The sequence below is a fragment of the Vigna unguiculata genome, chromosome 5 (genome assembly GCF_037176805.1).
Source record: "Vigna unguiculata cultivar grain cowpea cultivar isolate G323 ecotype 2 chromosome 5, ASM3717680v1, whole genome shotgun sequence".
NCBI classification, from domain to species: Eukaryota; Viridiplantae; Streptophyta; class Magnoliopsida; order Fabales; family Fabaceae; genus Vigna; species Vigna unguiculata.
Window position 1 is genome coordinate 39,830,352 of NC_140796.1, and position 72,089 is coordinate 39,902,440.

General features: G+C 34.2%; 1 protein-coding gene and 2 long non-coding RNA genes across 32 annotated transcripts; 1 reads left to right on the forward strand and 2 right to left on the reverse strand.

Annotated features, from left to right (window-relative positions):
* Window positions 1-10,735: 10,735 nt before the first annotated feature.
* Window positions 10,736-22,030, reverse strand: LOC114184834 (uncharacterized). Of its 25 annotated transcripts, none has more exons than XR_014995223.1 (6): window positions 21,692-22,030; window positions 20,307-20,517; window positions 17,525-19,846; window positions 15,572-15,645; window positions 11,043-14,149; window positions 10,736-10,940 (listed from the first exon to the last, which is right to left on the reverse strand). It is a non-coding gene; the product is annotated as an uncharacterized LOC114184834 (long non-coding RNA). The 25 variants fall into 25 exon arrangements; XR_014995211.1 differs by having other exon boundaries at window positions 15,572-15,659; XR_014995227.1 differs by lacking the exons at window positions 10,736-10,940; window positions 11,043-14,149 and having other exon boundaries at window positions 15,400-15,659; window positions 17,525-18,603; window positions 18,722-18,843; window positions 19,358-19,846; window positions 21,692-22,021.
* Window positions 22,031-27,444: 5,414 nt separating this feature from the next.
* LOC114183222 (uncharacterized) lies at window positions 27,445-34,565 on the reverse strand. 6 transcript variants are annotated; one of them, XR_014994740.1, is made up of 7 exons: window positions 34,491-34,565; window positions 34,319-34,379; window positions 34,131-34,186; window positions 33,842-33,909; window positions 33,670-33,748; window positions 33,482-33,537; window positions 27,445-27,602 (listed from the first exon to the last, which is right to left on the reverse strand). It is a non-coding gene; the product is annotated as an uncharacterized LOC114183222 (long non-coding RNA). The 6 variants fall into 6 exon arrangements; XR_014994736.1 differs by lacking the exon at window positions 34,491-34,565 and adding an exon at window positions 32,860-32,912 and having other exon boundaries at window positions 34,319-34,479; XR_014994739.1 differs by lacking the exon at window positions 34,491-34,565 and having other exon boundaries at window positions 33,670-33,730; window positions 33,842-33,893; window positions 34,319-34,479.
* A 4,058-nt stretch (window positions 34,566-38,623) lies between these two features.
* LOC146886427 (uncharacterized) lies at window positions 38,624-44,849 on the forward strand. The gene is made up of 4 exons (XM_085673442.1): window positions 38,624-38,764; window positions 38,826-39,093; window positions 39,173-39,248; window positions 44,732-44,849. The coding sequence occupies exons 1-4, from the start codon at window positions 38,624-38,626 to the stop codon at window positions 44,847-44,849; spliced, it is 603 nt and encodes a 200-aa protein (XP_085529568.1).
* The last annotated feature ends 27,240 nt before the right edge of the window (window positions 44,850-72,089 follow it).

Here is a 72,089-nt window from a genome sequence, read left to right on the forward strand (position 1 = left end):
GTGACTATTTTAGTAACCAATAATTTTTTATTTTATAAATTGGTATATAAAGTGGTCACTATAGTAACTAGCAACTTTTGGTCACTAAAATTGGTTATTAATGAGGCATTTTCTTGTAGTGATTATACATATGCAATGACATACAAGGACAATTGTGCTAATGCCACATTAAAGACATACAACATTGCATAGTGAAGGACAAATAATTATACTCAACAATACCAAATCTAAAGGATGGACTGAAATACCTCATGAAAAAAAAATGCATCTTTCAGCCACAATCCTATTTAAATTGGGATTACACGAACATGAACAACGAATGTAAGAAATTTATTTGGAATGTTATGGGATGCACTATTAGAAGCTGTATAATTTGGACAACACTACAAAGGGCTCCATTAATCTAACAAGAACTCGCACAAAAGAGGGGTAGGCAATTGTGAAATGACAAAAATCTTGGTTGGGTCTACTTCTATGCCCTTACTTGAAATGATGTGCCCCAAAATTATACCATGTTCTACCATGAAATGGACTTCCAAAATTAAGAACATGGATAGTTTGGATGCACCTATTTAGAACTCTGTCCAGGCTGTCTAAACATGCATCAAAAGAGGATCCATACACAGTAAAATCATTCATAAATACCTCTATACAAGTTTCAAGAAACTCACTAAATATGCTAAGCATGCATCGCTGGAATGTGTCAAGGGCATTACATAGGTCAAAAGGCATCCTCCTATAGGCAAAAGTGCCAAAGGGGTAGGATAATGGGGTGGTATTTTTGTGATCCTCAAGAGCAATGTGAATTTGAAAATAACTAGAAAAACCATCAAGAAAACAATAATGAGATTTTCCTATCAAGCACTCAAGCATCTGGTCAATAAATGGCAGGGGGAAATGGTCTTTCCTGGTTGCTTGATTGAGCCTCTTATAGTCAATGCCTATTCTCCAGTTGTTTTGCACCCTGGTTGGGATCAACTCGTCCTTGTCATTCTTCACTATAGTGAGGCTTGTCTTCTTGGGCACAATATGGATCAGGCTGACCCATTGACTATCTAAAATAGGGTAAATGATCCCAACTTGTAGAAGCTTGGCCACCTTCTTCTTTACAACATTCTAGAAGACAAGGTTGAATCGCCTTTGTTGTTGTCTCACTAGCTTTGCTCCTCCTCCAATAATATCTTTTGCATGCATATGGATGGGCTAATACTAAGAATGTCAGTCAATGTCCAACCAATAGCCTTTTTGTGCTTCCAGAGCACTTACAACAACCTTTGCCCTTGTTCAACGATGAGGGAGGTAGAAGTGATTATAGGTAGTCTCTCCTCATCCTCCATGTATACATACTTGAGACTGTCTGGTAGAGGTTTTAACTTTAGAGTATTGGGTGACTGTTGAATAGCAAGAACTTGAGGGGAGGGGGAAAGTGGTTCCATAACTTGTACCTCAACATGAAAATCATATGCATATGTACTTCTTGGAACATGGTTAATGCATTTTGACCATGTAATATCAAAATCAATCGGTACAACATCTAGATAGTCAAACAAAGAATCAACATCATAATCAAAATCAGAACCAAAATCACAATCAACATCAATGCATGAAAATTCAAATAATTCAGACACAGATGAATACTTCATTGAATGCAAAGGGTGGAAATCAGAAACATGTCCATCAACAACATCATCAATGATATGAACATGGAAAACAAAATGGTCCTTTAAGGTATGTTTCATGGCATTAAGAATATTAAAATGCACCATAATATCATCAAACTCCATAGACAAAGTAACTACAAGGACATCAATCTTGGTTCGTGTGGTCTTTAAAAATTGTCTGTCTAAAATGATTGGTGCATAACCATGTGAAAATCCCTCTTCCATGTCAAGAGTATAAAAATCAGCAAGGAAAATTAATTCACTAACATGAACCAAGACATTGTCAACCAAACCTACGGGGTGGGCAACACTTCTATTTGCCAACTGAATAACCACACGCGTATGTTACAAGGGTCCAAGAGAAAGAGATTTAAATATGGAAAGAGGCATAACATTAATTGAAGCACCAAGATCAAGCATGATATTTTCAAATTTATTGTTACCTATGATGCAAGATACAAAAAATGTACCTGGGTCCTTGCACTTCTCAAGAATTTGAGGAACATATTTACCTATCAGTGCTAACTAATTCCTTCCCATATTGATATTCACATTTCCCTTTAGCCTCGTCTTGTGAGTGCACAACTCCTTCAAGAACTTCGCATGAAATCTGTTTAATGGCATCCAAAAGAGGTATGTTCACCTTCACCTTCTTGAATTTCTCTAAAATCACCCTGTCAATTTCTTTCATCTCTTTGCTTGCAATGGCTTTTGGTGGGAAAGGAAGAGGGATGAGAGGCATAGTAGAGGTGGAAGGCACACTAAGGGAAGGTACACTAGATGTGGAAGGATCGGCTGCATGAGCATCATGCTTTCTCTAAAGTGTGGCACGGTCAACTTCTTTTTGAAGTGTAGGCTCTAATGTGGGAACTTGAATTTGCTTCCCATACCTCAATGTGATGGCACTCAGATTTATGGGATTCTCAATTGTTTGAGATGGAAACTTGTCTTACTTATGTGTATGTGCTTGGTTTAGTTATGTAGCCATCAACCCCATTTGTTTTGTCAAACTCTGGATTGAGGGTCTAGTCTCCTATTGGAATTGCATATTTTGAATGGTCATTACATGCACCAACTACTTTTTGTTGTTGTTGAGGAGGTGGTTGTGCATTACCCTCCTAGGAGTGAGGAAAAACCTTCAAGTACACATGATCTTCTTATACATCTGCAGGCTTCATGGTGGAACATACAACTTGAAATTTCTTTATATGCTTGCATGGGTTCTCGCCTACAACACACTTAGGTGAAGTCAACTCACTCAATGTCCTCTCATGAGGTGGAGGTATATGTTTAGCCATGTTATCAGTATGAAAATGAAAATCAAAATGATGCTAATGCTCAGAATGATCAGAATGCTCAAAATGTTGAGTATGCACAGAATGTTTAGAATTAGGACTACCAAGAGTATTAGGAAAATTAGGAAAAGTCATATAATATTCAGGATGTAAAGATGGATTCCTATGATGTCTAACTCCTCTATGGAAGATCCTATCAATTTCATGATCTAATGTTTGTAATATACCAAGATTCCCCCTAGTCATGCACCAATCAATCTAAACAGCAAAAGTTAACAAAAAGTCAAAGTCAACCTCAAGGGTAAAAATGGTATAAAACTGAAGTACCTTAGATTAACCTTAAAATTTTTGAAAAACACCCTAAAATCGTAAACATGTATGACAAAAAATTTGAAGCCTAAATTCGAACCTTAACTACACAAACAAAAACACACATTGTTTGATTGAAAATAGGAAAAACTAAGAAAAAATCATTAAAATAGGAAAATGGCTTTATTTTGAGATTTTTGAAATCGCCTACATGATTGAGTGGAGGCATAGCAAAGAAAATTAAATCTTATCCCAAATGCATATAAAATTTGCCCTCTTTCAAAAACCGGAGCAAAAGTTATGGTCGTTTGAAATTTTGATGAAAAACTAAATAATTTTTCTACTACAACTACTACTAGAATGACTCAAACAACAACATACTCACTGAAACTGAAACACCAAAATGGAAGCACTAAACAGAAGAATATCACGAACATAACAATGAACATCAACCACATTTAACCCACATATCACGAAACAACACACACACAAAACATAACACAAGACAACAACATTGAAAATAACTTTAAATGAAAATTTTGGTCCCCGACAACAGCACCAAATCTGATTGAGGTCGTATCTGACCAAATTAAACAATGTGAATGTAGTACTTGGGACTAAACCCAAGGTCGTCTCCAAGTAACCAATACTTTCATTCAAGGGGTCCAGATGCAAACACAACACAAAGGGGGTTGGCAATTTCAAAAATTCAACACAAAATAAAATGTAATTCCAGAATGTAGTACTTAGGAGTTAACCTAAGGTCGTCTCCTAGTGACCAATACTTTCATTCAAAGGGTCCAGACGCAAACACAACACAAAGCGGGGGGGTTGGTAGTTTCAAAAATTCAACATAGAAATAAAAAGTAATTGTAGAATTGATAAAACAGTACTAAAAACGACATTGATTCTTTGATTCAACTGGAAATCCACCAATCACAGATTACAAAAATAATTATTGTGTCTTGTTTGCTCTCATGAAACCCGTAATTAATCAACTACGCTAAAATTAATACTAGTTCTATGTGCCATTAAGCAAACCACACTTCAAATATTAACACCCATAGATTAAACATGAATACAAAACGATTAAGGTGCACAAACACAAGATTGAGATTAAGCCTACATAAATTTTGTGTTTAACCATCAAAAAGCAACCTGAAGAAGGGCAAACAAAACAAAACTCAAAAACGAACAACAATCTTAAGGGTTCATTCCATTCTTTTTAAGGAATCAATGTACAATCAGTTCTCCATGGGATTCGAATTAAAACTCAAACAAAAAAAAATACATGATTATAGAGAAGAGAGGAAGACTAAAATCATAAACCAATGTGCACAAAACTTAAACAAGAGAGGAAAACATGGAAACCCCCAACTTGGGTGTTGTTCCAATCTACAGAACCGTGAAAAATGGAGTGTCTCCTTCAATGGTCTTCGAAGAACTATAAAAGTGCAATACCTAAGGGGTTCTACCACACATTATGGAGTGCATAATTACAAAAATGCCACTATGAGCCCAAAATGTTGGCCCAATGACGTGGACAAGCTAATTAACACGGTGTAGATGTAGCAGTGATGTGGGAATGATGTGATAATTCTCTTTTCACCTTAAATTAGCATCTAAGCTCCAAAATTACTTCAAAAAATACCTAAAAATAATTAGAAACTAAAATTAAACCAATTAATGTCAAATTAATCAAAATTCAAATAATGGCCCAATGAAGATCAATAGATGAAAATACACTAACAATAAACAATTAAGCTCTAAAACCTCATCAAGATGGGCACACAAAGGCAATAGAATAAGGGAAAATAATGACTCATCAGTCTACTAAGCCCACCCTTGATACGACACAAACTAAGAATATTTTAATATTTAACGCATTAACGTTAATGTAGCGTCGGCTTAGCCCACACAAATTCCTAAAATTGCTTCAAAATACACCTTTAAACTTGCTTCAATGTCAAAATTATTAACAAGGAATCAAATAAAAATCAAGTTGATGAGTTTATGTTGGCTTTAAGTTCTAATAATAAAAACAAATGCACTAATCATGGCTAATGCACCCAAGGGTTTGACCTTGAGAACCTCACCTATTTTCCTTTGTCTTTCACCAATTTCAACAACATCAAATGCAGAATTGCAATGGTTTGACACATATTGTGTTGTATTCCTAACATAGAATTACGGTAAAGATAAGATTAATTGAATACCTAGATCGTTATCTCCCAGTGCTCCTTCTACTTCAGAGTTTGCAAAAGATGGATCTTCCCATGTTTATGGAAGTAAGCCATAGTTCAAATTTATATTGTAGATAGAGAACATGAATAAGATATGTTTTAGAATAGTCTAAAATGGAACCAAATCAATCTACCTAGTTCAACCAAACACAATAAAGGAAACCAAGGATGTGATGAATGAGAGATGCAAAATGCTTCAACTATTAAAGATAAAAAAAACTAACATGAAAATGACATCTAAGTAGGAAGGGTAATTATCAAAGGTCAGCAATGGGTATTGAACCCTAAAAGTAGTAGACTTATGGTAGTAGATAGATAAAACTGAACAACAAATATCGTACCACATTTATGTCGACAATAAAGCAATAAAATAATGTAGAGAATGGATTAATGTTAAAAATGAACTTCCAAAGACAAATAATGTAATTTAGAATAAGAAAGGAATAATATGAGCTCAAAAATTGTATGCATTCCTTTTTTGTATCTTGCTTTATGGGAGTCAAAGCCTCGTCAATTACAACCTCCATCTTTGCACTAGATTCTTGAAGAATCTTTATAATGAATTTGAAGATATCATCACCCGATCACAATGGAATATCATGCCAAGGAGAAACTTGAATATTTTACAAATTACATTTTAGGTACAAGTAACAACTAGCTCATAATAGGTAGCCAAGGAGAAACTTGAATATTTTACAAATTACATTTTAGGTACAAGTAACAACTAGCTCATAATAGGTAGCCCATATAGTATAAAACTCATTCAATAAACGTTACTTCCATTTCGTAGTTGAAAAGCACAATATCTAATTATATAGTGATTCTTATTACTTGGCTACATGATATAATTAGCTTCTATTGTATTAAGAAAATATAAATCATGATGAGTCCTCATAAAACATTGAAATTTGGCTTTTGCTCTACATTCCTTTCATAAAGTAGAGGAAATGTAGTAATAATAAGTGAACACCTACACATGTGTTAAACAACATATCTCTATTAGCTAGTGAAGTATAAGAATCTTCAAAACTATTCAACAAAATAAACACCATCCTTAACAACTTACCAAGCCATTGATCCATAACAATAAACACAAATATTAAATCAGACAGTAACCTATTTATCTCTAACGCTTCCATCACACAAATAACAAACAAACAAAGAGAAACTAAAAATCATTACATTTCAATTTCACTTTTCCATTAATCAAATACAAACCATTAACCATCATCATATCATAACAACGACAAAAACAAGAAGAAACTTTTAACACCCAACATCTCATTACTCTAGTGGAAAGCAAAACCCATAGAAGAAATCAATTCCCATTCGATAACAAAATATAAAAACCAAAGCGATACTTGAAAATAACATACAATGGCCATGAGTCATATAAATGATGCATAAAGAATATGCATATTACATTAGGAACTAAGGATTCAATCAATAAACAAAGTTTAAGCAATTAAACTCTTTATTATAACCATTTATATTGAAAGTTACCTCTTTTGTATCTTCCTTCAATACTTGTTCATCCTTCACCATAAGAATATGATGAAGCATAAACAAACTACTATCATTACATGTTATTCTATTTGCATCAGAACAGTTGAATCCAAGAAGAGCAAAATCACTAACTCACAAAGTCCTTACCCCTACTGCACCTTTCTCATTTTTCATGCTACCACTGAATCTTTCTCTCATTGCGATCCCCACCACCGAATCTGGCGTATTTCATTGGTGGCTACACTTTCATTACCTCAGTAATCCATGCATGGTCAAATTCATGTATAACTTGAAGGAAAGTATTTAATATCTATCGCAATTGAGATCGCGACAGGACGACAAACCAAAAGATAAACGAGTTTGAAAAAGAGATTTTGGAGTTGCCTCCATAATTTATTCTAGAAAGCTATGGGAAACCATGAAGATAAATCAAGTCTGTGAAAAACAATTTTTTGGGTTCGAAAGTCGATTATGCGTACGGAAGGTGTTAGCACCCTACAACGCCAGTCTGAGGGCGGTACCTTTAATTAAACATGCAAAGTTGATGTGGTTTTCAAAATGTTAATTTTTCCCTAAAATAATAAGACAATGATACTAAAATGAAACAAAAATATTTTTTGGTTTTTTTGAGAGGTGAATATGACAAGGACTAGCCTTTCTCCTGCGTATCTCCATTCACGATGGAGAATCAAGGATCACGTAGTTCTTAATAGAAAATTATTTAGAAATCAATTTGGAAAATGGTTGGATATTTTTAAGGTGAATCAGATGAAGGCTGGCCATGCTCCTACGTATCTCCATTCTTGATGGAGAACCAAGGATCACGTAGTTCTTAAAAGGATATTTGAAAGTGTTTATATTTTTAATTTTTTTTTAAGTTTTATATTTTTTTGGTATTTTGGAATATTTTAAAAACCAGCGTCACATGACTCAAGCATTAGGACAAACACCAAAAGAGAAACAGAAAAAAAAAAATTTTATGTTTTAATTTTTACTTTTTGAAAAGAAAGTATGTGAAAAAGGATGATGTATAATTAAAAGAGGGCTAAAAATAGATTAAAATTTTAAATGTGTGGTGTAGTTAGAATTTAATGTGAGGTCTGCAAAGTGCAACATAGGCGTATGAAATAAAATTAGGTGGCGTGTGTACAATGAACAAAAGGGGAGGCAGTGATCAAATGCAATCAGACCCAAAACAAGACCAATTAAAAACATGTGGTGTGGGGTTAACAATTATGGGGGTGTACGAAGTAATGTCCAGCCCAAAAGTAAGACATGTTGTGTATGTAGCAATTTGAGGGGTGCCGAAAACAGTTAACACAGTCCACATATGGGGGTGCAGGATAAAAATAGGAGGTGCACGAATAAGGGGTGGGCTGAGATGCTTGATCAGCCCAATGTGAGATGTGTTTATGGAACATGAACCTAAACCCTAACTGCTCATCAATCAATCAAGAGGCAAACCTTGTCTCTCTATATAAGAACCCTTTCACTCGTCATTGCCCAACAACCTCCTTCTAGGATTCACTCCACTGCCTCAAATTTATCGTCGGCCTTCCCGTCACCGTCGATAGTATTGCTAGCGCCGCTAGTGCAAACAGGGGGCGCGACTTCTCCTCTCATCCACAAGCTCTCCAGGACCGAACAAATGCACCTTTAGTGACGATGTTGGTTATCAAAATTGGAGTTGACGCCATGGCCATATTAGGGTTATCGTTGCAACCGTAATGCAATGGCACCACCACCAATATCATATTCGAAGTTCAACGATTATTCCTCTTTTCTTTTGTTTCTCTTTCCGATTCTTGATGGTTCTGTGTCGTGAATGGGTGTTGAATATGGTCGTGTGTGGATTCTGGTTTGTGGTTTATATTCTATCTGGTTTTTATGGAGGTGAATGATGAAAATAAGGGTGAGCGAAGAGGAAGGGTGAAGCCGAGTGAGTGATGATGAGTGGGGTGAAAATGGATTGAGTATGTGTGCTTTTGACTTGATGTAGCAGAATGTAGAGTTTATGGCTCGTGTGTAGTGGAATGGGAAAGAAAATGAGTGGGGTTAGAAGAGAGGCTTAAAGTCCGCTTTGAGTGTAGCGAGGAAGAAGATAATGGTTATGGTGGTCAGGGGAAAGGAGAGGAAAAACACAGATGAATGGTTGAGAATGAAGTTGATGTTTAAACTATTTCCCAACACTCATTGAAGCAATAACAATATTGGAACAATAAAATGTTTTAACAAAGGCAGATAAAATGAATTAAACTCACACAATTACGTCATGTTCATTCCTTCAAGCATTTAACAACACACCATAAATTTCACACACATCAAATCAAGCTCCAGCTCACGCAAATACTCAAGGTTCAAGACACGACACTTACCTCTTAGAGCTCCCTTATCTCGTACTACTCATTTCCTTCTATTTTCTTTGATTTCTCTTTTTTTTTTTTTCTGTTCCTCTCTTTTTGGATGTATATTTGCAATGTACAATTTTATCTCCCAAAGAGTGCACTCAGAATTTGTGCTAAGAAAAAATCCCCCTATTTGTTATGCTTGTCTAAGTATATATATATATATATATATATATATATATATATATATATATATATATATATATATATATATATATATATATATATATATATATATATATATATATATATATATATATTGTACCATACCTAGTCAAACTCGACCAAATAAGTAAACAATGTGTATATCAAGACAGCCAAGTATCCAGCCTAGGCCGAGTTAGCCTAACTTGTACCGGTTTTAACCTATACATCTGAAGGAATGATCTACACCTCGTATAACCAATATATAAGTCGTCAAGGTAGGTAGCTGGTCCAGGCCGCCTACTCCAGGCCGACAACTCTAAAAGACAGTAAAATAGAAGCCACCTTCAATAGGTCTTAAGGGCCTGGGTTAGGGCCTAGGCCCACTCATGGTCCAAGCTAGGACCCAAGTCAAAGCCCGACCCATGGGGTAATCAGACATAATTAATGCTCTATAAATACGAATGGACCCCAGTAATTAAAGGTACGCATTCATTAATCACTGATTTGACTTTCTGAGAGCTTTGACTTACTTGAGCTTTGGAGACTTTTCTACAGGTAACCCCTCCTGAGTTCAAGCTAACATATATCAACCGGGGAGAGACCAACTAAAGAGATAACGGACTACATGGTAAGGTGACGCTTGTGCCTAACTCATACCCAAATTAAAGTTCACTTTTTTTGTATTTTTCTTTTTTTTTTCTAAAAATTTCTAAGTCAAATTTTATTCTTATCCGGACGAAATTGGGTGTTGACAATATCCAACAAATTTTCAAATTCATGTACAACTCGAAGGAAACGCTTAATCACGAAGAACTAATTGGGAACCTTAAACCAAAATATTTAACAGTAAATGGGCTTCAATTAACAATGCAATAAATGGGGCTTCAATTACTTACTTGGATGCTTAAAACTCCATATGGTATGAACGAAAACTATTCGCCTTGCAAAGTCTAGGTTATGCCACTAAACGACCTCCCAATCACGCCTCTCAACCACCTTTCCGACATAGAGACGGGAGCCACTTCGTTGTTCGTAGAGAAAGGGGCAACTCGTGTTGTGTTGTTCTTTGAACTCTAACTGTTCACACAAAAAGGGGTTGTCTGCAACATCCTAGACGAATATTACTTAATTAAATAATTTATAATTTAATATAAAGTATAACAATACGGTTCCCAAAAACACGAGAAATTTAAAACTTTATTAATGCGCGTAGTTCCAAAATTCACAATTTAAACTTAACTTTTACAAGTTCCAAAGTGTAAGTATCATACTTAAAGGAAATACAAGAAAAACATGCTTAAGAAAAATAATCCCCATGCTAGCATTCACTTCGGCTCTACGCGTCACCAACACCCCTTGAAACATCATCTGCTCCTGTGTGACAAGTCACATGATCATCGCCAAACACAAACAGAAAGGGTGAGCTAAATAATTCAAACATCCACAAAAGAAAGTAAATCCCCTCACCCAAAATACCTTAATCATTTTCTCAATTAAACACATAGTTATACTATTCCACCCTGATCTCATAACCCCTATGAGACGAGAACACACTCAACCTTGGTCTTCGGGATTTCAATGCTTCCACGAACCTGCCCGCTCGTGATCTAACTCTACGAATCTACCCGTTGGTAGTCCAACTCTACGAACCTCCTCGTCTGTATTAATCACGTATTTCCAACTCCATTACGAACCTCCCTGCTCGTAATTCATCCAAGCACATCCCAGACCAGGCCATCACAATGAGCCATGCAAAACACATCACAAAAAGCTCTTACTCCTGCGTTATTGCTTGGCGCAACCTACGCACCGCCAAGTGAAATGTGTTGCAAACAGCTTTGCGATCACCACTTCTAAACAGAAACCTCGAAAAAAAAAACAACGAATAGGAGTGAAGGGTTCATGCATTCAACTTCAATATACACAATACACATTATTTAATTAAAATCACGCAAGGACAACTCTCATTACTTGGATTTCTTGCTCCCAAAAGCACTCATATTGTTCCTCTTTGCAAGGCTTGGCTTCAACTTTGCCTCTACCACCCAAAACAACCCCTTCTCCTTTTCTTAGACCAAACTTTGGGCTCAGACAAATCTCCTTACTCAACCCCACAATATTCTACTCTTTCATGTCCATAATTCCTCCCTTCTCCTCCCTTTTTCAGCTCCTAAAAATATAATAATTAAGAAAAACGAAAATAAAACTTAATGGCCATCAAGTGTCATTACTTGGAGGTTTCTCATCCATAGCACACTGCCTCTACCTATCTGGCTTCCCTAACGGCTAGGGTTTCTAGACTCTCCAAGGCTAAAAAGTAAAAATATGAAAAACTATAACGCTCTAGCCAAGGTTCAAACTCATTCCACCCAATTACAAAGCATATCACTCATTCATGCATACTTGCAAAACAATTATTTAAATTATCACACTAGTATTGTTCTATATAATTCTCCACATTAATTACTATAAAGATCTTTTTACCCGCATTTATATTAAAGAAATATTTATTTATTTGTTTAATTTTTCTGAGTCTTACATTCTCCCTCAAGCTCATAGAGAAAGTTGAAGCTCGCTCGAGTCTAGGGATGTCAACGGGGCGGGTAAGGTACAAGTAGTAGCTCCCTCGTACCCTACCCACTGGATAAATATTTGTCTTATACCCATATTCATATCTGTCGGGTATCCGTTATGCGGGTACCCGCATAATTTTTTAATATCCACGGATATCCATGGGTACCCGCAAGTATTTACAAAAAAATAAAAATAAATATTTAACAACATATTTTAATCATAAATTCAAATAAAATACAAATACATAACATTCATAAATTTTAAACAAAGTTCAGATAACTCATTTACATAGTGTTGAATGACAATTTACAAAGAAATTATTTTTTTAAAACTAATTGATAAAAAAATAACTCATTCAAAATCAATATGTTAATATTTTAATCATGTTTTTTTTAATTTAAATTGGAGTATAGCAGGTACAGGTATCCATGGGTACAGATACTATGATACCTATACTTGTCCAGCTAACATGCGAGTTTTAAAAATACCCGTACCCGTTACCCGCAAGTATCCATTTCCTACCTGTTGCAAGTTTTATCCATGGATACCCACAGGTACAAATTTTTTTGACATCCCTACTTGAGCCTCGTCACTCCTCACATCGCTCCAGCTACCCACACTTTGAACTCACTCACTCTCACTCGCATTCTATCACAGGGGCAAACTATTGTTTCGTAGAAAGGGGCAAACTCGTGCTGACGCTTGCAAGAAAAGTGAAGTCTATAAATTTTCCCACCTAAACTTAACCTAAATAAAAACCTAATAAAAAAATGTTTTTTTTTTAAATTATATAACTATGCATCGGTCATCCGATTCTACATAGCCGGTTAGATATTCTCTCATAAACTTATGAAGCTATACTCAGATAAGTTTATGAGAATATAAATCTGGCATAGCCGGTTAGATATTCTCTCATAAACTTATGAAGCTATACAAGATAATACTCAGATAAGCTTATGAGAATATAAATCTGGCATAGCCGGTTAGATATTCTCTCATAAACTTATGAAGCTATACAAGATAATACTCAGATAAGCTTATGAGAATATAAATCTAGCATAGCCGTTTAGATATTATCTCATAAACTTACGTGACTATACAAGATAATACTCAGATAAGCTTATAAGAATATAAATCTGGCATAGCCGGTTAGATATTCTCTCATAAACTTATGAAGCTATACAAGATAATACTCAGATAAGCTTATGAGAATATAAATCTAGCATAACCGGTTAGATATTATCTCATAAACTTACGTGACTATACAAGATAATACTTAGATAGGCTTATAAGAATATAAATCTGGCATAGCCGGTTAGATATTCTCTCATAAACTTATGAAGCTATACAAGATAATACTCAGATAAGCTTATGAGAATATAAATCTGGCATAGCTGGTTAGATATTCTCTCATAAACTTACGTGATCAAAAATATAAAACTATACAGAGAATAAAGAAAATTTAAGCCTTTAAATGGTTATCGCATCTTTAGATAAATATTACTTAAGGCATCCGTGGATGCCCTAGATAAAACTACTCCATAGTAGAGATATTAGAGATACTTACTTTAGGGAAGATGAAAGATAAGAAAAGAAGCACCTCTAAAATATACGTTTTATTGCTGGAGGAAGAGAGTACAAAAGGAGAGTGAGAGAATTTTTTAGAGAGAGAGGTAGGTGTAACTCTGCCCAGCATAAGGGACTTATGAGCCTTTTTATAGATGAGTGGGGAGACCTACAACTTGTCATTCCAGTCAGAATGACCGGAAACCTTTTGTTTAGGTCACTTGTTGACCTTAGACCTGTATAGCCAGTTTTTACCCTTCAGTCTATTACTCCAGTAAAAGAGTAAAATTACTATGTCATAGGTAAAAACATCTATTAACACCTTCGTGTTACGGCTACAGACGTCAAGTCACCAAGTTCTTCTTCGAGCATGTGTTTTGTATAGTCAGGATCTTCATTGTCTGATGGAAATGAAGCACCAGGAGTTTCTTGTCCATGGTTCCCTGTTTGTTGATAAATTTCTTTATAAATTCTTTCTTTTTCAAAGTGTTTTACCAGAAGTGGACTGGCCTCAATGGGGAAAGGGTGAAATTTGTTTCCCATAAGTTTCTTCCAGTATAATTTTGTGTCAGTTGTCTCTTTGAGAAGTGTGAATTCAAGGATATCTTTCTTAGAGAAATTCCAATTTGATCCTTTTATGTATGCTTTCCAAAGTTGGTATTGGTATAGTTTATCTTTGTTAATAGATAATCCTTTAAAAGGGTCATGTTCTAACAAAGCATGTGTCTCTGGGTTTGTGTCTGTGTACAACTTCATTACAAATATAAATACTTTATTAAAGTTGACCAAGATATTTTGGTTTTTAATTAATTTTTATTATAATAGTCAGATTTGCATGGGTCAAGCTAACGTTTAACAATTATCAAAACTAACACTACATTGTGAACTAATTTAAAACTGTGTAAAATATATTATTATCATTATTATATATATATATATATATATATATATATATATATATATATATTATTAAAATTATTTAATTGGATAATGTATTATATTATTAATATCCACTCTATATTGTTGGATATAGGTTAAATTTGAAATTAAATTTAAATAATCTATGATTATTATTTAGTTTTAAACGTATTATTATTATTATTATTATTATTTTATTTAATTTGTTATTTTATATTTAGTATAAATGATATCTTTCATACTTTTGATTATTAATATTTAAAAAAGAACGCATACTTTTGACGAAAAAGTAGGCTTTCAAACATATATCATTTAGTTATCTAATTTTTGGGAAAACGTAATATTATTAATATCTTATAGTTACTTACCATGTATTTTAAAGTAGATCATTTATGATTTCCAATATCAACTTTTGAATAATTATACATAATCTCGTTAACAGGATAGTGATATAAATGTTATTTTATCGTAAGATATCTATATTACTATAACTTGTTTTGTATTGCATTTATTATAAGTATATCATTTATATACTTTCGATTATCAATATTTAAATAAGAACACATAATTTTGATGAAAATTTAGGCTTTTAAATATATATTATCTAATTATCTAATTTTAATAAACACATAATATAATTAATATCGTTTAAACTATCATTTATAATCTTAAGCATCAATTGTTAAAGAATTACACATATAGAAACTATTCAATTCTAATCTTTTTTTTTCTCACTATCCTATGATAATTTGGTTATTTTAGTTATGGAACCAAGTTAAGCCGAATAATCAGTACTAGACATATTAGTTTTAATCACATTTAAAAAATGTTGCTAAAGCCTAAAAAAATGTTATCATCTGCAAAGGAAACATTAATACACATGTTGTGTATAGTACATGTTCCTCCAGAGAACAAATAAGATAAATTAGGTACAAGTGTCACCTTACCCATATAGTCCGTTATCTTTTCAGTAGGCCTCTTCCCAGTTTACATATGTATGCTTGGACCCGGAAGGGGTTACCTGCAAAAGGGACTCTGAAGTTTAAGTCAGCGAAAGCTCTTAGAAAGTCAAATCAGGTAATTAATGAAGTAATGAATGCATATCTTTAATTGCTGAGGTCCACGCATATTTATAGCTTATTAATTATGTCTGACCATTCCATGGGCTAGGCCTTGGTTTGGGCCACATGTGGGCCTAGGTCCTAGCCCAAGCCCTTAGTCCTGATTATCGTGGGCTTACTGATTGTTAGGTGTTTTGGTTTCGTCAAGTCTTTTAGAGTGGTCGGTGTAGTCCGATTACTTCTCTAGCGGTGTATGTCGTCATTGTTCGCATGTCGTCCTAGGCTGGCTGTTCCTTTAACAGCTTGGGTTATCGATTTAGGCCGGTTAGGCCTAGGTCTACCTAGGCCGGCTACCCTAAATCATTTTCCGTATAGATGTGGTGATCATTTATTATTATTATTTGGTTGAGTTGGCTAGATGTGGTACAGCAGTCCCCTAGCCTTTGCCGATTAAGTATGTCGATGAAGGATAATATGTGCTGATGTGCCAGCGAGACCGGCTAGATGTGGTACAGTACATGTTACCAAAAGGTTTTAGCAACATTTTTATGTATTATTAGCATCACTTTTAAAAATGTTACTAATCAGTATCTTTACTAACATTAGAAAAATGTTACGAATTTAATATTTTTGTAACACTTTAAAAATGTTACCTCTACATTTCCTAACATTTAAACAAATTGTACTTATATATTCTCTAACATTTAAATAAATGTAACTAATTATCTTGTTTTGTAACAATTAAAAAATGTTACAAATTGCCTTTTTTTTAACATTTTAAAATTGTTACAAAATGTTTTCTAACTTTTAGATGAAAATTTGGCAAACCAGTTGAATGTTGCAGAAGAAACATATTCAATGAGAACAAATTATGCTTGTGGTTATATAAAAGGATCCAAATAACAAAATATATTAACCATTGCAAACAAAGTGCGTTACCTTTCTCCAACTATGACCAAGAAATTTCATTCACAATTATAGCATTGTGTCCATACATCAGCGGTGAGAACCAAGAAATTTAACATTTCTATTAAATAGTATTTTAAGGTTTTCCATCTCCATGAAAGTGTTTTCATAACATTCTATTGTTCCTTCATTATCAGAAATGGAGAAATCAAGAGACATGATTTCAGTTTAACTTGTTCCCTAATATTGCAAAAAGGCACGAATCAACCACAACATAAGTGTAAGACCTCAATCAAGAGAAGTTTAAAAACTAATATAAACATAGAAATTTAGAAATTGTCAAGAAAAAAATAACTATGATGTGAATTACGATAGACAAATGACTGAATCAAAGATAAGAAAGCAAATCAATCATTGGTGAAGTCCATTAGCATTGTGGCAAAAGTTAGAATTTCTTTATCCTGAATATCTATGAGCCAATACATTCATGATTGGGAGAAAAAAAATCATCAAAAAAATCATTAAGTGATTAAGGGGGAAAGCTTAGAACATATGATTTCCATAAGGCATCATTTATAGAGTATGTGATATGAAAATGAAGAAAAAAGAACTTAAATATTGACCTCCAATAATATCTCTTGAAAAATATTTAAAATTTATGTTGACTATAATGAAAATTTAGAAAAGTTATCACAAATTCCTATAAATACCAAAGCACCTTTAATAATGACAGTGGATCTCATGATTATAATATTAAGATTTCAGTGGCTTTTATAGCAGGTGTTCAACATGTTTAATAGGGAGTAATTTATCTTTCCAGGTTCCTCATTTGAAACTATGAACATGCATATTCAAGGCTAAGGATAAATAATGACAAAGGTATACCTCAGTCCATATCTACATAAATATCCTCAAACTTCTGGAACATGTTACCTGGAATATAACTAGAGTTGTCCTTGTATGTCCAATATGAGAGAGGATACAAAATTAAACTTGAAGGCGGTTCTACTTGATTATCTGCCAAAAAATAACAGAAGAAAAATCCAACGAAGATCCTCAGTCAATGGTGGCCATTTCTATAGGCCTAAAACTAAATATACATTGATCAGAGAAGAAATATTCTAAAAGCATAAAATTCATTGTACATAAATCTCATCTTAGAACACATTTATTGAATAATTATTCAAACTAGTTCCTACCTTACAATGCCAAACTAAACAACAACCTTTATTATGTTCCCATCCCACCACCATATTATGCTCTGTTTTATTCCCTTTCGCAACATTTAACATCAAAAACGGAAAAGAACATGGAGGCACGTGGCACAGGGAATTCTAAATTCGAACAACCTTGTAAACTTGTTCACAAGACATCCGGTCTAAGATACTAAAATTTAAAATATCTTCCATCTATGTTCACGATAAATTCCATAGTTAAAAGTTATTGAACCTTGAATTTCAATACATCTCATATGCTTAGGTTTCTATATATGCACTCAAAAGAGCAAAATTTCTAAACAATAAGAAAAGTCTAGGTTTTCTACTTGTCAATTTCTTAAGAAATAGGAATCCATTCATATTATAAATCCATTCATATTATGAATCCATTCATAATATCATGCAAATAGAGAGCACACCATATTAACACAAACAGAGAGAAACCAAAAAATAACTCAACAGTTAACCAAGTGCTCAAACTACATATAAACATAATTAATCTTAAGCAAGTTAAGTTCCCCTTTCTGTTCAAATCTGTTAGCATTAATTAGGTCACTAAAATTTAACTATCATATACATATTTAGGATGAATCCCAAACTACAACTTAAAATAATGTTCTTTCCTTTTGTAACAGTGTGTGAAATTGAAAAGCTAGGGACTCCAAGACTAACTCAACTTCTTTTAGTATACAACAAAGAATTGTACTCACCATTGTGTTGAAAAACAAATAATTGCTCTTGATCCTCGTGCACCACTAACAATTGAGTTGTGGTTCAACGAATCACTAATCATCACTATAACATATATACTATAGTAAGTTAAATTTTACAGAAAACTAAATTATATGCAAGTTTATAGATAATGCAAAATATAAGAAGACAAATAAGAACTTGTTTTATATGGGAAACTAACCCCTCTTTTGGACCAAGCAAGACCACCAAAGACAAACTCACCCCTCATTTCTTCTGTTGATCTTGACTTAGTCAAAGAAAGAAAACTTTTTCCAAATGTGCCCTTGTTCTATCATATTATACCTACATTCACACAACTAATAATTACATCGAAAGCACAAAAAACTCAGAAAAAAGTGAAGTTTGACTATCCTTCTACCCTGTTACCTAACCATAAAAATAATGTTAGCTATATATTATTGTTATTTTTTTAACTTAGTTTTCTCCTTAACTGAAACTTATAACACTTGTGTTTTGTCAGTTTCCAACCAATAGAGTGGAATAAAAAAGAGCAAAATTATCAGCAATTGCTAGGAACACATGCATGATTGTATGTGTGTATAGCAGCAACTTGAAGAAGGGACAAAGCTATATAAAGGAACCATTTTATAAAAAAATCAGCAACTAGGTTAGTTTAGCCTGTAACATAGTGCGCAAGATAGCTACCAACCAAGTGGGAAGTAAATTATTTTTTCATAGTATGTTGTCATCCCAATATATATGCAAAGTTTTCACGCCATAAATAACCATGAAACAAGGAAGAGAATTATGAAGCATAAGTAGAAAGTATGGAGCATAAATAGCATAATTCACTTACATCCAACCCGAGAGAACTGGTCTCTTCATCCAAGACCCAATACTATAAACGAGGTTGTCATCAACGACAAGAACAGGAAGCATTGAGAAGTTCATAAATTAAGGGAACAAACAAAAAATTTCAAAAAGAAAAATGAAATAAAGCATGTACCGAGAATCATATTCAGAATGACAATGTTTGATCGAGACTTAGTGCAATCTTCACACACTGAAGCTGAAGTTTGGTCTCTCATGGCTGGTCCAAGATTAGAGACACAAGTTTGAAGTGGAGGAAGAAGAGAAGCCTTACACGAGATTTTGAAGGATGGTGGAAGAAGACGATAACTTATGTCGTTGCTAGTGACATCTCTAACAATGGCACAGACGGTGATGTTTGGTGCGACGCCTCTCTTGCTCCTAGTGTACATTGTGGAGGTTGAAGATGATGGAAGAAACCCTCGAAGTCAGATAGGACAAAGAGGACGATCCTCGATCTCGCTTCAATGCGATGCTGGATAGAAGAATTTTTTTTGTGAAATTGAAATAGGATTTAGGAATATTGTAGTTGTGGAAGAACAACACCCAATCGATCACGTATTTTAGAATCTAACTTTGGTTTAGGAGATCAAACTCTTTTGGAAGGAGGGTTGAAGAAAGAATACAGAGTTTGAGGTCTTTTGAGCAAAGGGAAGGAAAAGAAAATTTCGTAAATGAAACAAGTAACAAAAACATATTAAATAAAGTAACAAAAAAAAGGAAAAAAATAGTTAATTTTAACATTTAGTAACATTTATATGAAAAATGTTACAATAGTACGAAGAAATTTATCTATTTTAACATTTTAAACAAACGTAACTAAGAAAATGTTACTAAAAACAATAAATGGTGTAGTGAAAGTACATGTGGAATATCTATAGAATATTTGATCTCATCAAAAGTGAAGGATAAAGGTTGAAAAGGAAGAACCATACTCCTTCCACTCCTGTTAGCCTTGTCATCACTAACTCCTCCAGAAAATAACCTTGATGACATAGTTGCTTCGTCTACCATTTTCATTTGTGTCTTGTCATCACATTCAATAGTTTATGGCCTCAATACCAAAGCACAAGCTGAAAATGGAGAAACTATAACTTGTGCTCAAGGACTCACCAGAGGATAGGCCTGCTTGATTCCTTTTGAATGCTGTAGAAGAAACATATTCAATGAGAACAAATTATGTTTGTGGTTATATAAAAGGATCCAAGTAAATTTCTCAGTTAAAAGATGTATGAAGATGGCACTTATGACTTAGATATTGCAAGCCAAGGTGAAAAAAAAAATTAAATAGAAATACATAACCAATTAATGCTCCTACTCTAATCCAATACCAATAAACTTATGTGAAAAGTCCACGATTTTTCAGTACATAAACTCCTAAAGTTTTGTTGGACTTAGGAGTAACCTACAACATAACAAATTATCTCATAAATATATACCTAAGATTCTAAGGCTTGTTGTTTCTCAAAATATATTAACCATTGCAAAAAAAAAAAATGTGTTACCTATCTCCAACCATGACCAAGAAATTCATTCACAGCTTTGGCATTATGTCCATACATTAGAGGTGTTTTATTTTTTTTTAGTTTAAAAAGTATTAGTAATAAAGGAGTTCAAAATAAAACTTCTGGGAAACAGCTAAAATATTCTTCAAAATAGAAATTCAATAATAATTCAGCATATAACAAATTAGAAATAATAATTCTTTGAAATTGCATTGGACTTTGATCTACTATGAAACAAGAAACATAACCTTCTTAAAACAAATCTAGGTGGATGAGGAGGCTTTATACTCCAACAATATCACCAAACATTGTATAAATCACACTATTCACAAACAATGGCCTCCTTATTTCAATTACAACCTTAAATGAACCACACAAAACTTCCTCAAATGGAAAGTGATAGGTAAACTACTGAAGTAGGGGCACTAACTTTCCTATTTCTCCTTTCACAAAACAAAGTGATCGTAGTTTTTAGTTTCCTCTTCTACATCTAGTGCTCTATGACAGTGTACAGTTAATAAGAGATCTAAGACATTCACTTTTTTATTATCTAACGATTTTACATTAAGAATTGGATTTAAATAAGCAAACCCATCTATCATCTACCATCTGAATATCATAGAAAGCATATACGAAAAAAAAAAGTATCAATAAAACCTAATTCATGAACAAGGTAGCCTATTAGCCCTAATTCACGAAATCTTAGTAAGATAAGAAAATAAAACCTAAACCTCAAAATATTGGACACAAAACAAAAAGCAATAAAATCAATCCAAACAAACAAACCTAAATAAAATCAATCCAAACAAACAAACCTAAACAACAAGAAAGTATCTCGTAGCTAGTCCATGAGTAGAAACGCAAGTTTAGAGAAGCTTCACACGCGATCTCGAGGGAAGGGGAAGACTACGAGAAATTGTGTCGTTGTCGACGACATCTCTAACAGCGACACTGACGGTGATGGCTGGAAGTGTTGGCGACTGTCGGCCCTGACGTCGATTTTGGTGATGCGTTGCGAATACAGCGAACGAGGTGGCGTGCAGACTTTATCGAAGATGGAAGCAAAGTGGTGGAGAGGAAGAACGGAAAGTTGTTCGAAGATGGTGAATCAACCCTAAAGAAAAAATGGTTTTATGAATTTTAGTTACTGGAAAATCAACATCTAAATTTTGAGATTAAAGATAAAAATATCAAAATTTTAATAATACAATAATTAAAAACTAAAAAGTTAGTTTCTATTTTGATTATTTTTATTGATTAAAATTTACTTTCTAAAAAAATTAAAAATTACTAGAAAATAATTTCTAATTACATTTTAACAAGGCATGGGTTATTATTATTTTATATTTAATTAATTTCTGATAATACTAGTAAAATTATAATAAACAGTCAATTTATTTATTTATAGTAACATTTTCAAAACGGTTGCAATATTATGGTTAATATTACTTATAATAACGTTTTTAAGAAAACATTACTGTAGGATGTATATAGTAACAGTTTTAGTAAATGTGACTACACAAATGTTACTAAAGCCAGGAAATCCTGTAGTCAATATATATGATAACATAAATATCTCTCTTCGTACACACATATAATTACAATGTTTAAAATTAAGTTATAATAATAATTGTTCTTATCAAGAATATGAGGCGAGTCTTTGGATAGGTAACAAGTTAATAAGAAAGTTAAGACCTTATACGAGAGGGATTAAGTATATGAGAGTATGTATTCTTTGAAAATATTAGATATATTTATAAGATCTTTTGGATTTTGGTTTCATATGGTAAAATATGTAATATAATATCAAACAATATCATTAAAATAACGACTTATCTCAAATAAGCAATAATAATAATAATAATAATAATATTTTGATGTCTGACTTGATATGCCAAATATCTTGTAAATATTTAATATCAAGATCAAGAAATATCAAGACATAATCAAACTACCGAGATTTGTCATGATTACTGTTAATAATGAATATTTGTCTTCAATAAATGTATCTAATAATATTTTGTAGTCTTTTTGGTGATGAGGCTAATTTGACCTTAATTATTAGACTCTCTTACTTAGCATCATCTATTAGGCCAGACAATAATAATTAAATCTTAATACATAAATTTAAACTATAACAATTGTAAGAGAATATGTTGTTATCACTCGAACTTAGTTTAAAGAATAACTAGTGCTATACCGGGTGGTGTGTTTTTTTTTTATTTAATTTTGTATTTGTAAAATAAAAAATATTAATTATCTTTTGTAATTAATCATATATATATATATATATATATATATATATATATATATATATATATATATATATATATATATATATATATATATATATATATCATTGTACATTATTATTGTTTATACGAATAATAATAATAATAAATATTGTACTTAGATATTATTATAATTAGTATAGATCAATATTATTTTAATTTTTGTAGTTATATTTTTAATGGAGTAATTCAAATTTGGTTACATACAAATTTAGATATTTTTTAATATAAATAAATTTATATTATATTTTTTAATGGATTGCTTTAAAATTGTTTAGAAATAATCATAAATATCTTTTTAGTTAAATAACAAAATATTATGTTTTTTAATTGCTTATTAATAAATAAATTGGTTAAGTTATGGTTATTTTGATTATGCTATTTATATATTAAAATGTCATATGATTATTGGTTATTATAATCTTTGACGGATATATTAATTAAAAGTTTAACTATAGTTGCAAATGTGAGGAATTGTTTTTTTTCTTTTAATATTTTGAGTACAGAATTACAAATATTGAAAATAATAGATGGAAAATGATGTTTAAAGAGGGAAAAAACTGGAAAAAAATAATAATTTCATGACTATATCAAGAAGATTGTGCACGAAAGAATACCAAAATTTATAACCTTGTTTTAATCCTAAAAAAATAAATTTGTTTGTATATAATATGAAGATGTAATAGATAAGAAGAACAATAATAATAACCGTATAAAAATAATTAAATATCTCATACAAGTACTTTTAGAAATATTAATAATAATAATAATAATAATAATATAGTGTAAATTTATTATAGATTATGAATCTCGTACAAAATAATAATAATAATATGAAAAAATTTAAATAATTATTCACATGTATCTTTTGCAACAAAATAATTAAAAATATTATTATTATTTTATACTAACATTTTAAATAAAAATAATAAAGTGTAATAAATATTTCTAATTTTAAATAAATATAAATTCAACTTCCAATTAGTAATAACATATTAACATTATTATTATTAATAATAATAATAATAAATATAAAATAATTGAAGTTGAGCTTAAAATTTATGAATAGAAACGCATGGAATATATATATCCACTGCTAAACTAAAATGTAAACATAATAACAATAATAATATAATAATGATGATAGTGTAGACATAATAATAATAATAATAATAATAATAATAATAATAATAATAATAATAATAATAATAATAATAATAATAATAATAATAATAATACAAAGTAATATTAATATTAATAATAATAGTAATAGTAATAGTAGAATAATATCAATACTAATAACAATAATGAATATTCATTAGTACTAGTAATAGTAATATATTATTAGTTACGTGAAGAAAAAAATATTATTGTATAATTAAAAAATATAATTAAACTTTTGAGTTATTCATTACATATGTGGTATTAAAATGAAATATGTATTCACTTTCATTCTTAAAGTAAAATGTATATATTTTACATTATGAATCCCGCACAAAGTAAACACATAATCAAGTCGAGGTTGATCTTAAAATTTGTTAATAGAAACACTCGTAAATAAAAATAACTTTAATTAATATTTAAAAATAATAATAATAATAATAATAATTATTATTATTATTAATTGCAGTATATAAATTAAAAGATTTCAAAAGGTATGGAATAAAAAAATATCAGTATTATCAACTATAAATAAAAACTTCATTCATAATTAAATAAATTTAAAATAATTAATGGAATAAACTAATTTATAAAAAAAAATAGAAATTAATGATATAATTATTAATTGCAACTGTATATATTTAAAAGATTTCAAAAAATATGGAATGTCGTATAAAAATAAAATGTAAATATATCATGTATTATGGATGTCGTATAAAACAATAATAATGAATAGTAACATCACTACTAATAATACTAATTATTCATTAAATCAAATCATATTAATATTAATAGTAGTAATGTAATATTAGTTAAGTGAAGTAAAACAATATTCTTGTATAATTAAAATTTGCACCGTATAAATGAAATGTCTACACATGGTAATGAAATAAACTAATTTATAAAAAAAAAATTAATGATATAATTATTAATTGCAACTATATATATTTAAAAGATTTCAAAAAATATGGAATTAAAAACAATCCATTCATGATTAGAAAACTAAAAGCAATTAATAAAATTAATTGATCAAATATTAAAAAAATTAGAAAAAAATCTTATAATTATTGATTATAAAAATAAGATGTAAACATATCATGTATTATGGATCCCGTACAAAATCATAATAATGATAATAATGAATAGTAACATTACTACTAATAATACTAATTATTCATTAAATCAAACCATATTAATATTAATAGTAGTAATGTAACATTAGTTAAGTGAAGTAAAACAATATTTTTCTATAATTAAAATTTGCACCGTATAAATGAAATGTCTACACATGATAATGAAATAAACTAATTTATAAAAAAAAATTAGAAATTAATGATATAATTATGAATTGCAACTGTATATATTTAAAAGATTTCAAAAAATATGGAATTAAAAACAATCCATTCATAATTAGAAAATTAAAAGCAATTAATAAAATTAATTGATCAAATATTAAAAAAATTAGAAAAAAAATCATATAATTATTGATTATAAAAATAAGATGTAAACATATCATGTATTATGGATCCCGTAAAAAATAATAATAATGATAATAATGAATAGTAACATTACTACTAATAATACTAATTATTCATTAAATCAAATCATATTAATATTAATAGTAGTAATCTAACATTAGTTAAGTGAAGTAAAACAATATTCTTGTATAATTAAAATTTGCACCATATAAATGAAATGTCTACACATGATAATGAAATAAACTAATTTATAAAAAAAGTTAGAAATTAATGATATAATTATTAATTGCAACTCTATATATTTAAAAGATTTCAAAAAAAATATGGAATTAAAAACAATCCATTCATAATTAGAAAACTAAAAGTAATTAATAAAATTAATTGATTAAATATTAAAAAATTAGAAAAAAATCATATAATTATTGATTATAAAAATAAGATGTAAACATATCATGTATTATGAATCCCGTACAAAATAATAATAATGTTAATAATGAATAGTAACATTCTTCATTTCTAAAAGTAATATATATTAAAAATGCATATGCACAATCATTTCTAAAATGAAATGTATTCATTAGGAATATATACAAAACAATAATAATAAGATAATAATAATAATAATACTAAATATTTTATTTATTGATTCAAATAATAATAACAAAAATACTAATAATTATGATAGCAATTGCCAATTAAAACTTCATTTGTAATTAAAGAAATTGAAACAATTAAAGAAATCAATTAATTGAGAATAAATCTTTAGAAACTAATCATATAATTATTAATTACAAATGTATAAGTTTAACAGATTTCAAATTGTATGGAATAAAAAAAATTCATTCATAATTAAAACATTAAAAACAATGGATGAAATTAATTGGTCACTTCATGAAAATAGATTATTATACAGACAACATCACATAATCCACTTGGAAAACCCTCTATTCTAGAATAGAAGAAAAATACATAAAAAAAATGTATTAACTTGCTTATATCTTGTAAAAAATCTAAATATATTGATATTTTAACTAAAGAATAACACATTTATAATATTTTAAAACAATGCAAAAATGTTAACTCTTTCGAAATTCTTATTGTATGTTATTAACCATACACAATATAATGTTGTTGTAAATAATATACATTTTTTTAATTAATACATTCCAAATTGTATTTTTATAACATTGGATTCAACAATTAAATTTTTTAAATTTTAGATATACTTTGAATCATCCTAATTCAATATGTTATCTTTTTTTTCTAAATAAACTCGTAAGAATAAGAAATACGTATTATTATCATCTTTAGTGTGTGAAAATAAGAAATTAAGTACTAAACATTTGATATTGTTAACCTAATATATTTCTTTTCTTTTACCAATTATGCAGTAAAACACAAATATTGGGATTTAAAAAAATAAAACCTGGATCACACAATGTGCTAAACACAAATGTATTCATCTCACAAAATAATAATAACAAATACATTTCAGTGGTGTAATTTTGTATGAACATAATAAGTTTTAGCTTCCTACACAAACCAAAGTAATACACTTTACCAATATTTATTTAAAACATAAATACAACTTTTTTCATGAATAAATTATAACGGAAAATCATAAAATTCCACCAAAAACAAAAATAGAACAAATGAATTGTCCTAAAACAACAATTACTCTTTGAGGAGAAAGAATAATATCTTTAAGTATGGGGAAGCTTTATGATTTTCTGTCCTCTTAAATCTTCAACAATCTTTGTGAAAACCTCAAACTTCTTGATCTCCTCTACTGCAACCTTCACAACATTATACTTCATTACAAATTTCACATTCTGTTATACAGATTAAATCTCAATTTTCAAATGATCAATGAGGACTCAAATGTTGTCTAAGTTCTTTATAGTCTGAAATTATAAAAACAAACAATCACAATATTGTACTACAAAACAAAGTATATGCATATTACTTTTTTTCTTATAAGTATAATGTTAGGAACAAGGCAATAGAGGAAAGAATAAAGGAGAGAAAAATAGACACAGAGAATTTAACGTGGTTCGGCGTACGATGTGTATGCCTACGTCCACGACTACACTAGGAAGTATTTGTATTTCTGGTGTATCTTAAAGCTTTACATAGAGTCTCTTATATAGTAAAATAGAGAACCACATCTCACTATTCTAAGCGATGTGGGACTAAATCAAGCACCATAATACTAACAATTCTCCCACTTGGGGTTTGATTTACATTACCACCTAGTGTAGTACCTTCATCATCAATTTTCTCGAAGGCCAGTTGAGGCAATGCAAACCCTCAACTTAGTTGTTGTGACAGTCTTGGTCAACATATCAGCTGGATTCTCTACACCTGGAATCTTCAACAAAATCAAATCTCCATCATTTATCAAGTTTCTGATAAAATGATACTTCAATTCAATGTGTTTGCATTTGGAGTGAAGAATTGGATTTTTAGTAAGACAAATGGCACTTTGACTGTCACTGAACAATGAAGGTTCATCTTGCCCTTTTCCTAATTCTTTTAGAAGATTCTTCAACCATATCATCTCTTATGTTGTTTCTGAGATAACTATATATTCAGCTTCAGTGGTTGAAAGGGAGACTCTTCCTTGAAGTTTGGACTTTCAATTGATAGCTGTGCCACCCAACGTAAAAATATAACATGTTGTGCTCTTTCTGCCATCCAAATCACCTCCCAAATCTGCATCAGAAAACCCCTGTAAAGTGAGATTACTTCTTTTAAAGGACAAATGCATCTTTGAAGTGCCCTTCAAATATCTCAATATCCACTTCACGCCTTCCTAATGCTCCTTTTCGGGATTGGATAGAAACCTGCTCACAACTCCCACTGCATGTGCTATATCAGGTCTGGTGCAAACCATAGCATACATCAAGCTCCCTACTGCAGATGCATATGGCACTTTAGACATGTGATTTTCTTCTTCCTCTGTCTGAGAAGATTGCCTTTTTGAGAAATTTAAGTTAGTTCCCAAAGGTGTATTCCTGGTTTTGGCATTTCCAACATTGAACCTGCTAAGCAACTTTTCTATATATTTTTCCTGAGATAAATTTAGAATACCTTTAGATCTATCCCTGGAAATTCTCATACTAAGAATTTGCTTGGCTGAACCAAGATCCTTCATTTCAAAATTTTCTGACAATTGTTTCTTCAACCTGATAATTTCTGCCATATTAGCACCAACAATCAACATGTCATCAACATATAAGGCAAGAATGATATAACTATCAACATATTTCTTCACGTAACAACAATGATCTTCTTCACATCTGTGAAATCTTAAGTTTCTCATAAACTCATTAAACTTCTTATACCATTGTTGCGGTGCTTGTTTCAACCCATACAAACTTTTATGAAGCTTGCATACAAGATTCTCTTTGCCTTGTACTTCAAAACCTTTTGGTTGTGCCATAAAGATTTCTTCCTCAAGATCTCCATGTAGGAATGCAGCTTTCACATCTAACTGGTCCAGATGAAGATTTTCTGCAGCTACTATACTCAAGATAACTCTGATGGTAGTCATCTTGACAACAAGAGAGAAAATTTCTGTGAAGTCAATTCCTTGTCTCTGTTGGAACCCTTTCACTACGAGTCTGGCCTTATATCGTTTGCTGCCATCTAGTTCTTCTTTTAACCGATAGACCCACCTGTTTTGCAAAACCTTCTTTCCTTCTGGAAGCTTGGTTAAAGACCATGTCTTATTCTTCTGAAGAGACTTTATCTCATATTCCATTGCTAGCTCCCACTTAATAGATTCACCTCCCTGCATAGCCTCAGCAAAATGCTCTGGCTCACCAGCATCAGTCAACAACAAGTAATGCAATGAAGGGGAGTACCTTTATGGTGCTACAGTTGTTCTGCTAGACCTTCTAGTCGGTAATTCAGGAGTTACTGACTCTACTATCTGTTCAGGTTCTGACCCAAACTCTGACTCGGGCTCTGACTCAAGCTCTACTTCTGTATTCTACCTTCTGTTGGCTACATCACTTTCTGAAATTTCTTCTAATGATACTTGCTCTGGCTTTTTATTTGCATTTGCAAATTCTGCAGTCCTGTCCTTATAGAACATGTTTTCATTAAAAGTAACATTTCTACTTCTGATAATTTTCTTGTTTTGGTCATCCCAAAACCTGTAGCCATACATGTCAGATCCATAGCCAATGAAATAGCATCGCTTTGCCTTAGGGTCCAATTTATCTCTACTATTAGAGTTCAACAAAATATATGAAGCACAACCAAAAACTTTCAGATGTGAAAGATTTACCTCATTTTCAGACCATACTTCTTCAGGTAACTGATAGCCTAAAGGAACTGATGGTCCTGTGTTTATGAGATAGGCTGTTGTGCTTATTGCATCTGCCCAAAATACCTTGGGTAATCCTGACTGGATTCTCATACATCTTGCTCTCTCATTCAAGGTTCTGTTCATTCTTTCTGCCACACCGTTTTGTTCTGGTGTTCCTGGAACCATCTTGATCATTCTGATCCCATTCTCTGAACAAAACTCCTTGAATTGATTACTGTCATATTCTCCACCATTATCATATTTCAAACATTTAATCTTTAAACCTGTTTGAGTCTCAATCTCCTGTTTCTACCTTTTAAACACAGAAAACACATCAGATTTATTTTTAAGAAAATAAACCCATACCTTTTTTGTAGAGTCATCAATGAAGGTTACGTAATACTGTGAACCTCCAAGAGATTTCACTAGAGTTGGCCCCCAAACATCTGTATGCACTAGTGCTAGTCTTTCAACTTTAGACGACTTACTTGTTTTGGAGAAGCTAACCTTTTTCTGCTTTCCAAAGATACAATGTTCGCAAGGTCCAACGTCAACATGCTTCAAGTTAGGTATTTTACCTTTTGAGACCATGAGCTTCACTCCTTTCTCACTCATATGCCCAAGCCTCTGATGCCACAAAGAGGAACTGTTGCCAACTTCTGCAACTGATATCATATCCTCATCTGCAATCATGTAAAGAGATCCTCGCTTCTTTCCACGAGCAACAACAATATTACCTTTCATTACTTTCTAGTGTCCATCTCCAAAGGTGGTGTAATGCCCCTCATCATCCAACTGCCCTATAGATATTAAGTTTCTCTTTAAGGCTGGAATATGTCTGGCATTCTTCAAAGTCCACACACTTCCATTAGAGGTTCTGATATTGATATCACCTTTTCCTATAATATCAAGAGATTTTCCATCAGTTGCTGCATTTGCTGATTGATCATTGTCTTGCCTCTTGTTGTTGTTGTTCTTCCTTGGAGCCTTACATTGGTTTATAAAATGACCCCTTTTCTGACAATTCCAACAAGTGATATCATTCCAGAATTTTGGTTTTGATTTCTCTCTAGACTTTGATCTGCCTCGGCCTTGATTACGACCTTTCTGGCTACTTCTTCCTCTAGTTTCAGTACTCAATGCTGAACCAGAACTAGAACTGGAAGATTCCCCTAAACTTTTCCTGCAAACATCTTCGCTTAAGATCAAGTCACGAATGTTATCAAGCTTCAACTTACTATTACTTGCAGAATTACTAACTGCAGTAACAGTTGCACTCCAACTTTTCGGAAGAGATGATAAGAAAATTAATGCTTTCACCTCATCATCAAGTGTTATCTGCACTGATGTCAACTGCGTAATAATTGTATTGAATTCACTAATATGATTAGTAATCGAGTTACCTTCACCCATTTTTAGGTTGACTAGCCTGCGAATCAAATACACTTTATTGGCTGCAGATGGCTTCTCATACATATTTGACAATGCCTTCATCAAATCTACGGTTGTGTTCTTGTTCATGATGTTGAACGCAACATTCTTGGCTAATGTCAACCGGATCACACCGAGTGTCTGCCTGCCGATCTAACAAATCCCATTCTGCCTGCTCCATGTTAGTTGGCTTCTGCCCTGTTAAGGGTAGATACAACTTCTTCTGATACATGTAGTCCTCTATCTGCATCTTCCAGAACCCGAAGTCACTGCCATCAAACTTCTCAATCCTCACCTTCCCTTCTTCCAATGCCATTGCTCTTGCTGCTTTGACGAAAGCTCCTGCTGCTTTTGACCAAAGCTCCTGCTGCCTTTGACCAAAGCTCCTGCTGCGGCTTTTGACCAAAGCTCCTACTGTGGCTTTTGACCAAAGCTCCTACTGCCTTTGACCAAAGCTCCTGTTGCGGCCTTTGACCAAAGCTCCTGCTGCGGCTTTTGACCAAAGCTCCCACTACTTCTCTAAACTGAGATCCCCAAGAAGAAAAAAATAGAAACCAAATCTTTTCTGATGTGGAAGATCAGACAATGTTGCAACCACAGAGCATACTAAGAAAAATGGCTCTGATACCAATTGTTAGGAACAAGGCAATAAAGGAAAGAATAAAGGAGAGAAAAATAGACACAAAGAATTTAACGTGGTTCGGCGTACAATGTGTATGCCTACGTCCACGACTGCACTAGGAAGTATTTGTATTTCTGGTGTATCTTAAAGCTTTACATAGAGTCTCTTATATAGTAAAATAGAGAACCACATCTCACTATTCTAAGCGATATGGGACTAAATCAAGCACCATAATACTAACATATAATACAAACTTAAAACCATAAAAGACGATGCATAAAAACAAATTCAAACACAATACATAATGAACTTAAAACCATGAAAGACCATGCATATAAACAAATTCAAACACAATACACAATACAATAACACAATAAAAGAACTTATAACCTACTTATCCACTGGAATATGGAGCTCAAGCTTACAATATTCAAAACTAATATAACTTTCCAATGACTTAACATTTTTTTTTCAAAAACAACTACCAAAAGTTACTATATAATGCCATACCACCATATTTTCATAAAGAACTCCATAATATATTGTAATGACATTCATTCAATAATAAATTCCATCAAATCATAATTATCTAATCAAATCCACAATTTATATTAATTATTAATACAATTGAACAACTAAATCATATTAATGTCAAGAAAATAAAAGAAAAAGAACATGTTACCTGCTTATTGAATGCAATATGGAACTAAAGTTGTAAGATAACCTGCTTGTTGACTGCAATATGGAATTAAAATTGTAAGAGTTAAAAACAAAAGTTAATAGCCAAAACATACTAATAAACAATACAACTATACTAAAGCATTAAAAAAATATACTAACATTTACTCGGTGTTCAACATACACACAAGCATCTCAACAACTTACATGCTACCCAAAGTACAACCAAACCCGCAAACACAATATTATGACACAGAACAATCAAAATTCCATAACAGAACCAACTATAACATAGAACATAAACTATTACATTGAAAAATGGAAAACCTTATGCAATCATTCCCACATTTCCTTCCTTTGGATCCATTATTGTTTATGAAATATTAAAAATATTGGGAGAACTTAAGAAACCCACCATGGACTCCAACATAACCAATAGAACAAAAAAGCAGAAACACAAAATCGATCATCCAATAACAAAACAAATAGTATGCTCCTGAAATATATGAATCCACACAAATCAACAAACAATTAAAAAAATTAATTAAAAATCATTTATTTCTAGTTTGCATGGAATGAAAATGGAAACTTGAAACATAAAATTCAGAGATCAACAAAGCTATTACCTTCCAAATCCAATCAAGTATGTCCCTCCTAACATCCAATAACAAATAGTATGCTCCTGAAGTATATGAATCCACACAAATCAACAAACAATTAAAAAAAATAATTAAAAATCATTTATTTCTAGTTCGCATGGAATGAAAATGGGAACTTTGAAACATAAAAAATCAGAGATCAACAAAGCTATTACCTTCCAAATCCAATCAAGTATGTCCCTCCTAACACCCAAATCCAACTTCCCACTTTTCAGCCTTTGCAAGTAATCAATCCTCAGAAAATGCAAGTACTCTCAAAAAAATTGAAAAACAACAAATTGATATATAAAATAAATTTAATAAAAAAAATATAAACAAAAATGTTACCTTTTCATCCAAGAACTATTTTGTTGCTTTGTGTTCGTCAAATGAAAAAACCCTAAACATCGAAGAACCTATTAAAGCATATATTAAGTTTAAGAAACAAAAGATTAAACAACTAATAAACAAAATGGATCATCCAATAACAAAACAAATAGTATGCTCCTGAAATATATGAATCCACACAAATCAACAAATAATTAAAAAAATTAATTAAAAATCATTTATTTCTCGTTTGCATGGAATGAAAATGGAAACTTGAAACATAAAATTCAGAGATCAACAAAGCTATTACCTTCCAAATCCAATCAAGTATGTCCCTCCTAACATCCAATAACAAATAGTATGCTCCTGAAATATATGAATCCACACAAATCAACAAACAATTAAAAAAAATAATTAAAAATCATTTATTTCTAGTTCGCATGGAATGAAAATGGGAACTTTGAAACATAAAAAATCAGAGATCAACAAAGCTATTACCTTCCAAATCCAATCAAGTATGTCCCTCCTAACACCCAAATCCAACTTCCCACTTTTCAGCCTTTGCAAGTAATCAATCCACAGAAAATGCAAGTAATCTCAAAAAAATTGAAAAACAACAAATTGATATATAAAATAAATTTAATAAACAAAATATAAACAAAAATGTTACCTTTTCATCCAAGAACTATTTTCTTGTTTTGTGTTCGTCAAATGAAAAAACCCTAAACATCGAAGAACCTATTAAAGCATATATTAAGTTTAAGAAACAAAAGATTAAACAACTAATAAACAAAATTGATCATCCAATAACAAAACAAATAGTATGCTTCTGTAATATATGAATCCACACAAATCAACAAACAATTAAAACAATTAATTAAAAATCATTTATTTCTAGTTTGCATGGAATGAAAATTGAAACTTGAAACATAAAATTCAGAGATCAACAAAGCTATTACCTTCCAAATCCAATCAAGTATGTCCCTCCTAACATCCAATAACAAATAGTATGCTCCTGAAATATATGAATCCACAAAAATCAACAAACAATTAAAAAAAATAATTAAAAATCATTTATTTCTAGTTCGCATGGAATGAAAATGGGAACTTTGAAACATAAAAAATCAAAGATCAACAAAGCTATTACCTTCCAAATCCAATCAAGTATGTCCCTCCTAACACCCAAATCCAACATCCCACTTTTCAGCCTTTGCAAGTAATCAATCCTCAGAAAATGCAAGTAATCTCAAAATAATTGAAAAACAACAAATTGATATATAAAATAAATTTAATAAACAAAATATAAACAAAAATGTTACCTTTTCATCCAAGAACTATTTTCTTGTTTTGTGTTCGTCAAATGAAAAAATCCTAAACATCGAAGAACCTATTAAAGCATATATTAAGTTTAAGAAACAAAAGATTAAACAACTAATAAACAAAATTGATCATCCAATAACAAAACAAATAGTATGCTCCTGAAATATATGAATCCACACAAATCAACAAACAATTAAAAAAATTAATTAAAAATCATTTATTTCTAGTTTGCATGGAATGAAAATCGAAACTTGAAACATAAAATTCAGAGATCAACAAAGCTATTACCTTCCAAATCCAATCAAGTATGTCCCTCCTAACATCCAATAACAAATAGTATGCTCCTGAAATATATGAATCACACAAATCAACAAACAATTAAAAAAATAATTAAAAATCATTTATTTCTAGTTCGCATGGAATGAAAATGGGTACTTTGAAACATAAAAAATCAAAGATCAATAAAGCTATTACCTTCCAAATTCAATCAAGTATGTCCCTCCTAACACCCAAATCCAACTTCCCACTATTCAGCCTTTGCAAGTAATCAATCCTCAGAAAATGCAAGTAATATCAAAAAAATTGAAAAACAACAAATTGATATATTAAATAAATTTAATAAACAAAATATAAACAAAAATGTTACCTTTTCATCCAAGAACTATTTTGTTGCTTTGTGTTCGTCAAATGAAAAAACCCTAAACATCGAAGAACCTATTAAAGCATATATTAAGTTTAAGAAACAAAAGATTAAACAACTAATGAATAACAATGTTATTAGACCAATATGTCAATCAAAAAAAAGGAAAAAGTAAAAGTTGAAAATCAAACCTATATATCATACCTTTTAACTGAAAAAAAAATATGAGCAAGCCTTTCGACTTGAGGACAAAGAAGATAATAAGAAAAAGGAGATCTGAAAGGTTTGGAAGGGATTGCAGAGGAAGAGTTGGAAGGGAGCCACGAACCAAAAATAAAGGTGAAAGGTTTGGAAGGTCCGAAAGTAACCATAAACCTGGTAAAGGAAGGAGAAGAATTCATAAATCGAGAATGAGTGCTGCAAATGGTGCAGATCGCAAGTGGTGTTTGGGTGGTCTGAATGTATTTAGGGTTTTCGTTTTAGGGGGAAAGATCAGAGGGAGTGTAAATGGGAATTTTGGAATCTGATATTTGAATTTGAATTATGTCATCAAAGCTCATAAATGCAGACATGTCCATAATCACGACTGACGAATTCAGATGCATTTAAAAGTGGGCGAAATTACCAAATACCCAAACACAAATTCACTACGGAGCAGAAAACAGGGACAAAACAGTAATAACGTTTTCAACTACTTAAACCATTCCAACAGGGTACCAAAATGACGAAAAAGCCTATTTATTGGACACGTGTCAGATAATTAGATAGGGGTGTTACGGTAATATCCCTAGTAGTTTGTTTTCTTAGTTTTTAAGTAGATAAAATAGGTTATATAACTTGTTTATAATTTAAATATATAAATAAGATAGATTAAATGGTACTTTTTAATATTTTATAATTTTGTATTTTGCATTTAAATTTAAAATTCTCTTATGTATTTTTTTTAACTCATTTCGTTCTTTCTAAAGAAAAACATTAAATAGAATAAAACATGTGATTCACATAATATTATTAATATAATTATTCTTTAATCAATCTAAATAATATTTTTTATAACTTCTATTATCAATTTTCAAAGAATTCGTGAAAAATATATTTTTTAAATATAATATGATTAATATCTTATCATTATTTTAATAGATAAATTTAGTGTAACGTATTATCATTTTATCTCATTTATAAATAAGAGAAAAGAAAGGAAAAAGGGAAAGCATTAGAGTACATTTGTGTAGTGAGTTGGAAAGGAAGAAAGCGTTAAAAGAAGAAACAACAATGGGCAAATAGAATGTGAATTGGTGAAGTGAGTTGATTCCGCTGTTGAAATATAAAGTTTTAAGAAATTTGATTTCTATAATCTTTGAACCGTTCTTGAGTGATTTGATGTAATTCAAGATTGTGTTTCTATCTATACTACTTATTGGAATCAATCTTGATAAGTTTCATAAACTGTTTGAGTTAATTTTCAAATTCGCATTTCTGTAAAATTCCCAATATTTCAATTGACTGTTTTGATATTTTGATTTGTTGAAATATACTCCTCCGTTATATGTTTAATGAAATCAATTTGTTATTTTTGTTTTTAACCGATTGAAAGTGTACAGTTCAACAGTAATTACATTCTTATTTTATGGTTGGTATGGTTCAATCAAAAGGTGTTTTAATAAATATAAAAGTAATCAAAGATTTCAAAAAACTAATTCAATCCCCCCTTTGTTGCTAATTACCCATTTCACTACTTACAAAGATGGACCAACCAAAGCATAAAGTAAGGATGGAGGGCCAAGCTTACAATCGAGATGGGTTGATGTGACCCCACCAAGCCCAATTGCACCTTCAAGCTCAAGCCCAAGCCCATTAAAAGGCCAATAACAAGAAGTATGATGAAGAAGATTCAAATGGGCCTCCCAATAGATGGACACAAATCTAATGGGCTTGTCACATTATTTTCATGGGCCAAAGAAATCAACAAGACTTGAAGAAGTGCATCAAAGCCCAATAGAATAGATTTTAAATTGGGCCAATGTTTGGCCTTCTAAAATATAAGAAAACAATGACCTCTGGAAAAGACCCAAATACTCCATCTTAAATTCCTGATAGCTGTCCCATTTTTAGGTTTTTTGGTAACTTTCCTTCTTCTCAAGGATGGTCCGTGATCTGGCTATTTTCATTCCCATTTCTGACGAATCTAACCCTCTTATAAAGCTTCCATTTTGCTTAATTGTGTGGCCGAAGAAGTAATTTTTACTTTCCCGCCTGTTTGATTGTTGGATGGAGGGAGTACTGCATGATTTGATTGATGTTCATGCATTAATTACTGAGCTCACTTTCTTTGTAATAAAACTTGAATCTGTATTTTAAAAATGGTTTCAGTTGGGTTCTTTTGTTCTTCTACATTTCTTCTTCTCCGTCCCCTAGTATCTTACCCCAGTTTCTTAAGGTATTCCATTTCTTTGCTTTTTGTGGTTGAGTGTTTCGTTTTTGTGTTTTCTGAATTTGGTTATGTGTTTGTGTTTGTTTTTTCCGTTTAATATTTGTTGTTATTTTTTTTTTTTCAGTTTTGGATGTTGGGATTATTTATGTTTGTTGTCTTTTTAGTTTTCAGTTTTGTTTGTCTTTTTATGTTTGGTTCAATTTGTGATTTTTTAGTTTCGTTCGTTTGTTTTTGTTGTTTTAGTTTTGTATGTTTTACCAGGTATGTATTCCGTGTTTTTGAGTTTGATGAGTTATGGCATTTGTTTGTTCTTTCCGTTTAAGAGTTGCTGTTAGTTTTTTCAGTTTCTGTGGTTGGTGTTATTTACGTTGTTTGTCTTTTAACTTGGTGTAGATTGTGTTTGTTTCTTCTGATGGCGAGAAAACTTGATATGATCAAAGATATTGATGATAAGAAAGAAACATTGAAGCTTGCTGTTAGAGTCAAAGACTTGTGGTTTGTTCAAAACCGGGATAACAATCGTCATATGGAGTTGATTCTTTTGGATCAAAAGGTAATGAAATTGTGTTGTTGTTTTATGTGTTGTTTTTTTTATGCTTTTTGTTTTTTTTCAGGGTGATATGATTCCTGCGATGGTAAACAAGGAAGATTTAGGTTTGTGGGAAGAAAAAGTGGTAGAGGGTCAAACCTATATAATGCATAACTTTAAGATATTGAAGAATCAAGGACAATTTTGGGTATGTGAACATCCTTACAAATTGTTGCTCATTGGAGCAACAACTATAAAACAACAACCAATTTCAAGTATTCCACTGAACATTTACAACTTCAAAAGTATTGAAGATATAGTGGATGGAAATTACTTTGCTGATCTGGTGTATGGTATGTACATATGATGTTGGTTTTTGGAATTTAGTGTATAAAGATTATGATTTTAATGAATTGTTATTATTTCTTTTAGATATTATTGGAGTGGTTGATAATGTGAGGTGTAATCCCCAGTCGAAGAATGTTATCTTTCATATAAGGGATTTGAGGTTAGTAATTATTTACTATGTTTTTTAATATTGTTGTATTATCATTTAAGACTTGATATTTTTAAACTATTGTCGTGTCTTTTATAGTTCTATAGTCATTGGGTGTACGTTGTGGGATTCATATTACTTCAAATTTATGAGTAATTGGAGGGGTGAACCAGATTCCTATCTTCTTGTCGTTATGTTGACGCGAGCTAAGATTAATACGTGTTCAGGTTTGTCCATTTTATTTCAATGTTTTGTGGTTTTTTTCTGCTGATTTTGTTGTTAATTTAGGACGGTGGCCAGTGTCAATATTGAATTCCTGGAATGGTTCCAAGCTTTTAATGGGCGAAGAATGTGTTGAGTTAGTTCGATTCAAGGAGCAATTGATAGAGTATGTGTTGGTATAATCTAAAATTTTAAGATATTTGTAGAGATATCGAAAAGACTCCCTGAACGTTTTTAGTATATACGTTGCCGCCAAAATTGACACCCACATATTTTTTCAACAAAGTAATCATTAAATTATTTCAAATATTTTTCCTTTCAGCTTTTATTTTTGGAAACACAAAACGTGTTTTTAAGTGGCTTATTCAAAAAAGTGTTTTCTTATATTTTAGATTCATCTACAACTGATTGAAAAATAAATAAAAACTATATAATTATGTAACAACTTCAGATAATTAAAAAATTGATTGCATGATACTAAATGATTAATCAGATATTGTATCAAATATGATTGAATAAGAATCACGTGCCACATTTCTAAATCACACGTTCGTACTTTTTTCAATTTTTATCTTATATTCAATATCAGATTAATTATACAATAATAACAATAATTTAATTTACTTTTTAAATAGTATAATATTTAATAATTAAAGCAAATAACTACAACAACAATAACATAAAGACGAAAATACACACATCAACAATAACAAACACAAAAAAGGCCTGTGCGTACGCACGGGTCTCATACTAGTTGGTTTAATAATGGTGTAAGACATAAAAAAAAGTGTTACATGTACAAATGGGCTCGACCCACTAAGAGTCTCCCTTAAGCCATGACTTCCTCATGGATCATGCATCCCATGGAGCCAAGTCCACACTCTACCCATGTGCCTCCTTCATCCAAGGGCTAAGAGAGTGTCTTCTTTTCCAAGTCTTCATCCAAAAGCTAGGAAGATGCCTCCTCCTCCAAGCCACCATCCAAGGGTGATGATTAAAGCTTCTTCTCCAAGATTGATCTAAAGGCCAAGAATTAGTCTAACTTTTAGGCTCACATAAAAGCCAAACACAGACCATTTATACATTTTTACTCTTGAATTTTGCAATAGAAGCATAGTGTTGAGAGTACTCCACACTACTACATTTGAGAGTCTTCTTTGCTAAAGGATTGAATCATCTCCTCTAGCCACCTTCCCCTAGCTTTCTCTTAAGCTAAACCTTCAAACACCTTAGTTCAAACCAATGCTTAGCAAGAGCCTTAAACACTTGCTTCCACTCCGTTCCATGAATCACGTCTACTTCATGGAGCTTTCATCCATTCCGCACCAAGAGCTCCACCATTTTGGTATTTAAAGCCACTCAAGCCATTATTCATCATTTGTGTTGGTTTGAGTAAGGTTTCCTTCCATATCTTGTGTTTTTCTTTTCATTTTCGTATTGTTCATCTTTTTTTTTTTGTTTCTTCATGTTTCCGTCCTTTTCTACCGATTGTCATTGAGGCTACATGAATCTTGTTGATTCAAATTGTAGTACTCCTTGCTTCAATGGTGAATATGTGTTTTTAGGTTCCATTTTTTTTGTTCCAGCACTTGTTCTTTAATTTCTTGTTGTTTTTTATCATTTTAATCGATGCATCTTTTAATTTTCGGTTCATGATCTTGTGTTTTGTCTTAAGTCATGTTTAAGCATTTTGTTTCATCTTCATTTTTGTTCTCATTTGTTAAATTCTGCACTTGCTTCATGAGAACTAAGTCCTACATCACACATTTGAGCTATGAACTTCAAGTGATGCTTGTGGATGTGTAAGGCAAAGGTCTCACTATTTTTCTTCCATTTCACCGATTGGATTTTGCTTTAGAGTGTCCTAGATGTTCATCTTGATCTATGCTTGATTTTAGATCATAATCAAGCTCCAAATCAAATTGATTTGTCCATTGAACATCTTCCACTTTCAATATGCTTTTGCTTCAGTTTTCAATTTTTTCCACTACACACCTTCTGTTTGAGAAGTGTCACAAGTGACTGAGTGAACCAAATCGTAATCTGATTGTTGCTTCGAAAAGCTAAGTCATAGACGCAAATTATCCAACAAGAACAATTCAATTATGTTGAGAATTGAATTCTATACAAATTTTTGAAGTAGACGCAACTTTCTGCGTTTTTCAGTGCAAATCTGTTGTTTCCACTTGTGTCCTGACGCACACTTTTCTTGTCTGATTTAACTAGAACGTTTCATAGCACCGAATTACTTTCTCATTTTTGCATATTTTTCTTAACATTTGGAAGCAAACTTAGCAAAAAGAATTATTCAAATATGTCTAGTACAAAAAATATGATAAATCTTCAAAGTTAAGGCATCTGTTAGCATTTTCTGGTGCTGTGTTCTCGGGAAAATCACTGTTTAGTGCGTTTTTGGTGTGTTTTGCTTCAAAATTTCAGTGCTCTTGCTCTATACATTTGCTTGTTGATGTGTGTATTCCATATTGACATCAATTGCTTTCATTTGGAGTGGATTAGTTCCCTCAAATTGGCACAAATGCAATGAATATCATAAGCATCTTATGAGCACTGCAGTTTCTGTTTTTCTATTTTCTACTCTATTCTACTACCTTTCTAGGTTCCTTTTGTTGTGCTTCCTTTCATTTCAAGCCTTAATTTCTTGCTTGTCTATTATTCCATATTCATTTTCGTCTTGTTTCATTACGATTCTCTTTGGTTTAGCATTTCTAATTTGCTTTTCTTGCTTTCATCTTTGTGTATTGCCATACAAGTGTTAAGTCTCACGCATTTTGGTTTTGGTTTGAGTGTGCTTTGAATTCTAGCTTAATTTCTTAGCTAGTGGTAGCATCTTAGGTGGTGGATGTGAAGTAATCCTTTAACATTGTGCTTTCATTTGCAAATTCCTTCTCACCCTACACATATATGCAAGATTTGAGCCAATTTTCTTAAAGAGTGTTTGAGTGCTAAGATTTGTGTTTTGGCATAGTTTTTCTTGTTTCTTGTTACCGCTTTTAGTGCAGTTTTTATTGCTCTTCTTGGCCATTTGGTACTTCAATTACAGTGCACAAAGTGCACCAAAGTTGTCCCCATTGGTGTGTGCACAAAGGCCATCAACTAAGGCTTTCTTTACTAGTGGTCAAAGGAGCTCATTGAACCATCATTTTGAAGACTTTTGTTTGGCCATTGTGGCTTGTAATTGTTGCATCTTCATAGTTTACTTCTTTCTCTTCAATTTGGTCACTTATTTTGGCATTTTTAGAGCATCCTAAGTTACCTAATTTTCCTCCCAAAGTTCACTAAATTTTTTGTGTTCTCGGGATTGCTCCTTCTTTGCCATTCTTAGTGAACATCCTTTATTACATTCTAAACTTGTAAGCTTGGCCTACTTAGGTGTCTTGGAGAACCATAAGGTGTTCAATCCCATCTTTTAAGTAAAACCTTTTGATACTATATAGTGAGCATTTTAGTAGTAAGTGTGTTGAAAGTTCTAAGTGCTTTCTCACCTTACTTTAGGCCACATAGCTATATTCATGTGAAACCAAAGTCTCTAATCTTTTGCCATTTAGGGGCCGTTTTTAGTGTTAAATTTCTTTGAGTCTTGTTTGCTTGTTTTGTGCTTAGTGACTCAAGTGATTGTATTTACTTAACACTTAGACAATTGTGTGATCTTTGAAATAATAAACAAGATGTATTTAAAAGTCTCAAAAATGTAAAAGTTTACAACTGATTCAAAAACATAATAAAACTCTAAATAAAATCTCCTATACTGGTCTCGCTCCGGCTCTACACCTCACTAGATCCACCTACAACATCATCTGCTCCCGTATACCGCGTACACGATTATCGCCAAACACAAGCAGATAGGGTGAGCTTACAATAACACTGATATCGCTGTCGTTAGGCGATCAAATTACCACTACTTTAGCAACTTCAGTATTGCCAGTTAGTAGTGAACAAAATAGTTAGGGTTAAGATAACCCTGAGTCGTCTCACAACGAATACGGAATTGATCTCAAATATTTGATTCTTAAAAATGCAATTAAAACTAGCAATTATAAAAATAGGGGTTTTTGATATGCAAAGAAAATGACATGGAAGATTGTAAACACAGTAATAGTAAATAGGTCAATTCCACTGCTTTTTCTAAATAAGATTCTTCATTGGTTATCTAGAGATTATTGTTAAATTAATTATTGTTGTTGTTTTACAAATCAATCAATGTAAAGACTCAATTCATTTGTTGGCATCCTCACTTTTAATCAAAGTACAGTCTCAATTAAAAGTGAGAATTGTTAGATTGTCCATAGTAAATTCAATCAAAGTACAGTCTCAATTAATTTTACTATGCCTAATCATGTCTATTCCTTTGTTTCTTTACCAAATGGAAAACTTAATTAATCAAAGTAAAGTCTTGACTAATTTTAGTTAAAGTAATTACCTCTAATTAAATTAAAGTCTCAATTATTGGCAAAAACTTATTTAATCAAATGAAAGTTTCTAAACAAAATCAAAGTAAAGTCTCAATTTAATTTAAAAACCTTTTAACTCATATGATTAGCATGCATGTAGATTTAAAATCATTATTTTCTATTCGATTAAGAAGCAAAGGACATAGATAAACAAAAACCACAACAATAATCAATATAACAAAACATATAAATTCATCTAACCTCAGAATCCAATTAAGAAATTACAGTGAAATCAACCCTAAAAGCTTAGCCCTCCATGGCTTTGATGGAATACATGATGAAATGAAGGAAAGAAAATAAAAGAAAGAATGAGAGATGTGGTGGAGACGGTATCTGCCAAAACCAGAGAGTTCTAAGTGTCTAAGCTGTAAGTTGTAAAATTGTCAGTTCTTCCTTTTCTGCTCCCTTAAGTCTCTTTATATAGGCTTCCATTGGACTTTGGGCTTTATCTGTCAGTTGCTAAAATCTTTTATTTTTATTTAATTAATTAGCAACTTAATTCCTGTCCAATTTCCAATTCTGCCCCTCTCATTTAACCATATTTGCAGTTTTGACCAGATTTGACTGCTGACTTTGACCAGTTGACCAGAGTTGACCAGTTGACCAGTTTGACTGTCCTATCAGATGCTGACACGTGGCGCAGAGTACTCTCTCTCCAGAATTAGGGTTTGCTGCTCCTTCCTCCCTTGGCTCTACGTGACGGCGCGGCTGACGGCAATGGCGGCTGCTCCGGCTTTTTCTCCGGCGAGGTGTAGTGCAGATCCTAGTGCTGTTCCGTCTTCTTCTCGTTTCACGGTGTTGCAGCAATGAAGTGATGCCAGTTCCGCAACTGCAATGGTTCGAGAGGTGCGCGATGGAGAAGGTGGTTATTGTGTGCTCGCGGTGGCGTTCTGGTTCGCGGAGGTTGCTGTGTGCTCGCTGATGGTTGACAATGGAATAAGATGACGTCGCGATGATGGTGGCGCTGCGGAGAAGACGGAGGCGGCAGATGCAGGTTCGTGGTGGTGGTGCGCGGAGCTGCGATGGAGATGGAGGTTGAAGATGGAGAGGCGGTGGTTGTCGTAGCTGCGCCGTGGTGTGCGGACCTTGCGCTGCAGAGGTTGGTGGTTGCCGGCGGTGGTGTAGGTTGGATGCGCGTTGGTGGAGCCGCAAAACAAGATGGAGATGGTGTAACTGCGGTGGCCAACGAGATTGGCGGCGGCGGCTACCGTGGAGGGTGGAAGGGAAATTAGGGTTAGGGTTTCATGTGTGAGATGGAGGAGATGATGACGTGGCAAGATCTGAGTGGTCAATTTGGTGAGTGGAGGATTATGACACGTGGCGGCTTATGGTTGGCTAATTTTAAAAGGTGGGGATTGCCACATGGCATGATCTGGTTGAGTGGAGTTTAAGTGGTAGGAGGGGTGCAACTTAGTGAAAACTGGGGGTGCAGAACAGGTTTTTGTGGTCAACTTGAGGGAGGAGTGTGCAAATAAAAACTGGGGGTGCATTTAGCTCTTGATTTATTCTTTTTCAGAATTTCTTGATTTTGGACTTATTTTGTAACTTTGAATATTTTAAAATCACACTATTAATTGACCAAAAATAAATTCCAGCTGCATTAACAAATGTTAGAATATCCAATAATATTTTATGCAACTAAAATCAATTTTTACGCCACTTTTACCAAACTTACTCAATAAATCCAATAATCACAAATCCTAATTAAATCAATCTTTAAGCACAGAAAATTCAATTAAATCCCCAAATTTAAATATTAAATGAGGGCAAAAATTTGAACTTACAATAACACAAGCAGATAGGATGAGCTTACAATAACACACCAAAGGAATTTCTATCCTTTGATTCCACACCACATGGCCACCATCATGTTACTCGTGTTCTACGTCTTCTAGTGAATGTCTCAAGATGTGTTGCTACAACACCTATTAGCCACAACTGATAGAGCATGTGCAGGAAACCATGCTACAGATCACACACCGTAATGTCAGGTGGAGTTCCCAATACGAATAACATTCGTAATGTCCTAAGACTACCAAACTCATCAGCTTATTACTTAGGAGAGCAATCTAGTAGACCCAATTCGTACATGCCACAATGTGCACACTCACATCAACAACACTCGCCAACATGAGCCACAATTGAAGAGTTTCTCATGTTCATCTGTGATTCCGAGCCATAACTCAAGAGATGTTATTCCAAGCCACAACTCAAGGAATACCACATGCTTAACCCATATCCCGAGCCACAACTCAAGGGATATGTTCTGAGCCACAACTCAAAGAACAACAACAAGCCGACCTATAAGATATCCTAGAAGCCTTGTAGACCACACACATCAAAGCAAGCAAACACCTTTGCTTCACGGTATCGCTTGACGCAGCACACTAGGCTCCAAGCGCATCAGGCTTTCGGACCGCCTGGCGGGAGACACGTACCGCCATGCGCCAAGCGCCTCAATGCCCATTGATCTGCAGCTATCGCTTGGTGGGATGCTCTCTATTGCCAGGAGCCACGCGTACAGGCTGCCTCTAAATCACCGTTATCGCCTGGCGATCTATCACTACCGCCAGGCGCCGTATCAGTACCTACGCAGTACTTGTTTGGTTCAGGTTCTAGTGCAGTTGCTCACACCCCACTTTTCTCTGCCATTCAACTAAAATGGCATTATCCTAATTCATTAGTGTCAATACCACTTCCAATTATTATAACTCCTCTCATACACATCAATCCACTCAATGTTATCACGTAAAATCACAATGGTTCACACTTATACTTCCATTCCTATTAAGGAATAAAAACTGCCTTTCCCCTCTCCACTTAACACAACACTGATTCAACCTTACCAATTTCTCTGAGTCCATTACCATAGCATATCACCTCCTAACACTTTGCCTCAAACCATGTTCATCTCTGTCGCCAAACGATACATCAAATTCTTAAGCCTTGTGTTACAACCACTTAATTCTTATTGCCGGTGTAGTTGCTATTATGTATCACTATTAATTTAATAGTTTCCCTCTGTTACCATTAAGATCACAGTTTATTACCATTAACTTTCATGTAATTCCTACTCAACCATCAAGATTCTTTTGGCCCATCATTTCCATAAGATGTTTGTACTATTCTCTCCAGAACGCGTCGTTGATTTCTCCCTTTTCTCCTCATGACCAGTCACCAAACCATCATTCTTACCTGCACTGTCGCCTGGCGGCAGATTACGTCCTGCTCGGTAGCACACCAGTTTCTGGAAAAATCACCAAAACCCTAAAATCACAATCCTTCTCGTGTCCCAAATTCGTCCACTCCTGAGCAAAGAGTTCCACTCACGTTTTAAATTAACATCAGACGAGTTCCTCTAAGTCCATTTCACGCTGCAATTAATTCCAAAGCTCACGAATTTCCCACCATTAGGATCCTAGTTCGAGATTATACCATAATCACCCAATTTCCCCTTTATTACACCAAGATTTCACCCTTGTTCACTTCTATTTAATCAATTAATGATCTAAGTACCCTCTCCACCGATCAAAACTTGTCGAGAAAGCCCAGAACATGAGAATCGAACAATCTTGGCTCACGTCGCCTAGCGGGTCAATCACCACCGCCTGGCATTCATAAGGAAACCCAGAACCTGGGTTGAATAGTATGCGTCGCCTGGCGGCATAAGGCTCACCGCCAGGCGGTTCCTCGTAGGAACCCAGAAACCAAACAAAAATACATGTGTCGCCTGGCGGTAGTTCATTGCCCGCCAGGTGGTTTCTGGGAAATTTCCAGAAATCTAAAAATCAAACTAGAAAACAGGTATTCATGTATAATTATGTCTATATATCATGCAGTTTATTCTTAAACGTAAAATTAACAAGTAACAGCTCCCTTAACCTGGTTTCCTTGCTTAAAATATAATGCTAGAGTCCCTTTCTTAATCACCAATGGTTTCTCTTAGTTCTTCCATGGTCCAGCTCCTCAATCACACTCACTAGTCATTATTTTTCTTTGATTTCGTGCACCTTACAATACCTTCAAATGTCCAGACTCAAAACCCTTCTTCTCTCTCTCAATTAGTCTTTTAATGGTGTCTTAAAGGTAGGTTAATGTCCGAAAACGAAAATTGGTTTAATGTGGCTGATAATTGCCATTCAATGGTTCATCATGGACTGTTTTTCAGCCCCTCTTGGCTGCTAGGGTTTTCCTTGCCCTTTCATATTCATGCCAAAAGAAATTTTGCTCTTAAAATTATTACCACAAATAATGTTAAAGTAATATGGTAACATTTTTAAAAACGTTACCGTATATCATTATATATTTTTCTTACTTCCAATAACATTTTTGTGTTATAATTATTAAAAACATAACCACAACAATGTTTTTAATAAAAAGAAAATAAAATTTTTAATTTCTCCTTTTTACTTCACTTTGCTCAGCGTAAACCTAACCTAATTTAACTAAGTCTATCATCCCATTCCCATTCCAACCCCATTTTAACCATGGTGCATCACACAAGCGTTAGAGCTCACTTGCACAATTGTCCATTATGACGACTCCAAACAATCCCTACCTCCCTTCACTTTCCCTAAATGTCTCACACTCAACCTTCCTAATGCTAAACACAAAACTGTTGTTACCATTGTCGCGTAACTCCACCGTCCTTAAAAAAAACCTTGCTACCAAAGACAACATGCCTTGCATTTTCACTATCGATTTTGAGGACTGAACATCGCACGCAGGAACTCCGAAATCCTAACTGTTTCAATCTTCAACTATGTAGATCCATTTCGCAAAATAAAAATCATCGAATCAAAGTATTGTTGCTGAGCATTGAAGATTCACCTTCACATTTTCTCTAAATTTCCATTGTTAGTGAAGGCATCGCAAATTAGGAGGGCATTCTTTGTGTTCATGAAGATATTGTGAAGGTGAGTTATTAAATCTCTCTTTTCCTAAAGATAAATAGAGTTGTGTGAAGTGAGGCCTTCTTTTTGTTTCTATTGTACAATGTATTTTCACTACAAGAAAAATCGATATTACCGACGGTCAAAATCCGTCGGTAATGGTCAAAATCCGTCGCTAAATTAATATTATCGACGAATTATCGACAATCAAAAATTCGTTAATAAAATGCTTGTCCGTAAAATTTTACTGACAGAAATCATGTTCCATCAGTAATTACCGTCAGAAAAATCTGTCAGTAATTATCGACGAAAAAATTCGTCAGTAAATTCTTCTTCTTCTCCTCTTTCTCCTTCTTCTTCTTCTCCTTCTCTTTCTCCTTCTTCTTCTCTTTCTCCTTCTTTTTCTTCTTCTTCTTCTCCTTCTTCTCTTCTTCTTCTTCGTCTCCTTTTTTTTTCTTTTCTTCTTCTTCTCGTCTTCTTATAAGGTGAGATTTGGGCGGGAAAATACCGCTCCTTTTACTGACGGATAAATCCGTCGATAAAAAAATTAAATTATCGACGGATTTTACTGATGGATTTTGAGTTATGTAAGTATTGACAATTTATTGATAGAAAAATCCGTCGGTAATTCAAACTTGGACGGGAAATTTCCCGCTTCTTTTATCGATGGATTTTTACGTCGGTAAATCCGTTAGTAATTCAAATTTGGGCAGGAAATTTCCCGTTTCTTTTACCGACGAAAAAATCCGTCGGTAAATTTGTCGGTAAAAAAAATTTGAATTACCGACGGATTTTTTTGTCAATAAATAAAATTTGTGTTACCGACGGAAAAATCCGTCGACAATTAAAATTTGAGAATCCGTTGGTAATTCAAATTTTTTTTACCGAAATATATTCGTCGGTAAAATTTCGTCAGTAATTTTAGTTTTTTTTTGTAGTGTTTGGCTATTTGTTTGTGATGGCGTTTTCTTTTGGTTGAAAATTATCGTATTATCTAGACCTAAAAATAACCTCTATATTTCATAATTGAGGTAATTTCAATGTATTGTCGCAAGTCATGTGTTCCCCACCCAACACGAGTGTTCCATTAATTATATTAAGGTTTATTTGTTCTCCATTTTTCTTAGTTTCTTTTGCAATACTAGCTATTGTTGATCGCGTTCTGGAGAATTATTCAAATTTTGTGTCAGCAAATCTCATAGGTTTCATGTTTTTCCCCTATTTTTTTCTTATGATTTTCTTGTTTCTGTTTTGCTAGTTTCTTTCACTCTTTCCCATTGTTATTATTTAACTATGCTTCTTTCCCACTGTTATGCTATTATTCAGGTACTTTTTTACTCAATGATTACCCTTGAATATTGCTTTTTAGATGATAATTCCCTTGTATCCTCTTTTGAATTGAATTGAATTTTCTTCTGGAGATACAATGGCAGGTTTAGTACCTTATGCACATTCCTCATGGTTAAGAAGTTTACTATTAGTGTGTACTCTACTGTTCTTTTCTTTACGTTTGTTTTTTCTGCCTTAGTCATATTCAAGCAGACCAGGTTATAAGGTGAAAGAATTTCCTAAAGAAGACAATGAACCATCTATAGATTTTTTTATTAGGTAATGGCAAACTCTAGTCAAGGTTTTCTGATGAGGTACCTGTAACAATGATAAAGTTTTAATCTCATCTTTTGAAATAGGCTTGCTTGTTTTCAATAATCCTAACCTAAACTGACCTTTTGTTGTATGATTTTGGTCGGCAGAAGGATAAAACAATCGTCATTTCCCACATGAGTACTATGGCTAGTGTTGTTTTTCCTCTGCCAAATCTTATAATGGATTGATCGAATATGTGCAACAATGAAATTATAGTTTTGGGAAATATGTGTACAATTTTTATCTTCATAATAGTTGGTAGCTTATTTCTACATTCTTCATATTTAGCACATTCGTGTAAAAGACAACTTTCCTGCATATTACTCTATCTAATATATACAATTTACATCACTTATATGTTTGGGCTCAAATCCATGAGGGTAAAGAACCAACTCAGTTTTTCTCAATACTTCACAGACTAGTCATATTCAAGGTATGTGCTCCAAATTGAATTTTCAAGTTTTGCTTAGTATTAAAAAGCACATACTCCAGATTCTTCATTTTTAGGATATTTACTTAAGTAGACTATTGTTTCTAATAACTTGGTGAATTGTTTGCGATTTACTAATTGTTGAAACTTTATGCAGGTTATCCCTCCTAGAATGTTTAACAATTATCTGTACATGTTATCCCTCCTAGAATGTTTAGCAATTGTCTATTTATTGGAGTTTATGCCTAAGTGGATAATTAATCGTTTATTGTTGTTTTGTCCAATACGATTAATATTGACACAATTTCAGTTTATTTAAAAAAAGTTATTTGTGCAATTTATTAGAAAAAATCATATCATTTTGTTTTAAAATAAAAGAAATAGTAACATTTGTTAAATGTTATGAGGTATTTAGATTAGTAATATGTCGTATATATTAAAAATGATACCACAAATTTTTAGTAACATTTTTAAAACGTTATTGACTATTGAAAAAAAAAATTATAAAAGCTCCTCAATAACACTGGTTCTTTATTAAAAAAAATGTTATTAAAGATCTTTACCAATATTTTAAAAATGTTGCTTTTCAATTAAAAATATTACTAAAATTTTGGTAACATTCTTGCAAATGTTACTGTTAACATGTAAAAGTGTTGCTAAATATTATTAGCAAAACGCGGTATAAAAATGTTTCTAAATATTGTTAGTAACATAGGACTAAATCCTTCTAGTAACATTTTTCATGTTTTAGTAACATTTTTTTTGAATGTTACAATGATATATCTCTACTTATTATATACCAGGATTGTCCAATGGGTTTGCTATTTTCTTTGCTCCCAACTCTAGCAGTGCCCTTTCACAAGGAATACCGATTGTGATATGCTCCACTTGTTGGGTGGTGATTGTGTACTATACTTGCTGTTAATAAATATGAATAATGCCATAGCACTGTTATAGAAATGAGTATAGTAAATCTGTCTATTATATACTTGTGTTATATGTAAATTTTTCAAGTACTGCACCCATTATGAACGGTTAGTGACCAGGGTTTCAGGTACTTCAAATATTAAAATATGTTTTGATATCTTTAAACCTGTCACAATAAAAGTTGTAAATCTATTCTGTACCTAAGACAAGACTAAAAATGGGATTAGCATGGGAATCCAATTTCAAAAGCAAGTTCCCACCTATATATGAAAAGACAGGAGCAATATGAGCCAACACAATTCACAATTCTATTAACTTTCACAACTAAGATATCGTGAAAAATAGTAGTAGCAACTCGTGGTTTGTTGTTATACCACAAATAAGTCTCTTTCAAATAATCTTTAACCACCAACTAAGGCAATTAAGTAACCATTTCAAGTGGGCCGAAAAATCTGAAGATAAAGTGTTGATTTAAGTGTTTGTTTGACTTTGTGATCGCTCTGCATGTTCAGTGCAACTTTTCCTTTTTTTTTTCTGAACTTATATTTTCCTTTAAGAGTTACTATTGGTCTGGCTTTTTTCTGGTGTCTGTTTGACATGTTAATACATCAAGTGTTGATTTTTATTTTTTTAAGTGTTAGTTTTCTATTTGTTACAAATTTAACATATGGCTAATTAAAGCTTAAAAGAATCTTCTAAGAAAAAAATTTATTTTATAATAAAATTTTGAATACGCATTAAAATATTAGATATTTCGTACATCATTATTAGTTAATGAGAGAGTTTATGTGATTGCTAATATTTTTATGTTCCTTGCTAGACATTGTTGTGAATGGTGCAGATTGGGACAGCATTTATGAGAACGAGAGGCAAGCACAAGAAAAAGGACACGGAGATGAAATGGAAGCTATACATGAGTTACAAGGTTAAGAAAATCATTAAATAGTAATCAATTTTAGTAATAAAAAATAATTAGGTAGTATAATGATTAAGTTAGGTACCAATTTATAAATCAAAATTGGTTTCTAAATTGGTAATTAAAATAGTTTCTATTATGAATTAGTCTTTAAATTGGTTTCTAATTAGAAAATTGGTCTTTAGACATATTTTTGGTCACTAAAATTAATCATTACTAAGAGTTTTCTTGTAGTGAGTTTAAGGGATTATATATGGGCTCGTTTTGGGCTTGATATGGATATTGAAGAGGTTATGTCACTCCCACTAGACAATTTTCGTAGCCTTGACCATTATGTGATTTCATATGCTTTTTTCTGCACCTCCCCTTTTTTCTCCCATTAGCTCCGTAACATTTATAAATATCCATTAGTGCAAACACGAGTTTTTATGACGACCTATTATGCTGGTTAAAATCCACCTGACATAATAAGTGCAATGAGATGTTGTAATTATGATAAGACTATCTATACTAGTTATCACTATAACCGATATAGAAGTGGATGTGGTGACATGTTGTATACCAGTTGTACTTAAAACCAGTATAGAAAGATTGAGTAGTGGTAATTTTGTAATAAATTACAAGATTTTCTATACCAAATACACCTAGAATTGCTATATAAAGTGGGGGTGACAATTTTGTAATATATTAGAAGACTTTCTATACTAGTTCGTGACTATAAACAACATAGAATGTTTAATCTTCTGTTCACTATTTTCATTGCTTGCTCCTCGCTGTCGCCAATCCTATTTCATCTTTGAATAACCTCATTTTTTAGGACGACACCAAATGAGGGAGCCATAAAAGAGGCACATCCCAAAGCCCCCTCTCAAAATGAGTTACGGTTAGAGGCAAGTTGGTATTGACCCTAGTAAAAAGACTTTAATTAACTATTTCAAACTACAACTTCAGTTTGGACCAAAGATCGAACAAAGTTGTCTCGGGCTGAAAGGCGAAACGGGTCCACCAAGGCCAAAGGTCAAGACGATTCATTTCAAACAAAAAATTGAGACGGGTTATCTCGGGTCGAAGCTCGATACAGGCTGACATGGGCCAAAGATTGAGATTACTCGTTCAGAGTCTAATGAGTTCATATTTTTGCCCTCATTTAATGTTTAACTCTGGATTTTTAATTGAATTTTGTTCTTAAAAGATTGATTTAATTGGGATTTCTTATAATTGGGTTTATTGATCATGAGATACAAAAACATGTTAAAAATAAGTTTTTTTAGTTACATAAATGTTTTTTCTGGATATTTTGAGGCGTGTTAGTGCAGTTGTAGCTAAGTTTAGCTCATGGAGGTGTGAAAATAAATTGATTAAAGTTTCGTGACACCTTAAAGATAAATCAAAGAATAGAAATTATCAACATCACAAAAAATCCAAGCCAAGCATTGCATGAAGAAGGCAAGAAAAGCTTGAAAAAATGAAGAGGTTTGGCTAAGCCAAGAATAGGGAACATACCACAAAAATTTGACCCTTTTTCAGACACTGAGAAAGGAGAAGGCGGCTAGAACAAAAGTTGTCGAGAGCACTAAAGTTTCGAATTTGCGAGAATCCCTTGTGGAAGTACACGCGCATGGGGGTACCAAGAGGAAAGCAGAGTTGCCAGCTAGGCCCTATAAGGGAAAGGATGTGAAGAAGGTTCAGGCTACGTTGTTAGGGTCGGGATCATCCACTGGTGGTAAGGGTCCTAAGGCTAGATTGATCGAGTTGCCGGAGACGATTAATCGGCGAGACATCGAAATCAATGTGCTAGAGACGCTGATCAATTCAATTGATAGCATGAAGCCTAATGCTCTGGTGAGGACTATGGTGGAGTTCAGCAGCAAGGCGCTGATATTGGGGCGTCGAGTTGGGTCGTTGTATCAATGGGAACTAAAGGAGGGGAATCGGGAAAAGCTAGAGGAATTGCAAGGTAAAGTCGACAAGTTTGCGAAGGAGAAGGAAACGTGGGAGAAGGAGAGGGAAGAGTGGAAGGAAGAGAAGAAAAGGCTGAGGACGTGGAGGGTTAGGTGCTTGGATTCTGAGGAAAAGTTTAAGGCCAAGGTTGTTGACCCTGAGGCTGATTATGATGAGTTGAAGGAAAAGCACGAGGGCGTGGAAGGGGAACTGGAGGATCTTAAAAGGTGCATTATTCAAGAACATGTCACTAGGTTCCAAAAAGGCTTGAGACAGGCGGCATTTTTTTGTAAGGATATTGATGTGGCGGATCCGAGGTTTGATGTAAATAAGGACGTGGTGGATGGACAGCTGGTCAATGAGGTTGAGTTGATTCCTGAAGGGGAAGGAGAGAAGGCAGTGGTTGAGGATGAGAAGAATGAAGGAGAAGTCGTTAGGGGTGGTGATGAGAAGACTTAGGATGAAGTTTCTTGATGCTTTTGTTTTTTAATTCATTCTAAGTTTGTAATAACTGGTACAATATTTTTCTTTGTCGGTTAATGTGATGCATATTGTGGATTATATCTAATGTGTGATTGTGAACGATATCATGTAGTAGAAACGCGCTTGTTCGAATGATGTTATGTACTTAGCTCGTTTATTGTATGCATTTTTTGTCGGGAGCTTAAACAATTGTAAACTAGGTTAAGGGTGATTAACTCGAGTCATTTACTTGTGGTAAGGTGGGGGAACTTAAACTATTTCAATTAGATAAGAGGTTTTCGACCCAGATCGCTTACTAGTGGTAAGGGTGGGGAACTTAACTGTTTCAATTAAATAACAAGTGTTCGACCCAGGCCGCTTACTTGTGGTAAGGGTGGGGAAGTTAAATGATTTCAATTAAATAACAAGTGTTCGACATAGGCCGCTTACTTGTGGTAAAGGTAGGGAACTTAAACACTTTCAATTAAATAACAAGTGTTCGACCCAAGCCGCTTACTTGTGGTAAGGGTGGGGAACTTAAACGGTTTCAATTAAATAACAAGTGTTTGACCTAGGCCGCTTACTTGTGGTAAGGGTGGAGAACTTAAAGTGTTTCAATTAAATAACAAGTGTTCGACTCAGGCCGCTTACTTGTGGCAAAGGTGGGAAACTTAATAACAATGTAAAGGATGGATGAAGAGGTGAGTGTGTAATCAAGAACCCTTTGCTTTATTCATAATTTTTTAAGTGCCTTGTTAAAAACTCCTTGGCTAAAGCCCACCTTAGGAAAAAATGCCAAGTGAGGAAAAAGAGTACACCCAGGATTACAAGTATTCGATACAGTAAGTATTCTAACTGAAGTAAAATTTGAGATGGGACAAGTTCCAAGTGTTTGGTATTTCTTTGCCTATTAACTATTCAAGCTTGTAAGCGCCACCCCCGACATCCTTCTTTCTCACGCTACTGGCCATTCTCCAAACTAGGTCTCATCTACCGAATGATCGCGGGCATAAGTTCGCGTTATATTTTTTTTCGCCATCTGTTTAGTTGCTAAGTTGCGTATTTGAGCTTTGTCTCTAAATTCAGATAGGAGGTCGAGGTAGGTGTACATGTTTTAGTGGTTTTGCTCCAGGTCGTATAGTTCTCGGTGTAGAGATGGTTCGCCAATTTCTACCGGTATCATGGCCTCTACACCGTATACTAGACTGAAAAGGGATTCGTTTTTTGATGATTATGGGGTACATTTGTAGGCCCATAGTACTTCCATTAATTCTTCTGGCCATCGGCCTTTGGCGCTATCCAAGCATTTGCGCAACTCTACTAGTATGACTTTGATGGCTGCTTTGGCCTGTCCATTGGTTTGCGGATGTTTGACAAATCTGGTTATATGTTTAATGTCGAGGTCGATGTAGAACTTAGCAAGTTCTTTGTCTATGAATTGTCGGCCATTGTCAGTTATGATCGTTTGTGGGACGCCATATATGCATATGATATCTTTCCAGACGAACTGCTGCACTTGTTGGGCTGTGATGATGGCTAGTGATTTGGCTTTTATCCATTTGGTGAAGTAGTCGATGGCTACTATAAGAAATTTTACTTGGCCTTTGCTTGGGGAAAAGGGGCCGAGGATGTCCATTCCCCATTTTATGAAGGGCCATGGAGAGAGTATAGAGTGAAGTTATTCTTGCTTTTGATGGATGAGGTTGCCATGCTTCTAGCAAGGTATGCACTTTTTGACAAAGGTGTGGCAGTCTACCTCCATGGTTGGCCAAAAGTAGACGGCGCAAAGGATTCTGGTGGTCATCGTTCGTGCGCTAGAGTGATATCCACATATGCCTTCGTGCAATTCTTTTATTATGTATTGGGCTTGTTCGGCTGTGACACATTTGAGGACTGTTGGCCCTATCCCCGCTTGTATAAGTCATCTCCTATCATTGTGTACTTAACGGCTTTAGCCAGCCAACTCCTGTTAGCATTATGAGGGGGGTTACCAGTTCAAAGATACTGGATGTAAGGAGTTGTCCAATTGTCGGTTTGGTTCTGGGTTAGGTTAAGGCAGGTGTTTATTATGGATGGTGAAAATAATATTTATTGTAAGAGGGATCTGTGTCGACTTTTTAGCTTAGTACTAACTAATTTAGATAATATGTCAGGCCTGACATTCTCAGTTCTGAGGATGTGTTGGATGCATACGCGTTCAAAGGCAGATTGAATGATGTTTCAAACTAGGTGATAATATTGCATGAGAATAAGGTCTTTAATATGGAATGCGTCGTTTAAATGGCCCATTGTGAGTTTAGAATCAGTTTTGCACGTGAGTGTTTTGATGCCGACTTCACGAGTGAGGGATAAGCCGGTGAGGATGGCTTCATATTCGGCTTGATTGTTGGAGGTCTTGAAGGCGAAATGAAGGGATTTTTTGATGAGGATGTCGTTGGGGCCTTCAAGGACAATGTTGGCACCTGCCCCCTTCGGATTCGAAGAACCATCAACATAAAAGTGTCTATTGGTCTTCTTCGGAGGTGTGTTTGAGGTCGTTGACGAAATCAAGGAGGCATTGAACTTTGTTGGGGCCGTGGGGTTCATAACGGATGTTTAACTCGAATAATTCTACGGCCTAGGACGACATGCGGCCGACAAGGTCTGGCTTTTGGAGTATCTTCTGGATGGGGTAATCGGTTTTGACGATGATGTTGTGGTTTTGGAAATAGGGGCGTAGGCATCGCGCTGCGTGTACTAGGGATAGGGCCAAATTCTCCACCATTTGGTATCTGGTTTCTGGATCCTGCAAGGTACGACTGACGAAGTATACAGGGTGCTGAGTGCCCTTGACATCTTGAACAAGTGTGGCGCTTATGGTGTAATCCGTGGTGGTGATGTAGATAAGGAGGGGTTGATGAAGGTTCGACTTATGGATGATAGGTGGTGATGTTAAAGTATTTTTAAGGTTTTGAAAAACTCGCTCACATTCGTCGTTCCAAGAGAACCTCACAGATTTTTTGAGTAGTTGAATGATGGGCTGGGTTTGCTTAGCTAACTTGGGTTGATGAAGTGGCCATTGGGATCTGATTGTATCTGAAATAAGCATCTAGGAAACTGGGGACCGTGTTGTCAACGGCACCGTCAACTAGCCAGTCAATATTGGGTAAGGGGTAGGCGTCCTTGGGGCAGGCCTTATTGAGATATATGTAATCAACACACATTCGCCATTTACGGTTAACGTTTTTTACCAGAACTACATTGGAGAGCCAGGTGGTGTAGTGGGATTCTTCGATGAATCCTGCGTTGAGTAACTTGTCGGCTTCGACCTTTGTTGCTAGTCGACGTTCTTCACCAAGCTTCTATTTTTTCTGAGAGACATTTCTGGCTTCTTTGTAAATGGAGAGTTTGTGGACCACGACGTGAGGGTCAACACCGAGTAAGTCGGTGGCAGACCAGGCGAAGAGGTTGGTGTGGCTGAGGAGATTGGGTGTAAGCATTTCACATTGGTCGTGTTGAAGACCAGTGCCCATCTTGAGGGTGCATCCATTAAGGAGTTCCAGAGGTATGGTTTCATCAACAGGCTCGAGGCGTGCATCACGACCTACTTTAGCGTCCAAATCATCTCCAGATAAGGCTATGCCAGAGCCGGGTGGACGTTCAATATGGTTTGTTTGAAGGATGGGTAGTTGTGGGCGTAGGCTGGCCATGTAGCATTCCCGCGTGAGCCGTTTGTTGTCGTGGATGGTGAGGATGTCGCTGGATGAGGAGGGAAATTTCAAGGCCAGATGAGGTGTAGATACGACTACGCCTAAACTATTGAGGGGCGATCGGCCGAGGTGTACATTGTATGACGTGGACGCGTCTAGAAAAAGGAAATAAATGGGGATTGTTTTGGTTTGATTGTTATCATGAAAGACGTTGTGGAGGTCGATGTAGCCGCGAGTGGAGACCTTCTCCTCGGAGAAGCCGTATATGGGTTCATCGTAGGAAACCATGGCAGTGGTTGGAAGCTGTAGTTTCTGGTATGTCGTCTAATATAGTATGTCGACTAAACTACCTTGGTCGATAAGAACTTTCTTGACTGCATAGTTTTCCAGTTCAACCGTGATGACCATGGGGTCATCCTGTTGGTGATCAACACCATGGAAGTCATCGTTTGTGAAGGTGATGGGAGGCATGCAGTGTCTATGGTGGGAGTGGGTTATATGGTTGATGGATTGGAAGTGGCAAAGATGTTTCTTTTTGGCCGAAGAGGTAGAGCCTCCACTAGCGAAGCTGCCAAAGATAGTGTTAATGGTGCCACGTAGTAGGGGATCGGTTAGGGCGGCATCAGTGCGAGCAGGTTGGGGGTCATGGCTAATGGGTTGGTGAGGATGTTTGTCGCGACAAGAGTTCCGGGGAGGATGTCGGTGATCAGATCATGAAGGATGTGGATGGTTTACATTCGTCTGTAGTATGGCCATTGTTACGGTGATAGCGACAGTATTTGGTCATGTCAGCATTGGGAGGATTGGATGTTTTGCGAGGTGGTGGGATGAGGTCGGCTTGTAGAGCTTCATCTAGAAGGTGGGATCTAGGGACGCTCAGAGTGCGTATCAGGTGAAGCGAGGTTGTCGAGGTTCTCTAGGTCTAGGGTCAGGCCGTGAAAGGGGTTTGGTGGGGGTGGCAACGGAGGTGTGTAGTCGTTGCAGAACTTCGTATGGAGGGTTTGCATCTCTTCCATGCGGATGTAGTCTACAACGCAGAGCTTCAGTTCGTGCATGGATGTGGGCAAGTGTAGGTAGACGTTATTGGCGAAGGGGCCGACTTTAAGCATGAGCGACATACATTACTGTATCATCTCTTGGTTAAGGTGTGGTATGAGGAGGACGGCCCTGCTAAAGCGGTCGATGAAGATTCACAGCGTCTCATCTTGTTCCTGTCTGACGTCGAGGAGAGAGAGGGTTGTGGTTTGATATGGGCGATTGCCGGCGAAGTGAGTAGTGAACATATGGGAGAGGGTGTCGAAGTAGTCGATGGAGTATGTGGGTAGGGTGGTAAACCATTCGAGGACAAGGCCTTTAAGGGTGGTTGGAAAGGCTTTGCAGAAAACGACACCGTGAGAAGTGTAGAGGGTGACGTGCGTTATGTATACTTTGAGGTGCTTATTTGGAACGGTTTCGCCTGTGTAACGGTGCAGCATGAAAGGTTCCCACTGGGTAGGGAGGGGATGATGTCATCCCAACAAGGCTTATAGCTTGGGCAACGCCTAGGCCCAAATCATGCACAAGGCCCAATCCATGGCCCGCATGCATATCAAGCCTAAGCCAATCAAGAGGCACAATAACAAGGGGCATGCTAAAAAAAGATCAAATTGGGCTTCATTCAAGATGGCCCAAACCCACATGGGCTTCTTATACTCTTCACATGGGCCAAAGAAGATGTGAAGATTTGAAGAGATATCTCAATAGCAATAGAATAGCAATAATATTGGCCCATTGTTTAGGCTTTGCTTTCTAGAATAATAAGTCAAACAATGAGTAATTCAATTGATAAAATTGGGCTTGACTAAGCCCAATAGGAGATTTGGCCATGAGCTATCAAAAGAGCCAAGGTGGACTAGGTGGAAGTCAACACTTCTTCCTACACCTCATGGATCTAAAGCATCCAAGGGTTAGGAATGCTTCCTCCTTTTCCAAGGCATCATCCAACGGCCAAGATCAAGCCTCCTTCTCCAAGCTTGATCTAAGGGCCAAGATCAAGGCCCACTCCATCCAAGGGCTCTCCTTTCTCATGTGTAAATGGCTTCATATAAAAGCCAAAATTTCACTCATTTGTAGACACTCTTGAATTTTGCAATAGAAGCATAGTGTTGAGAGTACTCCACCTTATGGAAGCTCCATGAAGTATACGTGATCCATGGAAGGGAGTGGAAGCAAGTGTTTAAGGCTCTTGCTAAGCATTAGTTTGGACTAAGGTGTTTGAAGGTTTAGCTTAAGAGAAAGCTAAGGGAAGGTGGCTAGAGGAAATGATTCAATCCTCTAGCAAAGGAGACTCTCAAATGCAATAGGGTGGAGTACTCTCAACACTATGCTTGGAAAAGGAGGCTTGATCTTGGCCATTGGATGATGCCTTGGAAAAGGAGGAAGCATTCCTAACCCTTGGATGCTTTGGATCCATGAGGTGTAGGAAGAAGTGTTGACTTCCACTTAGTCCACCTTGACTCTTTTGATAGCTCATGGCCAAATCTCCTATTGGGCTTAGTCAAGCCTAATTTTATCAATTGAACTACTCATTGTTTGACTTATTATTCTAGAAAGTAAAGCCTAAACAATGGGCCAATGTTATTGCTATTCTATTGCTCTTTGAGACATCTCTTCAAATCTTCACATCTTCTTTGGCCCATGTGAAGAGTATGAGAAGCCCATGTAGGTTTGTGCCATCTTGAATGAAGCCCAATTTGATCTTTTTTTAGCATGCCCATCATTATTGGGCCTCTTGATGGGCTTAGGCTTCATATGCATGTGGGCCATGGATTGGGCCTTGTTCATGATTTGGGCCTAGGCGTTGCCCAAGCTATAAGCCTTGTTGGGATCACATTAGGGGGTGTAGGCGATATAATCGGTAAAAGGGTGGCGGTGCCTGGGTTGTTAGGATGGTAGCGGGTGAGGTGGAATGGGATGGTGGATGAGAGTAGGAAAGGTGGAAGTAAAGTTGTGAGGTAGGATGTGGGTGGTGGGAAGGGTGGCAGCGGGGGTAGGTGCTATAAGGTGTCCTGTGAGGGTAGGATGGAAGTGTGTATGATGGGTCGAGATGATGAGAGTTTGTTGAATGGTAGTGAAGGTGTGCGGGGTAGGATTGTACTCACTTTCCCCCCCACTAGGCTGCAAAGCCCGGGACTTTGTGGCTTCTGACGTTTCTTTGGCTTTTCCCTTTTGGGTGGGATCAACCTCAATCTTTCTCCTTAGCCGGGATTTTTCATGTCTGAGTGCCTCCATTTCATCAACACTGCGCTTCTTCATATCAATTAGCTCTTGTTGCATTTTGGCTTGGCCTTCCAAGATAGCGACCAAGTCCGGGGTGGTACCAGCAGGTGCTACAAGGCCTGCTTTAGTTTGCTTGTTGACTCCGGCTCTGCTGCGGGTAGAGACCATCTTCAAGGGAATGCGGGTAGATCCGTAAAGTATTACTTTGGGCCCCACGGTGGGCTCCAATTGTTCCTGCGGAGAACAAATAAGAGATGCTAGACATGAATGATACCTTACCTCAATCCGTAATCTCCTTAGTAGGCTCCTCTTCGGTTGATGTATGTTATTTGTTGGCGTCTCGGCTAGCACTGGTCTGGACCCAAGAGGGGTTACCTGCGGAGAAGACTCTGACGCTCAAGTCAGCAAAGAATTCCTTAAAAAGTCAAATCTCATGATTAAGGGATTAATGAATTTGTACCTTTAATTAGTGGGGTCCATGCATATTTATAGATTATTAATTATGTCTGCCACGTCATGGCTAGGCTTTTGATTGGACCGCAGATGGGCCTGGGCCAAGCTTAGGCCCTACAGTTTGATTATTGTGGGCCCCAGGGGCCTGATTAGTAGTGTTTTAGATCTATCAAGTTCTCGTTCAATTTCCTTAAGTTAGCGGCTTAGGTCGCTTACTCTTGCTTTGTTCGACATACATGATTATTGTTTGCTTTCTTGAGGGGGCTATGTAGGCAAATCCCATGGTTGTATTCAAGCTAAGCCGCCTAGGTGTAATATTTTTTCATAAATGTGTTTTGCCTTTTAATCAAGTAAAAGTAATGATTTTTACATTGTAGCAAGTTTGCACGGTGTTTTAATCTACATGATTGTTAATCACATAAGTTCAAGGGTTTTTAATTTTGATTGAGAATGTTCTTTCATTAAATGGGTTTCTGCCAATTTTTGAGAATGTACTTTGATGAGAGTGAAAACTTTAACTAGACTTAATAAAAGATGTACTTTGGTTAATTAGCTTTTTGCTTGACATTAGAGGTAAAAGAATGGACATGATTAAGCATAGTAATATTTAATTGAGAATGTACTTTGGTTTAATTTACTATGATTAATCTACAAAATTATTGTTTTCAATTGAGAATTTACTTTGGTTAGTAGTGAAAAGGCTAGCAAATTTATTCAGAATTTACATTGATTAATTTGCAAATCTACAACAATAATTAATTGGGTAATAATCTTTAGATAACCGATGATAAATCCTATGTTGAAAAAGTAGTGGAATTAATCTATTTTCTCTATCATTGCTTTATATTTTTTTATCTTTCACCAATTTTATTCTCTTGTTACTTTTATTATTTGACTAACCATTTTATTATAGTTTTTATAAGAACTAATTTGTTAGAAATCAATTTTGTGTTCATTGGGAAACAACTAAGGGTTGACTTTACCCATACTAATCTTTTGGCTACTTGCTTAACAATACTAGAGTTGTTACAAATAAGTAGTATTAATTTGATCGCTTCACGAAAGCATTATCACTGTTAACGATTGGGATGGGATGTCCCAAGCCGAAGATCGAGACGCACTAGTGTAGATTATTGTTTTTAACTCGCCTTATATGCCTCGGTTATCTAAGAACCGAAGCATATAATGACGCGGTGGCATTTTTGCAATTCCAACCAACTTTTATGCCTCAATTCACAGAACACCCAAAGAAAAAAATGTGTTATGCTTTGGTTCATTAAAAATTGGTGCCAAAAGCTTGCATATGCCTCGCTTGTGGAGTATCGAAGCCAAAAACTTGGCTAATATTTCAAAAATGCCACTAGTCGTTTCATATTTGGCCTCGATGGCAGAAGACCGGTTCCAAAAGCTCTCATATGCCTCAATTATTAATTGAACCGAGGCCATAGAGTTTAATTAGGGCTCAAAACACTTACCCTATTTTCCTCTTCTTCTTCCCTGCGCTTCTTCTCTTCTCCGCTACTGATGAGTGCATATTTTTGCCCTCATTCAGTGTTTAATTCTGGGTATTTAATTGAATTTGTGTGCTTAAAGAGTGATTTAATTGACAATTCTGATAATTCGACTATTTGAGCTTGTGTAATAAAAATGTCTTAAAAAGTGATTTTTAGCTGCATAAATTATTTTTGGATATTTTGACGTTTGTTGATGCAGCTGAAGGTAAGATTAAGCTCATTTAAGGTGGAAAAATAAATTGATTGAAGTTACAAACCACCTTTAAATAAGGTTGAAATTAGCAAGTTCTCGAAAAATCACTTCTGCACCAAGTTTTTATTTTACACTTCTCCAAAATCCCTTATTTCAAGTAGACCACTTAAAAACTTGTTTTGCACCCCTAGTTTTACTAAGTTGCACCCCTTTTACCACTTAAACTGCACTCAACTAGATCATGCCATGTGGCAATCCTTACCTTCTAAATCTGTCCAACCACATGATGACACGTGTCATGAACCTCCACTCATTAAATTGACCAATCAGAGAATGACACCTCATCACCCTCTCTTCTTCAACCAACCAGAAATCCTAGCCTAAATCTTCACTATGTTTCTGCCGCCATTACACTCAATGTCGTCAACCATTACTGCCGCAGAACCACCATCTTCGCACCATGACAACCACCATTGCAGCTGCGTTCCACATGCAACATCTTGTCAAAGCAAAACGTAACCAACGCACGCCTCACTATGAAAATTGCACCATTGAACTTTGTTCAAGAATTGTGTGAAACAGCGGCGCCACCACGAAAGCACCGCGGAGCAGCACCTATTCCAGCAGCAAAACATGCACATGTTGGCGCCACTATAGTAGTCGCGACTGACGTTGAACACCATTGACAACCACCGCTATAGTGCGATTAAACTGCGTCGCGCATGAACCTTTCACAGATCTGGACCTGTTCGTCTATGCAAAACCAGCAACCTCTATTCACCTGATCAGAAACGGAGCAGCGACGTGCACTTTCCATTGTAGCAGTGAGGATCAGCCTCATTCCTCTATTACAAATGCAGAAACCCTAATTTAGGAAAAAGAAAGCTTCATTTGTGACAAAGAGAGGAATGCCACATGTCAACTTCTCAATGGACAATCAACGGGTCAAATTTGGTCAAACATTGCATATTTTGGTCAAAGTTGGTCTAAGAAGATCAAAAGAAAGGGGTTGAAGTGCAAATTTTCATCCTTTTGGATTTTCCAGCAAATTTGGACCATAGGATTGAAAATGGCTTATTTAGAAAATTAATGCAAATATTATGTGGTGATAATTTATTAGATATCTTTATATAATTAATTTATTTAATTATATAATAAATTATTAACCAACTATATTTGTTAAATATTTTTAAAACTAACTATCTCTCCAAATATTTTTAAAATAACTATAAAGATAAATAATATTTATCTTTATTTTAAAAGATATTTGAGAGGTTTTAGCAACCAAAAAGTCCAGTCCAAGTCCTATATAAAGAGACCAAGGGAGGAGAAGAAAAAGGACAAGCTTGGGACATCGGAGTTTTGGAACCCTTAAGGGAGCCTAATTTCGTTTCCTTTTTCTCTCTATTCCTCTTTCTATTTTTATTTTACTTTTGCATTCCATGGAATGCTAAACTTCTTGGGTTGATTCAATTGTAATTTCATTATGGACTCTGAGGTTAGAATGAAATAATTTCTTTGTTCATTTTATTATTGTTGAGGTTTTAATTCATCTATGTCTTTTATCTTTGAATCACATAAAAAGTAATGATTTTAGATCTATATGCATGTTGATCATATGAGTCCAAGGGTTTTTAAATTTAATTGAGACTTTACTTTGGTTTTATTTAGGCATATGAAGTGAAAATCTCATGTGTTAATTTCTGATTCAACTTGATCAGTCACCTGAGAAACTTTCATGTGATGAAATGAGTTTTAATAATTGAGATTTTACTTTGGTTAAAGGTATTTACTCTAACGAAAATTAATCGAGACTTTACTTTGATTAATAAAGCTTTTTATTTGGTGAGGAGATAAAAGAATAGACATGATTAGGCATAGTAAAATTTGATTGAGACTGTATTTTGGTTGAATTTACTATGGATAATCTAAAAGTTCTCACTGTTAATTGAGATTGTACTTTGGTTAAAAGTGAGAACGCCAACAAATTAATTGAGACTTTACATTGATTAATTTGCAAATCTACAACAATAATTAATTGAGCAATAATCTTTAGGAAACCAATGATGAATCCTATTTTGAAAACAACATTGGAATCAACCTATTTTTCTTTACTATTATTTTTATCTTTTTATGTTTATCTCTTATATTTTTATTATTTTATTTGACTAACTCTTTTGTATAGTTTCATAAGAACTAATTTGTTAAAAATCAATTCTATGTTCGTTGGGAGACGACTTTGGGTTACTTTACCCTTTATATTTTGTTGACTACTTTCTGAACAATATTGAAGTTGTTATAGATAAGTAGTATTAATTTGATTGCGTGAACGACAACGTTATCAGCTACAACTCTATTTCTCTCTTCTCTCTCTCTGTAACCCGCACATCCATTGGTTCTTTCTCGCTGCCACCACGTTGTCGTTGCTTCTGCCACCGTTGCCTCTGCTATTTCTCTACACCTCCATTTCCTGCACCCCCTCCCTACTTTCCAGCCACCGTCGCGCCGCCGTTCCTCAAGGTAAGTTTCCAACGCATTTTCTTTTTGTTTTCCATTTTGTATATATTTATTTTCAATTTGGGTTATTGTTGAGTCACAAGAATTTAAGAGCATTGGGTTTGAAGTTGTGTGGGGTGTTTTGAGTAGTTTTGTAAGAGAATTGGGTCTAAATTTAAGAGCATTGGCTCTGAATTTTAAAGCATTGAGTCTGAATTTAAGAGCATTGTAACAACACTACAATTCAATAGGTAATATATTTTGTTAAGGTTTTTGGTTGTTTTTGTTTTTTTCTATTATTTATGACCTTCCCTTTTGTTTTTTATTGTCTCTTGTAGCTCTCAAAAATGTGGTTAGCGTTGCATTGCATCATCTTCCATTGTCATTCGCTTTTTACACTCCAGATTCCTAATTCTAATATTTTCCTATGATTTTGTAGTTTGTTATGTATTAGTTTTATATTTTATATATGTGGTTAATTATTTGTTTAAATATGTTGTTTGCTTTTCTTATAGTGTGAGTTAGCCTTAGTTTACCGTTTGAGATTCAATACGAAAATTATGTATTGTCCCTGAGTTTTCATTTTGAAGAAGCTACATTTTTTTTAAATTATTATAAGAGGATACAATACTAATAATTTAAATGTATTGAATCTTGAATTGTCCGATTGGACAGTTTAAGAAGATTAATCACTTTCTAGTAGTTTATTGGTGCATATATTTTAAAAGACATATCTTAAAATTCAATAATATTTGTCAACTATGTTTTGTATTGATCTTTGGGTGCATATTTTATTGTGCTTAATAATCACTTTCATTTCGTGTATCCTGAAGGCCAATGCGAAATGCTGGCAAAATTTTGTGAAATTTAAGATATGCATTTTAAAATTAAGATGTACTTATAAAATAAATAAAAGTGAATATTGTTTAATGGGATAAGGTCCCACCTGGATTACTGAAATTGTTCACGCAATTTCAGTATATATATGTATGGATCGAGATTGGATTAATTTACCACACATCAGTACTGAATATGAGAACGAAGTAGAAGAATTTATACAATTTACGCAACGCTTTGAGAGTAGAAGTGATGATGAGGTGAAGTTTAGATGTCCTTGTGTCAACTGTTTGAATGAGAGAAATTTGAATGCAACTCAAGTTAGAGAACATCTTATTTGTGATGGTTTCCTTAGAAGTTATACAATATGGACATGGCACGACAAATTAATAGACTTTCCAAATGTTTCTCGAACTGAACATGTTGTCCACTCCACCATGAAAGAGCGACGAGAAGAGCGAGTAGAAGAAGACAATATGAAGGACATGATACGGGATGTTGGCACATAAGCTTTTGCACAAGCGCAAGTGTATGAGACGATGTCTGCTGATGCGAAAACTTCGTTGTAAGTCAGTTCAACTAAGTTCACGTGATTGTTAGCGGTTTTAAGACTTGTGAATTTGAAAGCGACCAATGGTTGGACAGATAAAAGTTTCACAAAATTGCTCATGCTCTTGAATGAAATGCTTTCCAAGGGAAATGCTCTACCTACTCGAAACTATGACGCCAAGAAAATTCTTTGTCCAATGGGTATGGAGTATAAAAGGTTACATGCATGTCCTAGTGATTTCATATTTTACAGAAAAGAATTTGAAGATTTGAAAAAATCTTCAAAGTGTGGGTCATCACGGTATAAGCAAAAGGAAGGATCTACTTTGAAAGTAGTCTGGTACCTTCTAGTCGTGCTCATACTTAAGCGTTTGTTTGCAAAAGACGTTAAAAACCTTAGATGCATGCAATTGAGAGAAGATGTGATGGACTGCTTCATCATCCAACTGATTCAATGCAATGGAAAAATATTGATCAGGAGTTTCCCAAGTTCAGTCAAGAATGTAGAAATATTCGATTTGGCTGAGCTACCGATGGAATGAATCCATTTGGTAATTTAAGTGCAAACCACAATTGTTGGCTCGTTATATTATTCATTTACAATTTATCTCCTAAACTCTATATGAAGAGAAAATACATGATGTTGTCTGTGATGATATCTGGTCCAAAGTAGTCTGGAAATGACATAGATGTATATCTCAATCCACTAGTTGAAGACTTGAAGTTGTTGTGGGTTGATGGGGTTGAAGTATTTCAAGATGCATGCAATGTTATTTTGCATCATTAATGACTTTCCATAATCTGTCGGGGTACAATGTTAAAGGTCATAAAGCATGTCCTATATATGAAGAAAACACTACATTTCATCAATTGAAAAATGGAAGGAAGACCGTGTATCTGCACCATCGAAGGTTTTTACAAGCTAATCATCCTTATCGAAGGTTAAAGAAAGCATTCAATATATGACCTTTAAATTCATGAAAAGGTTAATAAAGTACATCATGTATTTGGCAAAACATCCAAGAAGTCATCTGCATCGAGCCTTTGAAAGAAAAAATCATTATTCTTTGATCTTCCATATTGGTCAAAGTTACAAGGAATTGTATATATGTCATGCATGTAAAGAATAATATGTGTGATAGTTTGATTGGTACACTACTTAACATTCAGGGAAAAACAAAAAATGGAGTAAATGCTCATTTGGATTTGGTTGAAATGAATATTCGAGAATACATGGCACCAAGGGAGGTTTGTGTGCATTCTTCTCTTCAATTTGTAGCAAAGTTATTGATCCTTTCAAGTTAGATGAACTTTAAGTCGAGATTGTTATTATCTTGTGTCAACTAGAGATGTTTTTCCCTCCATCATTTTTGGACATCATGGTACATTTACTTGTTCATTTGGTAAGAGAAATCAAGTTTTGTGGACTTATATACTAAAGATGGATGTATCCCATTGAACGTTACATGAAGATTTTGAAAGTGTATGTGAAAAATCAATATCGTCCAGAAGCTTCAATGATCGAAAGGTATATTGCTGAAGAAAGTGTCGAGTTTTGTTGAGATTGCATGGCAAAAGCAAAATCGATTGGAGTTCTTTAGAGATCATGGTTGAACAGGTGTTCTATAAGTAACAACATACGAGGTGTGAGTATGATTAGCAAAGATCACGAACAGTTGTTGCAAGCACACCTATACATATTGAACAACACAGATGAGGTGATGTCTTACTTATCTACACACAAAGTCATTGTGAAAGATAACAATCCAAGACCATCAAAGAAATGGCATTTGATGGAGCATAATAGAACATTTATGCATTGGTTTAAATTCGAGGTTTTGAAAGATCCGCAATGTTTTGAGACCTTGATGTGGTTAGTGAATGGGTTGAAATTTGATGTCGTTAGAGGTTCCCTTAAATAGAAATGTTTAGGGGTCTCTTAGCAAACACAAAAGTTATAAAAAGGATAACAATACAAATAACAAAACCTAGACTCTAGAAAGTAGGTCAACAAATGAGCATATGGACACATTCTAGAAGCCTTCTTGGCCAAGGCAAGGTGGATGCTCCTTCTAGATGTTTCTAGACTTCTTGGTGGACAAGGCATGTGGTCATCCTTTCTAGATGTTTCTAGAAAGCTTTGCTCATTCTCTTTCTTCCACATGTGCTCTCCAAAAGCCATTTAAATGTGTCACTTGTTAATCAATCAAAGTAACTTCTTGATTAATTCTAACCTAAGTTTTTACCTCTAATCAAAGTAACTTCTCAATTATTAGCAAAAATTCATGCAATCATATGAAAGTATCTAAAATTAATCAAAGTAACTTCTTAATTAAAATTTAAAAACCCTTAGACTCATGCCATTGTTAAGTTGTGTAGATTTAACACTATGCTAACTGCTATAATGTAAAAATCATTACTTTTACTAGATTAAGAATCAAAAGACATAGATGACAAATAAATCTCAACAAGAATCAAAAGAACAAATACATTAATTCAGCTAACCTTAGAATCTAGTTAAGAAATTACACTGGAATCAACCTTAAAAGCTTAGACCTCTATGGATTGGATGGAATACATGATAAATGATGAATGCAAGAAAAATAAAAGCGATGGAAGAACGAGAGATGTGGTGGATTATGGTAGCTGCCAAAACCAGATAGTTGCTAAGTGTTTTTCTTCTACTCCATTGGATCTCTTTATATAGGCTTCGATTGGACATGGACTTTATCTGTTCTGTTGCTGAAATCTTTTATCTTTATTTAATTAATTAGCAACTTATTTTTTGTCCAATTTCTAATTATGCCCCTCTTGTTTGACAATTTTACCAGAATCTGCAATGTTTGACTAGTCTTTGACTAAAATTGACCAGTTTTGACTAGTTGAGTGACCCATGAGAGACTAACATGTGGCAGCTTCTTCTCTCTCCCAAATTAGGGTTTCTGCAGATTCACATTGCACTGGCTGTTGCCGTAGGTTCGTTAATGTGTTCCAGAATGCAGAGGTTATTCGTGGTGGCTCACGATGGTCCATTTTGCAATGGTGGTTGTCTACGTTTCTTCTCCTTTGGCTGCGCAGAGGTTCGAACAGGTGTTTTTGCTTCTGCTCATTGTGGCTACGTGTGGTAGAGAACGATGTAGACACCGTTGGTGCACGAGGATGATGGCGCGATGGTTGTGGATTCAACGTTGCAGGTGCGTCATGGTGTAGATCTGGTTCGTGAGTTGCATTAAGTTCGCTGTTGTTGCGAAACAATGGTGACGGGTTCTCGTTCCAAAGTTATGATGGTGGATGCGTGAAGGTTTCGCTAGTGCAGGTTGATGGTGGTGCTACCATTGAAGGTGCGTGAAGGTGCAATTTAACGACAAACTCCTTGCACTGCATTCGAACAAATGTGGTGGTGTGTTGATTAAGTTGAGATGCGTGAGATGGAAGATGATTCCATGGTGGCCGGAGAGTTTTAACGCAGTGGTTTTCTGCGTCACGGTGGCTACATTTTCCAACATGGTGGTGACAGTGTGGAGTGTAGTGGCGGCAAAATTATGGTGCTAGGGTTTCTCATTTGAGAGATAGGAAAGATATGATGACGTGGCAAGTTCTAATTGGTTGATTTATGAGTGTTTGGATTTAAACACATGTCATGTTTTGGTTGGTCTCTCAATTAGTGGAGGATTACCACATGGCATGATCTTGTTAAGTTGGGTTTAAGTGTTAGGAGGGGTGCAACTTAGTAGAAACTAGGGGTGCATAACAGGTTTTTGGGTGGTCCAATTGAAGGAGGAGTGTGTTAAATAAAAATTAGGGGTACATTAAGCTCCTGACTATTTCTTTCCAGAATTTACTGATTTTGGACTTATTTCGTAACTTTGAATATTTCAAATCCACACTTTTAATAACCCAAATTAAATTTCAGCTGCATTAACAAACATTAGAATATCCAATAATATTTTATACAACTAAA

Coding starts and splice junctions, on each gene's coding strand:
- LOC146886427 (XM_085673442.1), top strand. CDS start 38,624: ATGGCGAGAAAACTTGATATGATCAAAGATATTGATGATAAGAAAGAA. Junction 38,765..38,825: donor TGATTCTTTTGGATCAAAAG/GTAATGAAATTG, acceptor GTTTTTTTTCAG/GGTGATATGATTCCTGCGAT. Junction 39,094..39,172: donor CTTTGCTGATCTGGTGTATG/GTATGTACATAT, acceptor TATTTCTTTTAG/ATATTATTGGAGTGGTTGAT.